This window comes from Cydia pomonella, chromosome 21, assembly GCF_033807575.1.
Source record: "Cydia pomonella isolate Wapato2018A chromosome 21, ilCydPomo1, whole genome shotgun sequence".
Taxonomy (NCBI): domain Eukaryota; kingdom Metazoa; phylum Arthropoda; class Insecta; order Lepidoptera; family Tortricidae; genus Cydia; species Cydia pomonella.
The window spans coordinates 3,712,033-3,784,121 of record NC_084723.1 but is presented as its reverse complement, the minus strand read 5'-3'; the positions used below and the strand labels follow the sequence as shown (position 1 = coordinate 3,784,121).

At 36.6% G+C, this 72,089-nt stretch overlaps 4 protein-coding genes and 1 non-coding gene across 5 annotated transcripts in view; all 5 read left to right on the top strand.

Annotated features, from left to right (window-relative positions):
* The window catches only part of LOC133529793 (uncharacterized), an 8,099-nt gene extending 3,865 nt beyond the window's left edge, over positions 1-4,234 (top strand). Inside the window, exon 2 of the mRNA XM_061867603.1 lies at positions 3,683-4,234. Coding sequence (XP_061723587.1) covers positions 3,683-3,939 — 257 coding nt within the window. The 3' untranslated portion in view covers positions 3,940-4,234. The remainder of the gene's footprint in view (positions 1-3,682) is intronic.
* Positions 4,235-13,430: 9,196 nt separating this feature from the next.
* Positions 13,431-16,759, top strand: LOC133529792 (uncharacterized). Its single transcript, XM_061867602.1, has 2 exons — positions 13,431-14,473; positions 15,593-16,759. Exons 1-2 carry the CDS (start codon positions 13,921-13,923, stop codon positions 15,883-15,885), a joined length of 846 nt encoding a protein of 281 aa, XP_061723586.1. The 5' UTR covers positions 13,431-13,920; the 3' UTR covers positions 15,886-16,759.
* Positions 16,760-27,967: 11,208 nt separating this feature from the next.
* Positions 27,968-28,039, top strand: Trnae-cuc (transfer RNA glutamic acid (anticodon CUC)). The gene has a single exon. It is a non-coding gene; the product is annotated as a tRNA-Glu (tRNA).
* A 4,787-nt stretch (positions 28,040-32,826) lies between these two features.
* LOC133529723 (uncharacterized) lies at positions 32,827-48,360 on the top strand. The gene is made up of 3 exons (XM_061867524.1): positions 32,827-32,883; positions 45,056-45,179; positions 48,124-48,360. The coding sequence occupies exons 1-3, from the start codon at positions 32,858-32,860 to the stop codon at positions 48,358-48,360; spliced, it is 387 nt and encodes a 128-aa protein (XP_061723508.1). The 5' UTR covers positions 32,827-32,857.
* Positions 48,361-49,544: 1,184 nt separating this feature from the next.
* Positions 49,545-69,014, top strand: LOC133529882 (uncharacterized). The gene is made up of 7 exons (XM_061867683.1): positions 49,545-50,096; positions 52,842-52,949; positions 56,940-57,094; positions 61,026-61,057; positions 63,064-63,592; positions 64,981-65,770; positions 67,935-69,014. Exons 1-7 carry the CDS (start codon positions 49,917-49,919, stop codon positions 68,340-68,342), a joined length of 2,202 nt encoding a protein of 733 aa, XP_061723667.1. The 5' UTR covers positions 49,545-49,916; the 3' UTR covers positions 68,343-69,014.
* Positions 69,015-72,089: the final 3,075 nt, after the last annotated feature.

The following is a 72,089-nucleotide window of genomic DNA, read 5'->3' as shown; positions in this document are numbered from 1 at the left end:
GGGTCCCGTACCCAAAGGGTAAAACGGGACCCTATTACTAAGACTCCGCTGTCCGTCCGTCTGTCACCAGGCTGTATCTCATGAACCATGATAGCTAGACAGTTGAAATTTTCACAGATGATGTATTTCTGTTGCCCCTATAACAACAAATACTAAAAAACACGGAACCCTCGGTAGACGAGTCCGACTCGCACTTGTCTGGTTTTTTTTAAAGTATTATAGGAGTTAAAAGCATTTAAAATGTTGTTTGAAATCAGTTTTTCGCTCCTAATTATTCTTATAACACAAAAATCAAAAGAAGTAAAACTTATGTGCATAGCTATGGTTAATATACATTAAATTATGTAAAAATATTTTCCAAAATGTAAATATCCAGAGAGGAAAATGAGGACTACCTCTGTATGGAGAATCCGCCGTGATCTTTCCTCTTAAGAAGTAAAAAGGTTCAAACAGATTAGCGCAAGGGCTTTGATTTTCTTGTCCACTCAATAGAGTAGAGATCGTGATAAAGTGGTTGAGTCCACACTCATTCATACTTTATGACGAATGTAACAATCTCCTCTCTATCAAATTAGGAAAACCCCATCCAGGCGACATTCATGTCATAATAATCCTGTATTATTCTATTGAAATTTAAATTATAATAGGTAATTTTGGGGTCGTGATCCTTAATATAAAAAACGCTGTGAGAAAAATTCATTGGACGTATATCTGAGTCATTTTTCGGTCATGTTTGTTCCTGAGTCATGGATGTTTCAATGTATTTAAGTATTTATACATTATATATTATATATATTGTTGTCTAAGTACCAACAACACAAGCTTTATTAAGCTTACTGTGGGACTTAGTCAATATGTGTAATAAAGTGCTATAATATTTATTGAGCTTACTGTGGGACTCAGTCAATTTCTGTAATAATGTCCTATAATATTTATTTGTTTAAACGTTTCGTCTACTTCGCGCCCCCAATGAAGTCCCATGGGGAAATTTGTTTAGTATGACCACATTTTTGACATTCAGGATCACATTTAAATCACCCCTGTATTAAAAGTTATCCTAGAGCAGACTTCAAATAATTTCATATAAATGTAACATATATGTATATAAAAATCGGGAGATATAGAGAACCAGGGGAGAGGCCTTTGCTCAGTAGTGGGACACCTAAATAGACTAAGAAAAAAATGTTATATGTGCAAAATGTGCAACAAGAGAGAAAAGTTAGTTATTCTTGCGAGTGTTGATTTTACACGAAAAACACGAGATGTAAAATAACTTTGCTCTCGTGTGACACATACAATTTTTCACCTCAGTAGTGAGAACATATTAAAGTTTAAATCAATTCAACATCAATTAAAGTTTTTATTCCTGTATTCATGCCCTTCACTAAATTAAAAAGCTACTTTGTCTCACTCCATGGAGTAAGGAAAGTTTCACTTTCCACATTCCCTGGAGTGACGAAAGTAGGCTTGTTCGAGCTGCTGAGGTCAAAAATATATTATATTCCGCTTAGTCAAAATACCATCGTAACTAGTTTTAAACTTCAGTCTTTACTTTCACCATTTCTAAAACCTAACAAGCGCAACAACTGGAGCATTGAAAAAGTAGTAAATAAAAATGTCACTCACTTGATTATATGTTACATTTGTAGTGTAATTTGACGACCGCGCCACAGATTGATGGCTTACATTGACAATGACAGTGAAGTGACGCATATTGTAATAAAATACCGACTTAAAGAAAGCGTAAACGAGCTCCTATAATAGTTTTTACATTGAAATATTCGAAATTGGTGCTTTTTAGGGTTTTGTAGTCACCTAGAAACCCTTATAGTGTCGTCATTTCCGTCTCTCCGTCCGTCCGAGGCTTTGCTCAGTAATCGCTAGTACGAGACAGTTGCAATTTGGCATGGATACATAAATCATGCATGGTGACAGAACGGTAAAAATAAAAACTACAAAAAAAAAACATTATGATACCTCCCATGCAAAATGCAAAAAAAATATATATCGTTTTTTTTTGCTTTGACCCAATAGTGTGGCATATCGGTAGATAGGTCATTTAAAACGTTAAATGACCTATCTACCGATACCCCACACTATTGAGTCAAAGCAAAAAAAAACGTTTATATTTATTTATTCGTTAATAAGGGTCTCTAAAAAACCTTTTTTTGATAAAAATAATATTTTAGGGCATAATCGCTTCGAAAGAAAAAAAGATATGTCCCCCCCCCCCCCCCCCCCCCCCCCCCCTCTAACTTTTGAACCAACAAAACGGTGAAATTTTCAATGAAAACCATAGGGAACATGATCGGTTTTTGAGTTATTGCAAAAATCTTCTCCTCTTAGTAAAAAGACGTACAAAGCGCTGCGAAGGTACACCCTTATTCCTTTGTACTTGTAATGTACATGATACTTCATAATAGCCCCGGTTTGTCCTGTTATGTCCTAACAGAATGTTAACTACGAAACCCTACATTGAGCATGGCCCGAAATGATCTTGGCCAATTTTTTCTTCATTGACAACTTTTTGAGTTCCAATTTCTAACAAGATACGTTTTTGGAGTAAGTGGGTACACAGAGAGAGGCCTATGCTCAGCATTGGGCGACTGGAGGCTGATGGTGGGTGATGAATTTTGAACAATTATTACAACTTCTGGGTGTCTCCACTGTCTTCTGTAACACGAGCTAATTATTAAAACATAGATTGTATTCCTCAAGCGATAACACATTTGTTCAAAAACATCCAAAAATTATGTAGTCTTTAGATTTCCTCTTTTTCATATAAATTAACTATTATTTTCAATGTATGCCATCATCAGTGTAATTGACCTTGATTGTCATGCTTTAAACATAACACAAGTTAATTTTAAAAGTCGGTGAATATATGTTGGTCAGTACAGCCTACAGTTCTGGCACGGGACTGCCTCTGTCAAGTCAAGAAAAAAAAACAAAGGCAAAGCTTTCCTTTCCTTAAAGTTATTTTTCTCAAACTTATTTTTTTTTAATTAGGTCCGGAAATACTACGTATCCGGAGCGATGAGGGAAGGTGATATGTAAAGGGATTTCATACAGCCTTACACACCTAGGCCTGTAAAGCAACCTTCTTTTGTTTTGAACGTCAAATTGTGACATACTGTCTTGGCATTCAATCATCAAATAGTAGTAGATTAGTAATTTGTTTATAGCTGTGTAAATCTACGAAGAAAACAAACTACATTTTTTGTACTTCATTGTAAGTTTGAGAAAAGCACAATACATATCTCGGCGAGAAATGGAGTTGCCGGCTGCGTATCTCTATCCAGCCTAGCTACGCTCGGCCGTGTATATCTAGTATATCTACTTAGCCTGCAACTCTTCGTTTGTCGGCCTCTATAGTAATGTACTATACCACAATTCGTAGCCTCAATATGATTGTTTACCTTGATTCAATCTTGATAAACATCATCGACTTTTTTTAAAGTTCAAATACTTACATAACTTAATTATGTTTAATTTTCAAGTTAATATTATTAAAAGTATCAACATAATTTCATTTATACCATATTTATGTACTTATAAAAACGTATAATCATTGTAATAAAATGATTTTCGTTTTCAGTTAGAATTACCTTAGACCTTACGTAAACTACTATCCAATAGATCCTTGTTAGATTTTCCGTTGATATGCAACACATTGTTCCAGGTACGCTCATGTCCGTCGGTCTCGGCGGACTCGCGATGCTCGCGGGCAAAGCTCTGATGACGGCCATGATGTCTCTCCTTCTCTCCGCCATCATCGGCATCAAATCTCTGTCCTCAGGAGGAAAATCCACCACCTACGAGATTGTCTCCAAGCCAGTCTACAGTCATTCCCATAGTCACTCGACGGCGCATGAGGATGTTGGCGGTGGATATGGCCATTCGGGCTATGGAAGGAATTTGAATGTTAGGAGACGTTAATTTAATACGAACGAATAATTTATTAACTATTTATTGATTAGGCTAAGACATGGTTTATGTTTGCTTATTTATAATGCTTGATGTGGAAAGTACAAAGATTGAAAAGTAGATTTTTTTGTGTGTGGTCAGAGCACTGTTTTTGTATATTTTATTTTTATTTGTTAATTTGTTGTTTTATTTTTTAATAACATATTTCTTATGTACTTTATATATTTTTGTGCAAAAATGTTATTTTTCACACTATATAAATATTTTATATTTATTTATTTCATTTTGTTATTAATATATATCTAATATAATAAACTAAGAATGTATTGTTTCCATTTCTGTCTTGGTTTTAAAAAAATATATAATATACTTATTTGTTTTATATAATATGTAGGTATATTTATGTAACAACCAAGAATTCCAACATACATATATTTATTACTATTTTTTGTAATACGTATCTATTAATTTAAACGCATATTAATGTTATATTTACAATTCATTCATATATTATTATATTATTACTTTCAAATATTTTTATTTTTATTTTTTTACTATGTTTGTTGATGCATTATTTTATGACAATATTGATGTATAATTGTTTTTTTTGGAATGTATATTATTATACACATGTTATTTACTATTGATTTCATATTTATTTTTTATTACATTTTATACAAATTGTTTTCATCTTTAATGTATATCATATTATATTAATTATTTGTCACAAGTCATTATATTATATTTTAAAAGACTGCTATATTATAAATATTGCAATTGTTAAGGGTTACTCGTACCTGCATAATATAATTATGTATTATAAGTTTTTTATGTTTGTTAAAATATCATCGCTTAAGTATGTATATTGTATCTGTGTTATTATTTTTTTATTTGCTGTACCAAATGCACTATATAAAAAAGTGAACCAATTTAATCAATTGATGGCGTGTGTATTATTTTTTTATGAATTAAATCAATTTGTTGTTGAAACATTGTTGTTTTTCTTTATTTGTACAGGAAAGCCAAAAAATTCGTTGATGAAATATTTTTAGGCATATCTTTCTTACTAACTTGTAAAACTTGTATTAAAAATTAAAACTACAATCATTTACCTAAAACAAAACGTACGTATAATCTTAAAACTATTTTTTTAGCTTTGATAAATAATCAAACAATACAAGATGTAACAAAATAGTGCGGTTCTGTTTAAATGTATATTCATTATTCAAGATTGTGTTCTGATAAGGGAAGAGTAGAATACACAGTTTTTGACGCGAAAATGTGTGGGCTTAGTATGAAGGATCGGCTGACTTGGACGACCTGCCCCAAAAAAAATCACGTCAAAAAAAGGTAGGTAATAAGAGTAACTTGTCTTTTTTTATAATAAAAAGCATTAAATAATCGTTGTAATGTTGGTTGAATAAAATAGATATTTCTAATTTTATAAAATATATTTGCCAGTAAATATAGTAATAGTTGCAGAGATTCCCTTTGGTCGTGTTTCAATTTATCGCCTCTCGTTGCGAATTTCCTATTTTTTGCACTTGTGTCGTAATATACTAATACTATTAATAATAAAAAAATTCGGGGTTGGTCCTATAGTAAAAGTTGCTCAGTATAATCCCAAAACCTCCCTGGCAACGGGGATGTACATATTTTTTGGCCACATTGTAGATTTCAACCTATTTAACCCTATTATTATTATTTTAACAATAGGTACGATGAATTAAATTCATGATACTAATTATTAAAACTATAATTCAAATAAAAACGATTCACAATGACTTTGCTGGCTTATATAAAATAATTGTATTGTTCACAAAAGTTAAGAATTTATACGCATGTACGTATACATTAAAAGAACATGAAAAATAATATCAGACTAGTACTTTGATTTGCACACGAAACAAGCAAAAATATGAGTAAGGTAGAAGTGCTAGTGCTCGACGCTGCACTAGTACTCGACATGGGCACTTTATGTCAAAGTGACAAGGATTAAGTTCGAATACAGAAAAATCTTCGTTGTTCAAATTTAACCTGTATTTCTATGACATAAAGTGCCCATGTCGGTGACTAGCGTCGAGCACTAGTACTTTACCTTACTACGCACTAAACTTACAAAAAAATATTTGAATTGAAATGATTTAAACCAATGAAAAGGCGCGAATGAATAGTAGATTGTTGACTGAAGGATGAAAGGCACCCTTTTTCTGTCGAGTTAGTTTGGCGCTCGAACGCAGCGCAGTGAGAGCTCCAATAGTCCGAGACTCATATAGTTTTTTTTTATACTGCGTCGGTGGCAAACAAGCATACGGCCCGCCTGATGGTAAGCAGTCTCCGTAGCCTATGTACGCCTGCAACTCCAGAGGAGTTACATGCGCGTTGCCGACCCTAAACCCGCCCCCCCTCGATGAGCTCTGGCAACCTTACTCACCGGCAGGAACACAACACTATGAGCAGGGTCTAGTGTTATTTGGCTGCTGTTTTCTGTAAGGTGGAGGTACTTCACCAGTTGGGCTCTGCTCTATATCTGGAATGACATCCACTGGCTGTGCCCTACCACACAAAGCCAGATGACATTCACAATGCCCATACCTCTCTTTTGGACGTAGTTTAAGGACGTACCCGGGTCCACGTAGTTTAAAGATGAATACGAATACGAATAGTGCCTTTCACCCGAGTTAAATACTCTACTTTTCATTTCGAATACGAGGAAAATAAAATACATGTGCGTTATAAAAAAACATGGCTAAGTATAAACTTCTGTAGTATTTCTTGAAAGTACTTTCAATTAAAAATTTAGTTGAAAATATTGTTATTTATGGAATAGGGAGTTTATTATCAGAATGAAAGTTGTACAACAAATTTATTTTTTTTAAATTGCTTATCGTAAAAAAATGTACGTGTAGAAAGCACAGTGCACACTTTTTAGACCAACAACGACTCACTCTCAGAAAATGATAAATTAAAAATAATATGACATGATTTTGTACCGTACCTCTGCATCAGTTTACTTATGTATCTTCGATTGCTTCACATCGGCATAACTATTAGCCAACAGTATTTTCTAAGAAGCTATTTTAGTTCTACTTTTTGTAAGAGAGAGTTGTAGATGTCTTTTTTCTCATTTAAAACACTTTCGAGATCAGTTGCTGACATTTCTGTTACTACGATTCTCACGATGGGTTTTGTAGATGTTACATATTCAATATCAGAGACTAGTAAATACTCAAGACAAACAACCTGCAGAACTTTTATACTTTTTTTTTTCATTTTAGCTTTATACATTATAAAATCTGGCATCTATGGTTTTAAGACTTTTAAACGTAGCATTCCTGAACGATGTTATACAGCGCGTATTTTTGATACGACCACATAATCAAAGGGCAGTTTAGGCTGTAATTAACATACTTTCATAGGTTTTATAAAAAATGGACGACTTTTATTTTTTCATATAAAATAATTCAGCAGGCAATGTATCACTACTTTGTTTTAACTCAAAACGTCTCATTAATGACGCGACGTCACAACTGTCACAAGTGATCATGATGTATTTCATTGCCGCTCGAAAAAAATGCAAAAATTTATTATGCTATGGGCTATAACCGCGAAAATCGAAATTCGTCAATTGCGGGCATTTTTCTCTGTCACTCAAATAACGCCTTTATGAGAGTAAAAGAGAAAGATCCCCGCAATTTGCGAATTTCGGTTTTCACGGTAGGCCCCCTGGTAGTAAAATCTTTCAGGATCGTTTTATAGTACTAAAACCTATGTCTAGTTTAAGTTTGAGGTTATTTAAAAAATACACACTGTATGTACAGACAGAATCACAATTAAAGCATTACTACACTTTATAAAATAAAGTCCCCCGTCGTCGCATCTGTTTGTATGTATGGCCGCGACTCAAAAACTACTGAACGGATTTTCGGGCGGTTTTTACCTGTGAATAGAGTGATTTTTTAGGAAGGTTTAAGTGTTTAATTTGTTAAACCGTGCGAAGCCGGGTCGCTAGAAGTAAAATAATAATAGGCGTATCCTTATTTGATGATACCGTCTAGCTTCAAGATTTTAAACCTGTTCTAGGGCCCAAAATGTTATATTTGCAAGTACAATTTTTCGTTTTGAAATTATTTAATTTAGGTTCAATCAATAGAATCAATTTTTGGTTTTTAATTTAGGTTTTCCCGAGGGTATGAGGTTCTTCAAAAAAGGAGTGTACAGATTTTTAAAGGGCCGGCAACGCGCATGTAATACTTCTGAATTTGCAGGCGTCCATAGGCTACGGTGACTGCTTACCATCAGGCGGTCCGTATGCTTGTTTGCCACCGTCGTGGTAAAAAAAAAAAGACGTTGGGTGGCAGTTGTTATACTCAAATAACTAACGTGTAATAATAATATTTCGCGGCGTTATATGGGGGTCGCTTGTTAGTCTTCTTTATTTACTAGATTCTGCTATATTGACTATGCAATGTCATTCAGAAAGACATGTAAAAAATCCTGCAAGTGAATTCACTCTTTTTCTCGCCCTTTGAGTATTGTTAGGCAGGTATAGTATTCTCATAGTAAATGCCAGGCCTATACAATGTCAATGACAACTTAAAGCTGAGTGAACATATAAATTATATAATTAATTATGTATAAATATTTTTTAATAAACTACATTTAAATAAAAACTAACTTAAAACTAAAAAAGTCCCCCAAATGTGTACCATGCGGAAGGGTGCCCATAATGCTGGCTACATTTCCTCGCTGAATGGGAATGCCGATTCTTTGCCCAATGAATGAACCCTAAGGTCTCTCGTGGTGTCGAGGAGCATCTTTTTTATAACTGTAAATAGACTAAGAGTATCCTGACACCAAGGTCCTAAAATTTCAACCGCAAACTGTGGTTGCTTAATAGACCCGCATATTTGCATAAATTAGCCACTTTTAAATATATGAAAAATATATATTTTTTTCAATTCTTTTATGACAGGCAAGACCAATAGCCTATTGATAGGCAGATACAACTGCAACACCACAGAGGTTGCAAGTACGGTGCCTTTATATGGGAATACGCTTTTTCTTGAATGTTTGCAGTTCGTATCGGTCCGGAAACATCATGAGCGACAGTTCATTCCACAGTTTAGCTGTGTGAGGCAGAAAGTTTATAAGGATTGCCTACCAAAGTGGTCGGGTTTATAACCTTGTTCTTATCAGAACGTGTTATGTGTTATTAATTAGGCATCGGAGTTTTTATCGCACGTAAAGTTCGTGGTCCTTGATTATAAAATTAAACTCACTAATTCAATGCATGCGGTAAGAGGTTAAATAGATAAAAATATAAGTAACATATAGACTACCTAGCTTGCATATTATAGGAGCTTCGTCTGCCAACAAACCACTCTGTGGTTTGGCAGAAGTATATTGTAAATATTTATAAGGCATGAAATGTGAATAAACGTTTATTTTTTTTATTATTTTTTTTTTTATTTTTTAATAAAATAATGGGTATGAGCAAAAAGATTGGAAATATATTTTCGAACGATGGTTCCACACCTTTGGCCTGTGCCCGGTAAAATGACGTCAGTTTTTGATATTTAACAAATTTAACACATATCAGTGAAAGAATAAGAAAGTCAAATGGCGTTCTAAAAGTTTAAATCATGTGTCGAAAGATGGCAGTAAATTTACTGAGGCTACAAAGTTTACTTTGACAATCCACCTTTATTCAAATTCTCTTTGGTATGAGTAAGTATACGAGTCGAATTTTATTTATTAGACTCCACAGCTCGCTAACGTCTTATAGTGCCACAAAAACTCCGATGTCTAGTTATGAGTTATGAATGAACACTAGCGGAAGTGACTGCCCGAATAAAATAAAAAGATACAATACAACATACATGCATTAATGAAGATGAAAGTAATATAAACCACTTTTTTTTGTTTTTATCGAGATCAAATAGAAATGTGAAATGCATCGACATTATATCATCAATTGATCTCATTTTTTATATATCTGATTGCAGACAAGCAGACGTGATCTTGTTAACTATATACAGTGTGTCCCTAGCCATTGGACAAAGCTGAAATGTACATATGCATTAGGGTATTTAGAACCAGTGTACAAAGTATCATAACAACCGGTGTAGCGGTTTCGAAGAAATTAACAAATTACCATTTTTTACTTTGGAACAGCCTGTCTGTGTTAGTAGCTCCTAAGGTAAATATCCTCAAAGAATAGTATGGAACCTTCTTCGACCTTTTTGATTATCTTCTTTATTTATGACACTAATAAACTTTTGACTTTTGAAAAATGTCATCATTATCAAATATTTCGAACAAATTGTCAAAAACACTGCCAAAGATTAACACAGTGTGTTTCGTTTTGTTGTCCATTATTGCAAATAACTTTTGTTCGATTTTTTTTTCTTTTGTTCTAATTAAAAAAATATTAACGTCAGAGCATTCCTGAGAAGTAACCCTACGTGGGATTTCAGGATTTGTCCAATGGCTAAGGTCACCCTGTATATTAATAATAAGAGTCAACCAACACCTAGAGAGACTCTCGCTGGGTGACTGGATCAAGATTCAAGGGTCAGGTGCAGAAGGCGGTTATCTTGGATAGTACGTCGGTTCCTCTCTCTGCGGCCCTGACCACCGGCAGCTTGGGTTGGGCCCCACCCCGCTACTGGCGGCACCCTATTAAGTTAGGTATTTTATAATATGTTTATATGTTTTTGTACGTGTTTTTATATTTTACTCTTATATTCATATTATAAATGACCTAACTTAAGAAGATCAATAAATAAAGAGATTAATAATAATAACATTGTTATGGCAGGTGCCCGGATGTCTTTGCAATAACCTAGTCTCATTGTCCACCTAAACTTCAATCCATAGACCATTACATTTTTCTACAATATTTCCAATGCCGGCTGCGACCTGTTCATGGGTGTCTATTGTTGTACCTGTGAATGGGTTCCAGCAGGTGTTCTACATGATATTAAAGCTCTCCAAGGGGCCTCTACGTGTTGGATCTTTATCCCCACGCAAGCCTACCAAAAAACCGAGATTTATAGACCCGTGAAATCCAAGGAGATATAAATAAATAATAAATTCATTTATTTCAGAATATAGTTATTGATATATTTGCCTAAATTTTAAAAAAAAATAAGATTTTTTCAACGCCATTAAATTCTGCAGTGTTCAAAATACGTCATAATTTATTCAATTTTTTTTACTACGTTTGAAAAAATATTCGATGTGACGTACTTGCTTTTATTTAACGCCGCGCGCCCATTTTTTTTATTACGAAAAAGTAAGCATTTGCCCACAATCTCACCTGATGGAAAGTGCCGATGCAGTCTAGGATAGAACATGCTTACCTAAAAGATGTCTATTCACTCTCGATTTAAAAACGTCCAAGTTATAGTGGACTGGGAATAGATTTTCCGGAAGTGAATTCCACTCCTTAGCCGTACCAAAATCAAGCGCGAAGACCATTTTCAGCGCTAATTTTGATTTCTTAAATATTAATACTTTTTGAGATAACGGGGAAATAAAAAATATATCCAATTTTCCTCCCCTTTTTTTTATAACTTTTTTGTACGAGAATAAATGCTTGGAATATATTTTTCTAGACATCATTATGAATCCAATGAAATAGTACTTAGGCATATCTCTATTTTTCACCATTTTTAACTAGTTCTAGTTAACTAGTTAAAAATGGTCTACAGGTACAGACTAAACATTTATATGAAACAGTCAAGCCATAAATTTAAACTAAGGTGTAGAATTTGTGGATTTAGGGCTTGTAGAGTTAGAAGCTTGGCTCTACAAGAGATCTGATAATTTTTTGACAGTGCGAGCCTTATGGTTTCGTCTTGGCAACATTTTACATGACAATTTTTTTGGTGGGATTACAGTTATTTTTGTAAGTTGCTTATGTCAATCTTCCATCCCTTTATTTAAAGGGTTGGGGATAATTTACAAAAAAATCCTGTAATACGTATCTTTTATACAATATGCTTTGTACTATATATATTCCCCATATAATCTTCAACACCCTGTCCCCCTAACGCCCTTTTCCACCCCCTTTTCACACTAATAAGATGATTTTGGGGTTGAGAACTATTCCACGTAACAAAAACTATCTACACACCAAATATCAACTAAATCGGTTGAGCGATTAAGTGCATTATTGACATCAAATCTCGAGAATTTAGTTTATCTAGTATAATCCAAACCCAAGTCAAATCCTACTCATAGTGTTGTGTTCCTGCCGGTGAGTAAGGTTGCCAGAGCTCAACGAGGGGGGGGGGTTTAGGGTCGGCAACTCGCATGTAACAGGCGTACATAGGCTACGGAGACTGCTTACCATCAGGCGGGCCGTATGCTTGTATGCCATTTATTACTTGTAGTTGACTCTGTTCACCCAGCTCAGATCACCCGGGTCAATTAAGGAAACTAAAAATTCACTTAGTTCACCTATGATTTTCTTGGGGGTATTAAGTAAATATAAGAGCCTCGGTAGAGAGTACCATTTTGTACCATTTGGCGTTGGAACTCTAGGTCCATGGGGTCCCAGCGCGCACAAGTTTTTTGGAGAAATCGCGAAACGTCTGGTTGACGTAACTGGTGACCGAAGAGCTGGCGGCTTCCTCGCACAACGTTTCAGTATAGCGATACAACGAGGAAATGCCGCCAGCATCCTTGGTACAATGCCTCAAGGGCCTATTTTAGATATAAGCTAGTTATAGTAATCATCTGTATATATGCATTATGTAAATTGTTGTTGTAAATAAATATAGCGTTAGTAAATTTTAAGTAAGTATCACCTGAGGTGCACAAAGCTAACGGACTGTAATATCCCCTGTATATAACTAGTCATTCAAATAATAGTTGCGTTTCGATCAAGATATTAAAACTAGTTATGAGTTGTAAGATTTTGGTTTATATGTAGTTTAACGGTAATTTTTGGACATAAAATAAGTCCTGTGGCGGAATTCATGACAGTGGTTGCGTTACTTTTGACGAATGCCATGAACATGAAGCATACAGCCTGCCTGTTGATAAGTGGCAAACGTAGCCCATAGGCTTGCTTTAACCTATTTATTGTCTATGTATAACAAGGATCCTGACATCTTTTTTTTAATGAACGATATATTTGAGTACAGTCAGGTTTCAATAAAAAGTTTCTTTATTGCACATATAAAAAGAAAAGTTACACAGAGATAACAGTAAGTATTAATAGTAATGCGCATAGCAGTGTGTTTACAGACATTGCAGAGGTCCCCGCACTAGGCCAGGCCTGTATAGCGGGAGACCAGTTTACCGTAATTGTGCTATGCCTTAATCTATATAATATTTAAAGGAGAGTGATATGGGTATTTTTGCAAGCTTAGAAAAGTGATTAAAATACTTCTTAAATATGACACATACGAAAGTCTAAACGCATGTAACCCCAACAGTGATTTAACCTCTTGGAGTTCAATGTCCTAATACTAGTACGAATTCGCTCCAATGAAATATAAATCTTAATTAAATGAATCATAGTTCCTTTTGGTCTGTTTCGTTTGGTTTTAAAACAAAACAAATTCAACTCTATTTTCTAATACCATTGATTCAAATTCGATTGCCAATTTTCCTTGTATGGTAGGCCGCTAGGTATTGACAATGGTCACACCTGTCAGTGAGGACAAACAAAGTCCTTAATTTTATTAAGAAAGCATAAAATTGTTGAACTATCTAAAACCGCACCATTTCCAATGTCGATACCTTTTACTATTTATTTACGAGTCAGTCGAAAGACTCGAAAGTAATCACGCGGCCGAACAATGATCTCGATCAATTTTTGCTCTTTTACCTTTTTTGACGGTTTTTCTTACTTTTTGTAGCCAGTAGCCAGTATAAAATAAATTGGACAGTGCAGTCTAAGCATCAGTTGAATGGCGCCATTCAACGATATGACTACACACCTTTAGAGCAATATAGAAGTGGTTCAGTGACAAAATGTTCGTGAAAAGTGTTCTTGTGCCTGTTATCGTGTGTGTGCATTTATCGAAAGCTGTTATAGATGGATCCGAATCGAATACTATATCCGAACCGCCGAAGAATGTCTCGGAAAGAGCGGGAAGATTTCTGCATAAAGACTGCAATAGCAGCCTAAGTGCTAAATGCTTGAAGATTCATGTGTTATCCTTTATAGAAGATCTTAGCTCTCGCGATGAGCTTTCTCTTCTACCAGGGTTAAGCATTGTGAAGGAAAATAAAACAGTAAACTCATCAAGTCCTGAGGAACTAGCGGCAGAACTGTCGAGGCAGTTCCCTGGGAAGCCTGAAGAGAAACTGAACAGGTTCTTGCTGCATCGTCTCCAAGACTATTTGGATGGACATTCATTGAAGTATAGGTTGTTGGATCCGAAGACTTCTGAAGAAGCTATGAGTATGGCTAAAGGGGATTCGGCTTCAGTTGGGAGGAAAAGCGGTGGTGGCGGGGGCGGGCTCGGCGGCGGCGGCAAAGGTGGCGGCGGCGGGTTGCTGGCAGCCGCTATGATGATGAAAGGTATGGATATAATCAAATAATGCAATTTGATTTTGGGACATCCTAATCCCAATATATCCATAGAATAATAGGTCAAAATATGTAAGGATAATATATATTACATACATATACATACATATACATACATACATATACATTTACATATTTTTTTTCTTTATCATTTTCAGCAACAATATAATCAGTTTATGTGAATATATTAATGAAAGTTGGTCAGAGATATAAATAAATCTGCTTAATATAAATAAACCAACTCTTTTTTGTAAAATATCATGCACAAGAAAGTACTGTCTTAAATAAAATAAAATAAATATTTATACACCAAGAACAAATATAATGAGTATTAATGAGTTAACCTTTTTCTTAATGAATATTTTATTTTATTTAAATGACAGTGCGTTCTTTTTGCATGATATTTCAAAAATTACGGTTGGCTTTATATTTGAAAAATATCATGTAACACAAGAAAGTACTGTCTTTTATATAAAATTAAATATTTTAACACCAAGAAAAATTATCATGAGATATTAGAAGACTTTTTCATAATGTAATAATATTATATTTGATTTAAAAGACAGTGCTTTCTTGTTGCATGATATTTTACAAATTACGATTGGCTTTATATGCTAGCAGATTTATATTGTATTTTATATAAGAAAAATATAAAAATACCAGTAATACTTGTGTTCATAAAATTCCTGTACGGCTGCCACGAGTTTGACACTGATATACCCTAGCGCGTAACTTACTTTCTGATGCATCTCACTCGTACTCACATATCAGTGCGAGCGTATAGAAAGTAAGTTACGCAGGCATTATTGAATATGTCAGTTATATGGGATCATTTTACATTTATTTACTTTTAGTGTCTCTAAATACTTATCCGCAGATGTATGCAGGTTTCCTCACGATGTTTTCCTTACTGACTATAGCCCTAGCCCTTTCGGGCATGAGAGGAGGCCTCTGCCCAGCAGTGGGACCTATATACTCATTTACACCTACAGACAGATACATAGATATCTACGGAGTAGGCAAAATAGGTGTAATTTTACGATCTTATAATAAGCTGCACAAGGCTTGGCATAGACATCCCTCCTATCTCTATATTTTTCTTTATTACAGGAGCTTTAGCGGCAGCAGCCCTCGGCGCCCTAGCCCTACTAGCAGGCAAAGCTCTCATGGCTGCCCTAATGTCCCTCCTCCTATCAGCCCTAGTAGGCCTCAAGGGTCACGGCGGAGGAGGCAAGACTACCTACGAGATCCACGCGAAACCAGAGGTCTCCCATCATCACTCGCACAGTCACGAGGAACATCACGAACATGAACATGGACATCATGGCGGGTACAGGAGGGCTTATGAACCTGATGCGTATAGCAGCTATATGCCCTATGGGACTTCGAGCGCTAGCTCATAGATCTAGTACACTCGTAACTTTTGTAATTGGTTAAAGTCAAATACAGATCTAGGTTTTTGGACTTTCAACATAATTATACGAGTATGTTGAAAAATCAATATTTATATTCAGTGTCGGGGCAACACCAAAATTTGGTGTGGGCAAGGTACTTTTACCGAGGCCCTCTGGTGGCGCAAGAAATAACGAATTCCTCCGAGTCCTCGCCTCCGAGTTTACGTATTTGAGGCGCGAGGCCTCTCGGACCGCGAGGCCGTAGGCCACGTCGCCCACGCCTAGCGCCGCCTCTGTTTATATTGATTTCGAAATACGATTTCGTCGAAAGGCGTATTGGAAATTGGTACTTGACTGTGTTTGGTTTTAATGCAAGCCAAATAATTCTTAGTGTTTAGTAATTTATTAATTAGTTAAGTATTTATTTTGTTTGTTGTGAATTGTTTATTTATTGCAGTTACCGTTGGGTGTGTTAAAGTTTTATTTATTTAATTGTTCTTACTTTTTTCCTATTTTTTCCCACCGTAGAAATACACTATGTTTTACTTGTAGTAAAACTTTATTCAATTTATGTTTTTATTATTGTATATTTACTTCAAATCTTGACTGTCATTTATATATATATCATTTATGTACATTTATGCGTTTCTCATATTGATGACATATTTATATTATTTTGTACTCTTGTATTTATATAGGTATTTATGTAGGTATATACACAGTATTCCATAATGTGTACTGTATTACTTATTTCATATTATAAGCGGTATATATAACTGTGATATTATCCTTAGACTATTTATTTTACCATGATTATATGCATTTATTACTATACCAAAAACTTTTTTCGTCATTATTGTTATATAAATATTTATTTTTGTGACTTTATTTTGTAATTAATAAAGGATTTTTATTGAACTATTATTGTTTTATTTCGTCATTTAATTTTAGATATGTATTTACTATTACCGCTGCTATAGCACTTGAAATAATAACAATGGTATCATCAAGCTGATGATGGTGACCACAGGTGGTAATTGTGTCTCTATAATAAATCAATACATTATCGTATCGTATCGTACAATAAAACTTGTATACCTGCTTGCCAAAGAACAGAGACACAACTTATATTATTATACAGTACCGGCCAATAATAAATTAATTTATTAATTGAATCTTTATTGCACAAAAGAAAATTTTATTGTAAAAAAGGCGGACTTAATCTCGAAAGCATTATCTACCAGTCAACCTTAAGGCAAAGCAGAGAGATTAGTAGTAGGAAGTATCAGTATGATACTACTCCTAACAAAACATATAACGCAAAGCTAAATCAAACTTAACATAAAATATATACAATAGATACGATATACTTAAAAAAAAATACCTATATAAATATATACAAAATATAAATTATAAAACTAGCATTCATTCATCCTTCATTCTACCAGCGAAGAAAGTACGTACAGATTTCTTAAAAGCGAACTTATTTGGGTAATTTTTAGGGTTCCGTAGCCAAATGGCGAAAAACAGAACCCTTATAGATTCGTCATGTCCGTCTGTCTGTCCGTTTATGTCACAGCTACTTTTTTCCGAAACTATAAGAGCTATACTTGGTAAGTAGATGTATTGTATGAACCGCATTAAGATTTTTACACAAAAATAGAGTACTGTTCCTGTACTTTAGGTTCCCCATACTTAGAACTGAAACTCAAAAAATCTTTTTTCATCAAATCCATACGTGTGGAGTATCTATGGATAGGTCTTCAAAAATGATATTGAGGTTTCTAATATCATTTTTTTCTAAACTGAATAGTTTGCGCTAGAGACACTTCCAAAGTGGTAAAATGTGTGTCCCCCCCCCCCCTTGTAACGTCTAAAATAACAGAATGATAAAACTAATAAAAAATATATGATATACATTACCATGCAAACTTCCACTGAAAATTGGTTTAAATGAGATCTAGTAAGTAGTTTTTTTTTAATACGTCATAAATGGTACGGAACCCTTCATGGGCGAGTCCGACTCGCACTTGGCCAGTTTTTAATATTAAGGGGGATTCGGTTCCAAAGACGCGCTACCTGCACGTAGAATGAGTTCGATATAAAGCCAGTGCGATGTGGAGGGATGGAAAAAGAGCTCTTATATTACCTAAATACATATGAGCTACAACATTCCTTACAATGTGTCTACTTTGCTTCCAATTTCAAGTTCAAGTTCAAGTTTCTTTATTTGGCCAAGTAACAACAGAACGTTACATCTAGCATGTCAAAATACAGGTCATCGCTAAAACTAATCATGCAATGTCTTATTAGGTATATAGGTAGACAAAATTATATAAATCAAAATATATTAAATGGTAAATGATCAAATACATCAATATAATACAGTATAAAAGCACCTACGCTTAGAATTATTTTACATAATAAAATCATAATTTTTCATTTTATCTGTAAATTCATTGATTGAGTAAAATGGATTTAATTGGAAGAAACGTTTATTTTTAAATTGTATGCATGTTAAATTAGTTATGTGTGGAGGCAATAGATTGTAAAGGGTAACTTTTAGGGAGATAAAATTACAATATAAGTCTTTTCAAAAAGTACGTTTTAACCACAGCCTTATTATCATTCAGTTTTCTTATCGTTTACGATAATTGCAGATTTCATTCACGAGTTGCGGTTTATAAAAAGAGTTATAAACACATAGAATTTACATTACAAAAAAATCTAATACAAAATATAACTGAACTTAAGAGGAAAGGCCCTCAGCCCCTTCCCATATTTGAAAATTTTAAGTGAATATCGCGCTGACGACGCGGTTTCTAAAATTGGTGCGACCGTCAAGAAATCCGACGTAAAAATCTCATAAATCAAAGTTTCGTTCTCGAAAATATTCTCCTCCAAAACTTAACCAATCGTTACAAAATGTTGGGAACGGAATATGTATAAAATTATATGTCTGACTGTTTTGATTTTTGCGTTTACTCGTATTGTTGCCGATTTTTTTTGCTAGGCGTCTATTTACGGCGCATCATTTTGCCCGTTTTTAGCGCTGTTGAAAGAAACCTAGTTTTTTTGAAAACACGAATATCAAAAACGGCAAAACGTGTAGACACAGATACTGGTAATATTGAACTCTGGAAATCCGGAGAGGAAAATTTCGAGAACGTTTGTATGGAAAAATGATCACTAAATTCGTCGTAAATTATAAAGAAACAACAGGCGGATTTATCGCTGTAAAGTGATCTTTCTAGACAACCTTCAGATAGCGAATCTGTGGCAAGAAATATGTTATTGGGCAGTGCAAAAAAAGTATGCTTATAATACATTAATTTTAAATTATAATGTAGACAAAATGAAACACACTACATAAACTACATAATTCAATATTAAGTATCCAAGCGAGAGAAATAACCACCAGGTACCAAAAATATAAAGGACAATTTACTTATTCGAATGAAATGACAAAAATTAAGAAATAGATAAATAGTGCTCTTTTAGATGGTACTTAGAAATAATATGAAATTGCATGACAATTTCTAGCAACGAAAACTCATGTTCATGTGATTTTTAAAGCATTTCGTTTTGCAGCGTGTCTATTTTTTTATTTTCACATTATAACAGGGCCTTCTTCTCTTCTTCTCAGCATATTCGCGTCCACTGCTGAACATATGCCTCCTTCATGGATTTCCATGTTGTTCTGTATGCGGCGGTTCTATGCCAGGTCGGCCCTGACGTCTTTCTAATATCGTCCGACCATCTGGCTCGTGGTTTTCCGTCTCCTCGGCTTCCTAGTAGAGGTCTCCAGAACAGTAGTCGCTGGCCCCATCGGTCGTCATCCCTGCGACAGATATACACCAGTACCTACAAAGAAGGGTTTATTGAAAACTAAGTGAAAATCTCTAAGATTTTTAGTGTGTTATTGACACAATGTTTTTAGACACTTAGAACATATTATGCTGAAGCAATCGACATCGAAATTAAAGTGATTTGTTAAAATTTAGTTAGTGGAAACCGTTTTCTCCCGAAATGGAATTTCATAGAAAAAGTACCGTTATTTCGTTAGGATCGCAAAACTATTCTTCCCTCTTGAGGTAAATAGTATCACGGTGGGTATTTCTCAGAATCATAGCTCTATAACATCATCCATTTAACATTCAGTTGACACATAGTTAACACAATAAGTATACAATAAAGACTTCACCACCTTCATAACAAGACTTTTATCACAAAATCCAATATCGCACAAAGCTTCGTGGTTCATGCTAACTCCTTAGGCGACCGCAAAATTACATATTACTTGAAGACAAAATGACATGTTTTCACCCACATACCTTGACATTTGACCTGAAATCCCATTAAAGGAATGTAAATAAATAACGCTAACCCAGTGTTTTGTTTTTCATTTGTTTTCTTATGGCCGTACGGGATGGCTTTTGATAGAATAGTGATTTTAACTGCAACTATTGCTATAGTTAATGCAAATCAAATAAATAATGATGTAGTAAATAATAGTGACATTATTAGTGTTGAAGTTGATAATTCGGCTGATGCTTTTAAAGGTGTATATACGGAATGTTTTCTATATTTATCGTATTCTTGTTTACAGAAGAAAACGCTTTTGTATCTGAAAGCGTTGAACAATTTGACCGAAGTTTCGGTAATAGGAGATTATGTTAAATTTGGTAAGTGCCAAAATTTTATAAGACATTACATTTTTTTATCTTTTTTAACGCCCGATTTAATACATTTGCTACTTGTGTTTAGGCGCGAATGTAGTTTCGAACTCGCACTGAACAAATGATTAATGAACAATTAATTAATGTAAAAATCGGGGAAACCAGGTATCTGTGAAGTGCCGTTATGTCAAACAAATAAACAAAATAAAAATGCTCAATGTGTAGCATTACATTTTAAAATAATAAAAAAATAAAAATTAACTTACACAGATCGACTTGGCCCCAAACTAAGCAAAGCTTGTATTAAGGGTACTATGCGACGATATACATACGTATATAGATAAATCAATAGTCAATTTGTGTAAGAATGTCCCTATAATATTTATTTAGGTATTTATTTATTTAAATACATACTTATATACATAGAAAACACCCATGATTCAGTAGCAAATATACTTCATCACACCAATAACTGCCCTTACCGGGATTCGAAACCGGGACAATCGGCTTCATATGCAGGGTCACTAGCCACTAGGCCATACCAGTCGTCAATTTTATAATCAGTTACCTATATATATTTTTTTTTTATATATATTATAGGACATTATTACACAAATTGACTAAGTCCCACAGTAAGCTCAATAAGGCTTGTGTTGAGGGTACTTAGACAACGATATATATAATATATAAATATTTATAAATACATACAAAACACCCATGACTCAGGAACAAATATCCATGCTCATCACACGAATAAATGCCCTTACCAGGATTTGAACCTGGGACCATCAGCTTCATGACAGGGTCACTACCCACTAGGCCAAACCGGTCGTCACAATATATATATGTATACTTCAATTTTAACTATTAAAACTATTTCGATTATTCGTTACTCGACTCGTATACCGATTTAATTTTGGTATTACACAATAAATTGCAGTTAAAATAAACAACACAGCCGAAATTGACCAGAACACCATCGAGAATCCAGACATAAGAAGTAACTCGGAAGGATTATCATGGGATATCGATAATGCTGTCAATAGCTTTTTCGATAACCACATACTGCGTTTCAAAGCGTTGGGAAAAGACATAGCTATGTCACAGAGTGGTAAGTCTTTTTTTACTTGTTACATTGTCGCATAAGATCATCTAGAATAGATTACCTTATTTTGCGATTTTTAAATATGAAGATACTACCCAAAAACACCCTGAAGGGCCTAAAAATTTGCAAGACCGAAGTGATCCCATAAGGCTCCGTTAACATATTTTTGTACGGAGCTCTAAAAATCACATAAAATAATTTTAATTTATTTTTATGTCTAAGTAGTAGTTGTGTTTATCTATCTGCTTAAGATAACCAGTACCCCTAGTGTAAATATTTTCGACAGCGAAACGTGACGTACGCGTTTGCGTTAAGTGTCATTTTGTATGAGATTTTTGACTTCCCAAAACGTCCCGCTTGGCGCGCTGTTCAAAAACCCATACAAAATGAGACTTTTGAAATCGAATTTATTTACACTAGGGGTACAGAAGGAACGTAAAGACTAGGCAACGTAGATAAAGGTTTCTTCTTATGTTTCAGTTGACGAATTCGTGGGTAGAAAGAAACGTAAAGGAGGGGGTGGGGGTGGAGGAGGTCACGATGACGGAAAAAAGAAAATGATGATGATGGCCATGATGTGTATGAAAATGAAGATGATGATGGTAAGATAAATCCCGATTCAGTTAATTGCGATATTTTGCTAACATTTTCCCCATTAGTATAAAAATCAATATCAAAAAAATTGGCTACTTGACAGTTTTTTGAGGATCTATATAGGACTTATGGCATTGAAGCAACACAAAGGTGAGAAATGAGAGTTAAAGTCTGACGCTCGCACTCGACAATTGAAACGCCTCTAACAAAATGATTTTGTAATGTGACATCACATTATATTAGTCTGTCCTTAATGTACGGGCGATCAAGAAAATTGCTGTTGTGACCCTAAAATACTGCGTTTATAAATTTAAAAATGTAACTTTAATAAAGAAAAAAGAAAATGGTACCATTCGATTCTTTACATTTTATTGAAAAATAAATTCTATGACAACTATACTGGGTGTGGCCTGTAACACGAGCAATAAATTTAACTGTAGGCTCCTCAAAGTGACCAACATTTGGTTCACCATTACGCAAAAAACGGCAAAAATCACGTTTGTTGTATGGGAGCCCTACTTCAATATTTTTTTCTGTATTTAGTATTCGTTGTTAAAGCGGCAACAGAAATACGGAAGGTGAAATTTGGCCGAGTTTGCCGGGGACTCTTAAACACCATTGTTTTTGAAGATGTTTTCTTCCAGATGATCCCAGCAATGATGGGGATGATGGGGATGATGTCGTTCAAGGGCATGATGTTCAGCATGATGACCTTTATGATGTCAAAGGCGAGTATCGTTTTAATTGTAAACAAATGAATAAATCAATAATTGGGGATCTTATATAAACCGACCTAAATAGCTCAGTCTCTTCAAAGACCTGTCGAAGAGACTGAGAGACGCCACAGGAGATCGAAGAGCTGGCAGCTTCCTCGCTCAAAGCATTAGTCTAACGATCCAGAGAGGAAATGATGCCAGCATCCTTGGTACAATGCCTCAAGGGCCTATTTTAGATTTAAGCTAGTTATAGTAATCCTCTCTATAAATCCATTATGTACGAGTATATTGACCATATTATCAGTGTTTATCTGTACTGCCCTCCTAATGTTAAGTGCAATAACTTATTGTGCAAATAATAGCAAGTTTAATGCCCTATTAGAATACGTAATAACGATAAAATTAATGTTTTTTTTTTTTCAGATGATGTTATTAATGAAAATTCTGGAAAAGAAAGGGGGTGGCGGTGGTGGGGGAGGAGGAGGCGGCGGTGGTGACGTAAGACAAAATATATTAAAGTTTTTTATAACATTAAATAATATCAAAAAAATTTAAAATAGAGGTGTATTGTCAAAGAAAACTTTGTAGCCACAGCAAATTTACTGCCATATTTCGACACATGATTAAAACTTTTAGAACGCCATATTACTTTGATCCTTATTCTTTCACGGATATGTGTTAAATTTGTTAAATATCAAAAAGTGGCGCGATCTTACCGGGCATAACCTAAAGGTTATGGCGCCATCGCTCAAAACGATATCGCCATACCATTGGCCTGTGATCAATTAGATGGCGCCACTTTTTGATATTTAACTAATTTGACACATATCATTAAAGAATAAGAATCAAAGTCAAATGGCGTTCTTAAAGTTTTAATCATGTGTCGAAAGATGGCAGTAAATTTGGTTTGGCTACAAAGTTTTCTTTTTACAATCCATCATATTTCAAATTCTCTTTAATGATATGTAATTCTAAGTACTTTTACAGTCACCTGCAATAATAGGAAGGCAGCAAAAATATCTGACGCCATCTTATTTGTAGAACCATAGGAGAGTGTCACACATTTTTGCAGCCTTCGAAGAGTAACTTATTATTGTACGTGACTGTACCTACTACAAATGTCCATAATATAAACAGCAAAATTAAATTTAAAAAAATGCTATTTTAAACATATTTCCATATTCTTATGTTTAAATTAGGATAACATTTTTAAAAACACCCATAAAGCGGACATAAAGCCCGTTACAGACCAGTATTCGCAGGTAATTAGGTTATCTAAGCTTACATAGTAACTTATATGCCAATAGAGATACTTTGTTGATCAACAGATAGTCAAATATACAATACAACAACCTGTATTTTATTATGATACAGGAGGCAAACGAGCAGAAGGATCGCCTGATGGTAAGCGATTACCGCTTATCTTTATTATTATTACAGTTCGTTTTTTAGCATTAGAATAAAGGTAAAACATTATTACGTATCTTTTTATTCAAAAACGCTTTTTAAAAATCAGTGACTATTACTTACGAAAGCAAAATTATGTAATTGATCGTATATGATGTATAATTGTTAGATATTCGCCGTGACTTATTTTTCAAAAGTGTTTATAAATAAAAAGACACGTCATAATCGCTTACCTTCTTTCTAATGAACTATACCATATATGTTTGACGACCAGTTTGGCCTAGTGGGTAGTGACCCCGCCTACGAAGCCGATGGTCCCGGGTTCAAATCCTGGTAAGGGCATTTATTTGTGTGATGAGCATGGATATTTGTTACTGAGCCATGGGTGTTTTCTATGTATTTAAGTATTTATAAATATTTATATATTATATATATCGTTGTCTAAGTACCCTCAACACAAGCCTTATTGAGCTTACTGTGGGACTTAGTCAATTTGTGTAATAATGTCCTATAATATTTATTTATTATTTATTATGTATATGCACAGGGTTACTTGGAACGCCTGCAAATATTCACGAGCAATGTTCCTAAACAGAAATGAAGTCAAGACTTATCTTTTTTTTAAGAAGGAGATAGTTCGAAATCTGAGCGCTTGATCCTGTAATAATTTTGTTATTTATTGAATAATATTATGACTACAAAAATGTCATTTTCTAGTAGGTCACCTTTGCAGGAGGTGCTATGGTTTTAGATCAGATACGGCCATGGAATATTATTTCTTTGCCATTTCGTACCTTGTCACAGTGATAAATGTCAAATCTTGTGGCTTTTACAATCATTTTCACTTTGACTCAATTTTCTGGTGTTCTGCCTTTACGCCGAAGTTTTATTGTCCGAATTTTACTTGCTAATCAACTTTTCGCAGATGATTTAATTTGGCAACCCAATTTCGGAAAATTTATATTATCGTAACGTTTAAATTGGTAGAATTATTGTTAAGTAGATACAACATTTGGAATACATTCGCCAAATCATTCAATTGGGTAAATATTTATTAATATAATAACGTCTATTCATTTGAAAGATTCAAGATTAGGGCAAGGTTAGGTTAACTGCGACGAAATAGGCCAGACCAGCAGCGGGAGCATGGTTCTATTTTTATCACTTGTCACTATACCGTTCACTTTCGCGCTTACCTACTTGTTAGATCGTGACATGCATGGAAAAATGAGAGCCGCCAATCTTAGTCCTACAGAACTGTACCGTATTTTCATTGTACGATGTTAACTTACATAAATAAAGTAATTGTGTTTTGTATTAGACTTACAAAATCATTTTGCTACCTAAAACATACAGTTGCTAACTGTTAGGTTGGAAAATCATACGAATTATTGTGTCGAGTTGCCAGTGGATCATTCGGCAAAATGAAATTATACAAAAAAAAATTGGTTGAAATACAAATACAAAATACAAAATTCTTTATTTCTTAATAATATACATTTTTTTTTTAATAATGATATTCTGCGAAATAATTTTCGGCAATGACTTAAAAAAGCAAATTTTCTTAACAATACATTGGTTAGATTTTTATCAAAGAACAAACTAAAAATTTGTTTGTAGGTATATAAAGATGCATCTGCTAATATATTTATCAAATGTCCCCACATTTCCCAGGGTTGGGCAGCAGGAGGCGGCGGCGGCGGAGCTTGGATGCCAGCAGGTATTATACCAGTCTAACACAATACACACAAGTCTCTAATAGCTATAGAATAAAAGTTCCAATTTGACCAGGTGGACAAGACTACGGTGGCGGGGGCGGCGGCGGTTACGATGCAAACGGACAATGGCAAAGCAGATCCATCATCGAAAATGAAAAAAATGAACCCATTATATCTTACGTTACACCTTTAGTCAGATATAATAACAATGCAAATGGAAAGAAACCATATTTGACAATTAAAAATCTAAACGATGAAGTTATTAAAGCAAATGTTCAATCAAGAGAAAGAAGAGACATTGTCAATGTCTTAGAAAGCAAAGAACAAGAGAATAATGAACCAATAATATCATACATTTTGTCTGAAAATCATCAGAACCAGTTTATAAATGAAAATGCGAGATCAATTAAAAGAGGAGCACCTAACAATATTTTGCAACGCCAAGAGTTTATAGAAAATGCAGAACTTGAACCTAACGAACCCATTTTAGATAATAACAATAATAAAACAGAGAGAGAGAAATATTCAACACTCCATAATATAAACGATGAAATTTTAAATGCGAATAGTGCACTAACGAAACAAAGAAAGCGGTATAACTTGGAAAGTCAGTCTACTACGAAAAACGTTGAAAAAGAAACGAAAGATCCAATCATATCATATATTTCACCCTTAGTAAGATATAACTCTAACGGAAAACCGTATTCCACAATAACGAACCTAAACAACGAAGTTATCAAAAGAAATTTCAAATCAAGGGAGAAGAGAGGAATAATAGATGTCTTACAAAATACTTACCAGTACTGGATAAATCAAGTTCTTGGGTCACGATATAAAAACAAACTCAACTATCCAAAATACAAAATTGTAAATGGAGTTAAGTATGTTTACTATCCTTTAAGATATATCCAGAAAGCTAAGAAGCCTAAAGTTTTAACTGATAGTAAGCCAGAAGAAGTTAAAACGATAATAACGGCTGAGGATTTCAATAAAGGAGAAATAGTAGAAGGGCCAGTTGAAAGTAGGATGCATAAGAAGAAACTTACAAAAATGAAAGACAATGTAAGCGAGACGGTAGATGATAATCCGTGGGAATGACTATATTATTTGATGAAGTTTTATGTATTGGAAAACATCGTTGAACCGGACTTCAGAGCATTTATATTTTTGTAAACAAATATATTTTGAGATAGATACTTGTGAACAAGACAAGAGCGCGTAGATACTATTGTATGTTTGTGTAGACTAGATACATAGTTATAATGTTAATATGTATCTATTATTTCGTTTATTAGCATAATACGAGTCAATTAAATTGGTAAGCGTCAATATTGTTTTATTTATAACTTTGATTACAGCGCCATCTTTCGTATATATGAGAAACTATTTGGCCAGTAGTTATCTCACAATCCCTACGATGATACGTGGTGGAACCAAAGATAATTGATTTTAATAGAGAGTTAGAGGCTGAAAAAAAAACTAAGTTTGACATCCAAAACAGATCGCGCTGTAGTGCACCATGTGTTTTGCGATCACTGTCAAACGTCAACTACTGATAATCATCATCATCATCAATGGCCACTGCATATCTAACGGATGGTTGTCGCAACGCTGTGACAAGACCGGTTGAGACGGCCAATGCATTTTCGCGTACCGGAAAATGTATGTAGCTGTACAACGCCACCTCGTATAACTGTCTAATTCGAAGCACGAATTAGTCTTAGATTTTACACATCTTACCTTATCAATATATCTTTGGTAGAACCATGTGGAACGAAATAGCATGTTCATTCAACTTTCACCTCCTTCTAGTGGTTGCAAGATTTTCAATAGCTTTAATTTTAGTACAATAATTTCGACCAGCTTGTCATATCCGATATGGTCTAGTGGCTAGGATACCTGGCTCTCACCCAGGAGGCTCGGGTTCGATTCCCGGTATCGGAATAGCTTTTTACTTTTTATTATATTATTTTTTTTTCTTTTCCGAGTCTTAGACAAAATGTGGATCATACAAAAGGAGAATTTACGTCTAAAATGTATTTTTTTTTCCAGCTTTTATTTAGTTTCACCTTACCCGTTGTCTGTCTGTCGGTCTGTAATCAAATCTTGCAAGTTAAATTTGATCTACTTCCTGGCTTCCGATTGAGCTGAAATTTTGCATAAGTCGGGTGACAATACAATATTATGGTACCATCGAGCTGATCTGATGATGGAGACAGGAGGTGGCCATAGGAACTCTGTGATAAAACAACGCAACGCAACAGTGTTTGGGGTTTTTAGAATTAGCTCTATGAGTATTAGTCGCCTGTCTAAAAAAAGTACAGTCACCAATAAAAGCTTGTAATAAAAATAAAATTTTTGCCAAATACTTATTCCGATTTAATTTTTTTGTTACATTTTTTTGGTACAAAAAATGTATGTAAATTCCCATCGAGGATACGAAAATTTTTAGTAACTCTCTGGAAGATTTTGTAGGAAATACCTTGAAATTGCATTTATGTTATACAAAATAGGTTATAGGGAATCTCTATCTATCCACCTTATCAGAACCTGTAAAAATAAGGTTTCCCAGCTGACTACGTAACCCTAAAAACGACAACAAAATAACAAAATAGCCCTTAAAGTAAATGACACGTTCAGTACAGTACTTCCCTTTCAATAATTATCTATTAAGAGAGTGGGGTACAGTGGATCAAGGTAACAGTTAATATTTTGCAAAAACTTTGCTATCGGGCCATTTTGTTTGAAGCTGTCCACAGCGTTTTCGGGTATAACTTTTGATATTTTGACGACCAGTTTGGCCTAGTGGGTAGTGACCCTGCCTACGAAGCCGATGGTCCCGGGTTCAAATCCTGGTAAGGGCATTTATTCGTGTGATGAGCATGGATATTTGTTGCTGAGTCATGGGTGTTTTCTATGTATTTAAGTATTTATAAATATTTATATATTATATATATCGTTTTCTAAGTAACCTCAACACAAGCCTTATTGAGCTTACTGTGGGACTTAGTCAATTTGTGTAATAATGTCCTATAATATTTATTTTATTATTATTTATTAATGATTTGCACATTTATAGGAATTATAGGGCTCAATGAAGATTTTTTTAAATCGAATCCGCATTTAGTGTTCATGTAAACTTAGAATTTTAAAAGCGGAAAAACTACTGTCTTGGGTGAGACTTGAACTCACGGCCTCTGGATAGGAGTTCAAGTCTCACCCAAGACAGTAGTTTTTCCACTTTAAAATTTATTCTAAGCTTAATAGCATCGTTCGCAGACATTTCTGCTTGTTAAAAATTAATTAAGTGTTCATGTATTCATTTAGTTATATATCTTATACCTTTAAACGAGCAATTCTTGTGTATATATATATATATTTTTTTTTTTTGGGGGTTTTATTGGGTTTTTGGGGGTATACAATCGATCTAGATTAGTCTTATGTTTGGGAAAACGCGTGTTTTCGAGTTTTCATGCGTTTTTCTTTCGTCGCAGAATATGGTCGCTAATTTCGTGTTACCGGCTACTGTTCGTCTGGTCCAGCGGGTTAAGACGCAGACTGCTAAGCGAGTGTTACGGGTTCGAATCTCGCCCGGTGACATTAACTTTTTTTTTATATGTTCAAGTTTATATATAATTTTTTAATTTTTATTGTTTTAGACAAGTTTAATTTAGTAAAAAAATGTAGTTAAGATTATTACCTATACACCACTATATTACAATAAATAGTTATAACCGAGCAAAGCTCGGTCGCCCTGGTACTAAATACTACATTAAGTAAATAAGAAATGTTTTTTGCCGTCCCAACTCGATTGTTGAACTTCTAACGTATTTATTTATTTAAACTTTATTGCACAATAAAAATAAGTATAAATGGCGGACTTAATGCCTTAAGGCATTCTCTACCAGACAACTATAGGGCAAAACAGAAATTCTCGAATTTGGGTCCAGTGAGAAAAATAATTCAGAAAAGATGACAACTACTGTTTACAATTTTGGACATTAACAACATTATTTACAATGTTCCACAAATGATATTACTACATATATATAGACATATTATTATAGAAATATATATATACATAAATATTTGCCCCACACGTAGATAAAATGCAACATTCTCATCAGTTTTTGAAAAATCAAGAGAGCCTTTAAACCAGCTGGTGTGGTGAAAAGATCTTTAAACCGAACGTTACACACAAAGAGGAACGTTACATCTATAATAACAATATACCAAGGATGCTGGCGGCATTTCCTCGTTGTATCGCAAATCGCAATACTGATACGTTACCTATACGAGGAAGCCGCCAGCTCTTCGGTCACCAGTTACGTCAACGTTACATATTACTTGGAACGATCTTGGATCTTGAAAACACAAACAACATGATTTGTAAACGACACCTGCGATTCAGAAATACCAACAGAAAAATCTTGGATCTGAATAATAAGTGTTGCCAGTTGCAGTTAAAATTATCCCGTAATTTAGAAAATTTTACAGAGATCGACATAGTTCCAGCGTAAGCTCGATAAGGCTCGGAAACCAGTTAAATTTACAAACCGTTATCATGTACTTGGCACAAAAACTTTTAATTTTGGTTTTACTCGAAAAACCTTTTTTTTTAAACCAGTTTTTATGAGAACAGTTCCTGTCAAATTAACCGGTATAGAGCAATAAAAACCGGTTTCTTCCTATATCAGTGTCTATGTTTACGTGGCACACCACCAGGTCGGCCGGGCGTTTAGTTGCTCGTCAAACCGGTTTTTTAGGTTACCATAAAGTTCTTAAAACGTTCGCGTTCTTATAAGAGGTTTTTATACTGGGGTATTAGATTAAGTAAAGTTACGCAGAAGAATAGGCCAGTCTCAAACTGGTGGTAAGGTACTGGGAATATAATAGTAATCATTTATTCAGAAAACACATTAATACAAATAACACACAGCAAATACACAGATAGGTAAATATAGGTAGGTAGTCGAAATAGAGATGTGTAGCCAAAATGGTTTCCATTCGGCAATGCAGCTGAAATGCAGGTTATTGTTAATTTAATAACATGTTATGAATTTGTTATGGATATGTTAGTCAGTATCAATAGTGAGGCTTCAGTACCCCTAGTGTAAATATTTTCGACAGCGAAACGTGACGTACGCGTTTGCGTTAAGTGTCATTTTGTATGAGATTTTTGACTTTCCAAAACGTCCCGCTTGGCGCGCTGTTCAAAAACCCATACAAAATGAGACTTAACGCAAACGCGTACGTCACGTTTCGCTATCGACTAAAATTACACTAGGGGTACTGATTGAAGAAATTTATTACATGATTAGTGATTACAAACAAAATACAGACGTCAGAAAACGCGCGTGCGTGCAGACATAATCTTTTTCCATCGGCTTTTGCAGATTCCGTGTTGATAGTTGCGTATTTATCAATGCGAAATCGGCAAAAGCCGATGGAATACAGATTATGTCTGCTTTATAACCTCGTTAAGCCCAATGTTCATTACAATGTACATTCCGTTTCAATCTAATTCAAACCTTACATAAACCAAATAAAGTTCAAATTGTTGATATGAAAATTTTGTATGATGGGCCTTACGAGGATAAGCCAAGAGCGAATAAGTTTTTTGCAAAAATTCTACAGGCAACTAATACTTCTCGAGACAATTCTTATAAGCCCAAACACACTTAGATTGCATACGGCCACCTCCTGTCTCCATCATCAGATCAGCTTGATGGTACCATAATATTGCATTGTCACCCGAGTCACCCGACTTACATATGTATGCAAATTTTCAGCTTCATCGGAAACCGGGAAGTGGGTGAAACTAAATAAAAGCTTGCAAAAAGTCGTCAGGACGTCGGAAGGCTTCGGCCGATGCGAGCCGAGCCGAACCGAACGGCGCCTTTTTCGCTCCGCTCTTATTGCGCAGACAAACCGCCCGATTCGAAGAATGAAATACGATAACTATAATATAAGTTCTGGATTAGATAAGTTCTCATTTAGTTATCGTTTGTATGTCGTATAATTGACAGAAGCAGCTCAATTCGGGCAACCAATGTCACTTTGACGTTAAAAATATCGTAGATAGATCTTATTGAGATCACAGCGGAATCGAAATGAACGTCAATTTTGACAAGTCGTTTAGTTATCGATCTTTCCAAGACCTTAAACGTGTCTTAATCATTCTGCGAATCGGGCTCAAAGCCTTTTTCTATCTTCTTTTGCCAATTCCGCAGCGATTTATCTGGGCAGACCATAAATCGCTGAAGGCAGAACCCTGAAACAGTTTAACATGCCCATATTCTTAAAATGTTGTACAGATGAACTAAGAAAGGGCTCGTAGGGCGTAAGCAAGTACTCGGGGCTAGCAAGCTACATGTTTCTTTCCCCTTGCCGTGGAGATCTTTTCTTGGGGAACTGGAGCGGCGCTTGCAGGGGAGGGGTCTCGAATTTGCTGTATAAGTAATAACTCAATGAAATATTTTTAAATATTTTAAGCTATTTTCTTTCATACCACGACGGTGGCAAACAAACATACGGCCCGCCTGATGGTAAGCAGTCACTGTAGCCTATGGATGCGCGTCGCCGACCCTAATTGCGAGGTCACAGAGCCACCAGTTTTAAAATATCGTACAGAACAAAAAATAAACAACTTTAACAAAAAAAAAAATTGCAACACTGAAGTGTGCCATATAAATGCGAAGAACGAGAATCGTGAAACAGTTGAGCGAAGATCAGTGTCAGATACATCATTCAATCTTAATCATGTGGCATTTATTAATATTATTATGGTAAGTATTTATTATCATCATGAAATTTATACTCAGTATCTTTAGGTATTTTTTTAATACTACGTCGGTGGCAAACAAGCATACGGCCCGCCTGATGGTAAGCAGTCTCCGTAGCCTATGTACGCCTGCAACTCCAGAGGAGTTACATTCGCGTTGCCGACCCTAACACTCCGCAAAACTCGTTGAGCTCTGGCAACCTTACTCACCGGCAGAAACACGACACTATGAGTTATTTGGCTGCGGTTTTCTGTAAGGTGAAGGTACTTCCCCAGTTGGGCTCTGCTCTAGATCTGGAATCCGCTATGATGTGCCCTACCACAAAAAACGCGATGACAACACAGTGCCCATACCACTGTTTTGGACGTAGTTTAAGGACATACCCGGGTCCAAATCTGATGTAATCAATGTGTATTTTTTCTCGTACAATAAAGTGTTTACTTACTTACTTATTTCACTAATGGCTCTGAGAGACGAGGACCCGCGAACCCCTAGCTCAGTAATTTTGAAAAATATCCAAAATATGAATCGATAAAAAATTATACAGGATATCCGGTAATTAATGGATAACTTTTTGAACGCCGACAGGCTTAGTCAATAGTCTGTGTCATTCACAAAGACGCATGCCTTGACTCGTATTGACATATTATTAAAGGTTAGATATGACAAATCTGCGCGTCATCGTGGATGACATGAACTATATTTAGTAAAAGTTTCGTAGTTGTTCCGTGCCTCAAAAGGAAAAACAGAACCCTTATGGGATCACTTTGTTGTTCGTCCGTCCGTCCGTCTGTCTGTCAGCCCTTGTCTGTATTTCGGGAATGCGTGAAGGTATCGAGTTGAAGTTAAAATCCATATAAGTATTCAGGTCTCTTGAAGCAGTAAAAGATCGTAAAACTACGTTACTCTGAACCATTTTTTATATTAAATATGACACTTTTTGAGCAGAAATAAATATATAACAATCTGCAAGATATATGAGCAAAGATATCGTTTTTAGGGTTCCGTAGTTTCTGTAAATCTATTTTAATTTAAATAAGTGATGAAAAAAAATCTTGAAATCACCCCTATTTCCTTCAGTTGTATCCTTATTACTTCTACAACTTTTATCGAAAATATATGAAACTTTACAATCTTTCTCAAAAAACACTTTAAATTGATTTGGTTTTTTTGCTTTGTGCAAATTCATAAAACTATGCCTCAATTACAAAAAAAAATAAGCCTAAATCCCGCCTAGGTTCCCACCAATACCCTGCTCTCGTCCGTATAGTCAGTGCGGGGCAAGTCGTGTTGCTAGACGGACCTGTGCTGCGTTTCGCGCGCTAGCAAGCGAACTTCTATTTCAAACGCATAGCTCTGCGCACTCGATCTTTTGCGGCGGGTGGTTCGGTGAGGGGTATTAGCGCCGCCAACACGCACGAGGTCGTTGACGTCGGGTGCAGTGCAGCCTTAAGAGGCCGTTATCGATTTTAATCGCAAAAATGTCAAATTGATAGATTTAGTCAATGAAATTATACACCCTTTGTTAATTGTACCCCAGAAACTTCAACATTGCAAAAGTACGGCGCGCGCACTTCGTACTTATCTGTTTTTCACCCCCGACACAAAAAGAAGGATGTTTCAAATTTGACACCAATGTCTGTCTGTCGTATCGTAGCGGATATACCGATTTCGATGCGGTTTTTACGTGAAAACGAGTTCTTGCGGTAGTTTTTAACTATGATTTATAAAAATCGGTCCAGCAGTTTAATGAGCATTAGCTCTTTTAGAAAATTATATAGGGTTCATCATCATATGTATGTACATAATTATACAATACAGTACAAATACTCTTTATTGCACACCTCAATACAGAAACAGTACAAATAATACAATACATTAAGAAGAGGTAAACAACATGTGGCAATTATATGTGTTAGTCTAGCTTTTATACATAAGTTTTTAAAACTATGTATATACATATTTTTAATATTATTTGACTTCACGTTTAATTTTTTCCTTATTACCGTGGATTTGGGGTCTTAGTTCAATTTCAAAATTAATATGTATTTTTGTCCCCCTAATATGAATATAAATTAAAAAGAATAAAAAAATTACAATACAGTTTTTACTCTGTCGGGGGAATACAGACTGGAGTGTGGGGTAAGGCAAGGTGGAATAACGTCTCCCAAATTATTCAACCTGTATGTAAATGAGCTGATAGCGGGCCTCAGCAGTATCCATGCGGGATGTTACATTGATGGCGTGTCTGCCAATAACATCAGTTACGCAGATGATATGGTGCTGCTGGCGCCGGCTGTCGGCGCGCTTGCTAGGTTGCTGTATATTTGCGAGACGTTTGCCAAATCGCATGGACTCGAATACAACACTAAGAAAAGTGAAGTCATGGTTTTTAAGGCAAGAAAAATCAAGCTTTGCCACACACAACCTGTTATACTTAATGGCATGACTCTGGCATATGTGGACAAGTTTAAATATCTTGGTCATATTATCACCAATGATCTCAAGGATGACCAGGATATTGAACGAGAACGCAGGGCATTGGCGGTTCGGGGAAATATGTTGGCCCGCAGGTTTGCTCGATGCTCCAGTAATGTCAAGGTAACGCTCTTTAGAGCATATTGCCAATCCTTTTACTCGAGCGGCCTGTGGGTTAACTATACGAAGCGAGCCTTTAATGCACTAAAAGTGCAGTACAACAATGCATTCAGAATGCTGTTGGGCTTACCTAGTAGATGTAGTGCATCTGGCATGTTTTGCGAAGCTAGAACAGACTGTTTTCCGGCAATCATGCGCAAGAAGATAGTATCTCTGCTAGGTCGAGTTAGAAGCAGTCCCAACAGTATTCTGAATGCTATTGCTAACAAATATGATAGCCCAATCCTCGCTCATTGGATTGGGCAAATTAAAGGGGTAGCAACTAGCCCACATTGATTGAGTGAGAATTATTAAGCAATGTTAAATGTGCCGATAACACTAACCTTTATTTTAAGTTTGTTTGTTTAGTTTTAACTATGAAGCCTGATCTTCGAAATAAAGATATTTTATTTTATTTATTTATTTGCTTATCTATCGATTTCACTAATAATGTATTTTTAATTTTTAATGGATTTCTTGAAATAAAAAAAAAGTAGTGATCAACTTTAAACTGAACTTGGGGTTACTTTGATGCCCCCGTTTTTCGACGTTACTCGATAGTAGCCCCTATAGAGAGTATAACTTCATAAAATTAAAAAAAAATCCGTTCACAGGTTTAGGATTTATGAGGATTTCTGTGCATTACTTTGACATAAAAAAACAAGGCTGATTTAAGAAAAATCAAGTTTTCTTTCAAAACTGTCTCATATTTTATTTATTCATGTTTAGAAGCATAAATGAACAATAAAAAGCTATCAAACTTTACCAAAAATATGTAATCCCATCAAAAACATTTTCATGTAAAATGTAGCCAATACATGAGACCGTAAGGCTCGCACTGTCAAAGAGTTATCAGTACCCCTAGTGTACATTAATTCGATAGCGTGACGTGACGTACGCGTTTGCATTAAATATCATTTTGTATGGGATTTTGAGTTTCCAAAACGTCCCGCTTGGCGCGCTGTTTCTAAATCCCATACAAAATAACACTTAACGCAAACGTCATGTCACGCTATCGAATAAATTCACTCGGGGTTCAGATCTCTTGTAGAGCCAAGCTTTAAACTCTGTAGACTATAGATGGTGAAAAGGGTGCAGGGAAGAAGAGTAGCAGGAGAAAAACAAGTAGGTATACGAAAATGAAATAGCTATAGCGGCCGCGAGGGACAGCGTCTGTGTGTGACAGTGGTCAGTTAGCAACTGATTTGGCTTCGATACAGGTACGTATGCATCTATGTATGTATATATAACGTTGCATGTCGCTCGTGCTCACTATTCAATGCGTAAGTATAGATTTATTTATATAAGCAGTACATCATCATACAAAATAGGTAAGTAAAAAAGGTATATATAGATATAAGTATAGGTAAGTATTAGTTTTAAGTTTCTTTTTCAGATTCTGTCATCTACAATCTCCCGCCCAGTACTGCTTCGGCAGTACTCACACTGGTAGGAGTACAATGCGAGCTGCTGGTCTCACTAACACTCGGGATTTTGTTTTTACATGGACTGTCTTCACTCGCCAGTCGTCCGTCCTTTATATTAGTTGTAGCTAAGCGCGCCGCTATCAATGCGCTTTCTAATTCCGAACGCGGTATAGATAATCTTTTCATTGATGAAATTTTATTTTTGCATGCGATAAAGGACACGCACACATCTCTGTTTGCATTCACAAGCCTCCAGTATGCAACAGCTGCGAAGGCGGTCGGCGCTGCATCACAAAACAAATGAAGTTCCAGAATGCTAGTTGTCTCTTTCGCACTCGTTATAAAATTCGCAGACGTAGTAAAATACCATCTTGGTATGTTGAGGTGCACAACATCCTTTAGGTCAGTGATCCAGTGTTTAAATTCAATAAATAGTTCCTCAGATATTTTATCGTCCCACGATAGGGCGGTCTTCCATATTATAGACTTTAGTAATATTTTTCCTTTTATTGTTACAGGTGCCAATATACCAAATATATCATAAATTGACATAGTGATGCGTAAAATTTCTCGCTTAGTCGGCGTTTTCTTGAATTTCAGGATGGCTTCGGGTATATTTTTAAAAGACACATCGACTGCCAAAGTATCATGTGCTGGATCCCATAATAATCCCAAGGTTCGCTGAGTTTTATTTTCGCCATCCACCAACAAACTTTCTCCGTTAGTACTTAATTGATCTTTAGGTAAGTGTGACAAAACATTTTTGTTGTTACTTGTCCATCCACGTATCTCAAATCCTCCGAATTTATGCACCGTAGAAACATCGTCAATAATATTTATCGCTTCGCTTTCTGTGGGCAGCGAGTCTATGAAATCGTCTACGTAATGACTATGCATAATAGCTCGGACGGCGTTAGGCTTTGTTTCGGAGAATTGTTGAGCATTCTTATCTCTTATAAATTGTGCAATAAATGGGCTGCAATTTCCTCCAAATAAAAGTGACGTCATAATATATTGTTTTATTGGTTGATCTTGACTGTCGCGCCATAAAAATCTTAAGGCGTGTTGATCTTCTTCATTTTCCCTCTTTTTTGAAGTTACGCCGACACTTTCTAAGTTAAAATAATTTCTTACTGTTTCGTGCAATAACACATCTGCGTTGTAATTATCAGCGGGCTCGCTCGCATCAATAAATAAAACTGACGATTCATCACAACAGGTCTGCTCGGCCGGCGACAACACGGCTGACGCACATGTACTTACAGGGGCGGCGCGCGCGCCGGGCAGGCCGCGGTTATCGTAGGTAAGGCGGCCAGCTTCATCAACAATAGGTGATGCGCCTGATTTGCCAAGAGGGAGCGAGCGATAATGATGCGCACGCGAGGGAGAGTGAGACACGAATAGGATGTCGCTTGCAGTGCGCTTCTTTGACGAGTCTTGATTTATAGGGCCGTGCACACACCATCCTAAAACAGTTAACGTAGCACAAGGTTCGTTCCAATTACGCGAAATTATTTTTAGAGGCATAATTAGGTGATAATAATCTTGTCCAATCAATAGTTCCGGTTTCACATCCGTATTTTGATAATAGTAGTTATTTAATTCACTTAAGTGTTCGTAGTTTTTAATGTTTATTTTAGATAATTTTTGCACTGGTATATTCAGCTCCGACATTTTTCGAGCACGTAATTCAAAACATTCATTGTCCACGTTTGATATTTTTAAGTCCACTAGTTCCGATTTGCACAAGATTTCTCCAGAGTTCCAGGCACCACGTAAACGCAAATTTTGAGTTTTTCCAGTCAACCCCACTCCATTTACCACGTTTTCCGAAATCAATGAAATTGCCGCACCGTCGTCTAAAAAGGCGTGCGTTGTGATCACACCCTTAGGACCGTGAACATTGACACGAACAACTTTTAAAAGTACTTTGTTGTTATTATCACTAACGTTCGCCACAATACTGTTCTCAGACGCGGGCTCACTTTCGGGCTGTGAGGATTGGGAATCGTCTTCAGGCTCCACCTGGTCCAAATCCTTGTCTTCAGCGATAACATCAACGGCATGAACTTGCTTCGGGGTTTGTTTGTTGATAGGGTAATGAAGTAGTGCATGGTGTGGCTGTGCGCAACCGTCCTTGTCGCACATCGGCGCTCGGCAGGTTTCCTTATCATGATCAGCTGATAAGCATTTAAAACAAATCCCATTATTTCTCACAAAGTTCCATCGCTCTTTGCGTAATGATTTTTTAAATAGCCTGCAATTAATTAGGCTGTGAAAAGATAACTTGCAAAACTTGCATTTTTCTGTTTGTCGACTTGTCGTACAAACTGCATGTTGTTTAAATCCACTTTTATCAATACTGTAATTTATTTGCTGCATGTTTAGTAAACTGATACCAGATTCAGTAATTTTTGTAGCTTCTTCTGAGAGGAACTGTGATAATAATTCCAACTTGGTTAGCTTGATGTCAATTTTTATTTCTTTTTGTTTATAATAATAATCAGACCACTTAGTGAGTAAGGCCGTCGGTAACTTTGATAAGACGATTGTACAAATACTGACGCCTTTTAGGTACTCATCTCGGTTGAGCGTTTTTACTGCTGCCATGAAGTTTTTAATTTTTATTGAAAATTTCACAATGTCTCCAATATAATCTTGAGGCAAAGCAGGTAACTTCTTGATATCATTCATGATTTTATTTATGATTAATTCTGGGTTTCCAAATTGCAGTTGGAGGGTTGCCATGATGGTGTCGGGCGACGAACCGCTGGTAAGTAACGCCACTACTGCTTCTCGTGCCGCGCCGACGAGGCACTTCCTCAAACGCCACATATTTTCTTTAGCACTGTAATTACAGAGTTCTGTAGATTCATCAAAGGATTGTTTGAAGTTTAGCCACTCCATAGCATCACCAGAGAAGGTAGGTAGTTCTCGCGGTGTACTCAAACGACTGATTAAATTATTATTTTGTTTGCAGGTGGAAGCTGTGAGATCCTTGAGGGCCTGCGCCAGCATAGACACGGTGGCTTCTGAATCGTTGGCGGCAAGCGCCGGCGGGCGGCCAGTGACGTCACCCTCCTCGCGAGCCTGTTGAAGCACTTGTTGACCTTGGTCGATCCACTTCTCAATTCCACTTCCATTATCCTTCTTTTCAGACTTCGACGACATGTGACTGTATTTTTCTTCCAAGGCTGCTAGATCTGCCGCTAATTTCTTTTGAACTAATTCCGACTGTATGCGAGCTAACTGTTCAGCAGCTTTTATTTTTAAATTTTTGCGTTCATCTAATAATAAACTCTTAAACGACGGAGATTTCTTCGACTTCGAGCGATTGCTACAGCGTGAACCGGATGGGTGTTGGGGCTCTTTATCAGCCGGGCTCAAAAACATTGTTGAAGTACCCTCTCCTGGCTCGGGTGCTACGTAAGTCTTGTCGAATTCCTTAACGTTTTTCTTCGAGTTTTCATCGGTAGACTCCTTAGTGAGTTGCTTCACATCACTTTCCTCCTTGTCCGCCTGTTTCATATCGCGTTCCTGCTTTTCACGTTCTTTTTTAACGTTTCTGCGGGTGTTCACCATCTTGCGCGGCGGTCATAAAATTTCCAGATCCGGTTCGAAGGACCACTTTGTAGACTATAGATGGTGAAAAGGGTGCAGGGAAGAAGAGTAGCAGGAGAAAAACAAGTAGGTATACGAAAATGAAATAGCTATAGCGGCCGCGAGGGACAGCGTCTGTGTGTGACAGTGGTCAGTTAGCAACTGATTTGGCTTCGATACAGGTACGTATGCATCTATGTATGTATATATAACGTTGCATGTCGCTCGTGCTCACTATTCAATGCGTAAGTATAGATTTATTTATATAAGCAGTACATCATCATACAAAATAGGTAAGTAAAAAAGGTATATATAGATATAAGTATAGGTAAGTATTAGTTTTAAGTTTCTTTTTCAGATTCTGTCATCTACAAACTCTATAAGCCCTAACTTCAGAAACCCTACCCCTTAGTCAACGTATCTAATGTGGCTTGGCCGTTTCGCTACCGTCACATGGGCGTGACGAAAAGTGTAAGGTGAAAAATGTATTCACTATTTATTTTTATTTGTGAAAAATAATATGATACTTTATAGTTCTTCTTATAGCTCTTTGGCTTTCTTCGTTACATTAGTTTTAAAAACTCTTTTAAACATAATAAATAAATAAATAAAATAAAAAAGCCTTATATTTCTTACAAAAAAAAACATATATCTCCTCCTCCTCTATTGTTTGTATTATGAGTTTTTCTTTAGTAGTGCACAATAAAGAATTTTATTATTATTATTATATATCTAACTAAACGTGTTTCTACAAAATACTCCTAAATTCTAACACTGATTTAAATTTCATAATATCTTTTAATGTAAGAACCCCTAGCTACTCGAAGGTGAAGGCCTTCTCTAGTGTTTTCCAATCGTCTCTATTATCCGCTTTGTTCATCCATTTATCATCACCAACCAGTCTTACTATGTCGTCTGTCCATCGCGCTTTAGGTATGCCTTGTTTCTGTTGTACCTGTTGGCCCCTTCTAGGAGGTCAGTCTGTGAGTCCACCGGTTGTCTGTCATCCTAGCGACCTGTTCCGCCCAACGCCACTTTAATTTCTTGCAGTGACACAGGGTGCCCTTTTAAACATATGTATGGCTCGGAGGTCGTGGGTTCAAATCCTGGCTCGTACCAATGAGTTTTTCGGAACTTATGTATGAAATGTCATTTGATATTTACCACTAGCTTTTCGGTGAAGAAAAACATCGTGAAGAAACCTGCACACATCTACAAAGAAATTCAAAGGTGTATGTGAAGTCCCCAATCCGCATTGGGCTAGCGTGGGGACTATAGCCCGAGGCCTCTTGCACATGAGAGGAGGCCTGTGCCCAGCAGTGGGACGTATATAGGCTGAATTATTATTATGGCTCGGGAACCTAATCTGTTATGTGACTAGGTATTTTGTTGTAAAAATGGATCGATTGTCCTACAAACGACTTCCTAACTTTTGTCAATCGTAACCGCTGCACTGCAAATTTTCTTTTATTTCTCGTATTATAGTTACGTATGTTACTAATTTTTGGAAGATCTTCATAATGCTTCCTGGCGTACATAATAACTTCATTAATATAAAGAGCGACGGCAATGTTAAAATGTTAACGTCTCTAAAAAGATATCTTATCGACGTGCTTGGTTTTAGATTATAAATTACTCGCACTGGTCTTTTTTGAAGAACAAATATACTCTCCACATCTGCAGCCCTTCCCCACAATAGGATTCCGTACGACATCAGATTATGAAAATAGCTTTAATAAACCAATCTTGCTGTATCTACATCTGATTTTTGTCTTATATTTCTAACGGCGTAGGCAGCAGAACTTAATTTCCTACTTAAGCTAGTTAGGTGTGGTCCCCATTGAAGTCCCCTTTGAATCGATAGTTAAACCGAAAAATACTCTGCTATTAGAAAACTCTAAGACATCCTATCCGACAATCACGTTGGGTTTGCGACCCATTTGCTGACTACCGTCGTATCATAGTGGAGACACGAACACATTTAGTCTTTTTCGGGTTCAGAAGCAAGTTGTTTTTGCTAAACCAAGTCAATGTCTTCTGCAGGACGGGGCTTATGATAGTCTGAGCTGTGACACTATTTCTGGGCACTTTAAATAAGAGAGACGTGTTATCAGAAAAAAATAACTGTATCTGTTAAACCTTCGAGCATACAATATATGGTAAGTCATTAATGTAGGTCAAAAATAGAAAAGGCCCTAATATAGACCCTTGCGGAACCTCCATTTCTATTCATTATTTTATATTATACAATACTTCTTATAGTAACGAAGCGGCCAAGACACATATTTTGAATAAGGAGTAGAGTTTGTAAAATTAGGGCTTTTATAGTTAAAAGCTTGGATCCACAAGAGATATGATTACTTTTTGAGAGTGCAAGCCTTATGGTCTCGTCTTGGCTACATTTTATATGAAAATCTAATAGATCTAGAGCAGAGCCCAACGTGGGAAGTACCTCCACCTTACAGAAAACAGCAGCCAAATAACACTAGACCCTACTCATAGTGTTGTGTTACTACCGGTGAGTAAGGTTGCCAGAGCTTAACGAGGGGGAGGGGGGGTTTAGGGTCGGCGCATATAACTCCTCTGGAGTTGCCGGAGTACATAGGCTACGGAATCTGCTTACCATCAGGCGGGCTATAAGCTTGTTTGCCACCGACGTAGTATACAAAAAAATTCTTTGATGGGATTTCACTTCTTTTTGCAAGTCGCTTATGACAATCTTCCATCCCCTAATTTAAAGTGTTGGGTTTTTTTTTACTATTAAAAATCCTGAAATATTCCCCATATAAACTTAAACTGCCTTTTCCCCCCTAACGCTTTTTTTCACCCCCTTTTCACCCTTACGGGGTGATTGTGGGATTGAAAAATATTTTATATTCTTCCCCCTAATAAAAACTATCCTCATGCCAAATTTCAACTAAATTGGCTCAGCGGTTCCATAACCTGAAGCTGAAATTTGAAATTTGGTATGTAGTATATATTAGTACAGAAACAACAAAAAAAAAATCTTAAACCTGATATTTTTGCCCCTAAGGCATAATCCATATTCCCCATACAAAATTCCACCCCCTTTTCACCCCCTTAGGGGCAAAAATATCAGGTTTTAGATTTTTTTTTTGTTGTTTCTTTACTAATATATACTACATACCAAATTTCAGCTTCCTAGGACATCAGGAAGGAGTGACGAAATCAGGGATTTTTAGATATGAATAAAATCTAACGTATGAGAGCTATGCGATAAAAAAAAATTATGCTTAATAAGTACACTATTGACATTATATCCTGAGAATTTTGTTTGTTTGGTATAATCCAAACCCAAGTTATGAGGATTCAAAAAAACGACAAAGCGCTTCGAGAAAAAGCAGGTTCGCTTTGCTCGTCTTGGCAGGAGCACTGCCGTGCCCCCAAATCAACAGTGCCATGATGTTCGAATGCTTTGCTTATCGACAGCCTGCCTTCGATCACCTCTGTCACATCCCAGTTTAAAAAAAATTCAGAGTAGTTCCGATGTGCTCGGGAACCTAATCGTTTTTTATATATTCTAAAACAATAAAACAAAAAGCGGCCAAGTGCAAGTCGGACTCGCCCATGAAGGGTTCCGTACCATTTATGACGTATTAAAAAAAAACTAGTTACTAGATCTCGTTCAAAAAAATTTGATGAAAACATTTTTTTAAGTTTCAGTTCTAAGTATGGGGAACCCCAAACTTATTGTTTTCTTTTTCTATTTTTGTGCGAAAATCTTAATGCGGTTCATAGAATACATCTACTTACCAAGTTTGAACAGTATAGTTCTTATAGTTTCGGAAAAAAGTGGCTGTGACATAAACGGACAGACAGACGGACATGACGAATCTATAAAGGTTCCGTTTTATGCCATTTGTCTACGGAACCCTAAAAATCAGTTAAGAAATTATTCATTATATAAATAATCTAAAAAAAAACTATATTTCGCTGGGAGTCATTGATCAGTACATGCCACAAAAACCGAAAAAATACAAATGGCCGCCAATCTAATAGTTTGCAACAAGAATCAATGAATTACATTTACATCAAACTTATGTATTTATTATGTAGAGCATTGTACATTAGAAGTTATACAGGCTATTAAAAGTACACCAAACTTTTAGTCACATATTTTAATTTTTTTTCCATCGATCGACGTGGTTTATCCCTCGGACACAAATCACACACTGGCAGTGACGTTCAATATTGCCAACCGTAAAAAACCGAAGGATGCGTTCAGAAAGCGTAATATTCGAGTTTGAACCTGACGTAGTTTTTATCAAAGTAAACCCATGAATTAAAGTAACCCCAATCCACGGTATCTGTAATTAATTTTATTTCTCCTCAACCAAATGTCTCTGTTTGACCCCTTCGAGAATCCCTTTTTGCATTAAGTTCGCTATTTTGTACATTTTTCTTTATTTGTGCAATAAAGTTTAAATAAGGCACCTTTTAGCTGTGTGAAGGTTTTCTAAATTTTAAATTTAATAGTAATATGTATTTAGGTTCTCCTTTGTGCTGTCAGTGGATGCCCAAGTGGGTTCTGGATACTTAGACTGGAAACAATTTGAAAAGGAGCACGCGCCCCACTACTTCGATCGGATCGAGTATACCACTTATTACCATCAGGTAAAGAATCGATGCACACCAGCCACACACACCGTCCCCCAAATGACGGCCATTTGACCTCCCCACCGGTCGGTGGGGAGCGACCCGCGACAACCGCCGCAGCCGAAAGGCGGTAGCGGCCCCTCATACCTCCCTGACGGGGGGTATCGACAGACATCCAGTCCAGAATCGATGCTTTCATTCGATCAAACCTTAGTTCTAACCTTCTGAGTCCAAGAAACTTTATATTACCTCTCGCGTCGAATAATAGAGTACCTATGACAATTCATTGTTACAAGTTTTATTTACTTGCAATGTACTCGTCAGTCAGCATCAAAAGTAGCAGATAAAACAACGCTTCAAAAGTATCTACCATTCTGTAACAGCTTAACAAAAAGTAATGGTTCTATATTTAGAACAATTAAGATTGTAAAATATATACTTTTGAACGTAAATTTTAGAGATTTATCCATATTCGGAAAAGTTATTCGGAATATCAGATACTTTTGGCGCGTTGTTTCATCCGCTAATATTGATGCTGACTGTACTATGCAGGTATGTAATGTTACTATTTTTTGAAGAGTTAAATCTTGCAAGTTAAATTTGACTCACTCCCGGTATCCGATAAGCTGAAAAGAGTGTAGCAGGATTTTTTATAAAATTTCCCCCAGAGCTTTTAGTTCGAAACTATAACCAACGATACCTAGTAAAGAGGATGATACCCTCCACAACATTGCAACCTCGTCTAACACCCTGGAGGACAATACCCGATAAACCCCAAAACAATATTTTTTCTGCTCATCTATGTAACGAAGAAATTCTCAATTTGCTCAAATATTAGTCATTTAGTCATTTATTTATTGCAACCATAGTTTAGTACAGATCTTAATAACTAAGTACATTCAGAGTCATATGGGCCCTGGCAGGGCATTGCAATGTCATACATATTTTAATTTACAATTATCTCAATCGTTATTCGTGAATCTACTTATTTGATACTTATTATGCATGCATATATTTTTATAATCCCATATCTAGTCTTAATTTTGTATATTATGTCACACTTATTATTTATATTTTTACAACTATTTGTTTGCACTTACATCTAGATCCTATTTCATGTCAAGTTAGGTATATATTTAAATTTTAACCATAATTCCAGAATTAATACAAAAGCAAAATAAGTCAAAACAATAAATAAAAATAAAAATAAGATTATTGGAACTAAAGGCCATTGTTAAAAAAAGAGCCCCCTGTTTCATTCCTTTATATATAAAAAAAACAACGGGTTGCACTCCGGGAGTGCCGGCAAAAGTGAAAACTTGAATATTAACGTTGTGCATTTTCAGTTTCACAATTTCCAAGTCCTGAATAATCTACTTGCTACTTATTTGACGAGTAGAGTCATCGTTGAATGATTTTTATAATTTTATGGAGCCGAGTGAAGGGCACTGCATAAGGCATATATAAGTTTATAGTATTGATATTATGAATGTCACAATTACATATATATATATTTATATATATAATATTACTTATTACTTAAAAAATAATTTTCAAAGTCGGTTCAGAAATGACGGAGCTATGAAGTAACAAACATAAAAAAACATACAAACTCAAGCAGTGCTTGAAAGCAAAAAACCACTACTGAAGCAAAAAAATCCTTCGCCGATATGGTCAAGAATGGGAACAGCTATGGCAAGGCAATATATGGCTGGGCGCTCGAGTCAGTCGAGAGGAGGGCCAAGAGAATTATTTATGACGACGATCTGACGAATGCTCGACTTCAAAGTCTGGAGCATCGTCGCAAGGTTAAGATCGTTAGGCTGGCAAACGATCTTGTATAGGATACATTTCGGAGAGTGTACTGAGGATTTGCACAATCTTATTCCTCCGTCCCCATTTCACCATCGGACTACCAGACAATCGGCACTCCGGAATCGCTTCATGGTAGGTATTCCACAAATACGCACGAAGCGTTTCGCTTCAACATTCCTTATGCGAACTGCCAAGGAGTGGAATGCCCTGCCCGAGTCTGTGTTTCCGTATGAGTACAATCTGAATCTCTTCAAGGCTAGAGTAAATAGGTATCTCATAGGTAAGCGTGCTCCACCGTAGACCGCATCATCACTTACCATCAGGTGGGATCGTGGTCAAACGCCTGCCTATCCTCCATAAAAAAAAAGTTCGACTGTGGTGCCTACAAGTACTAAGTAACATCGTAATTTACCCTGCGGGTAAAGAAAAATCCAGTGAGGATAGGATAGATTTATTTGTAAATTAATTATGTCACCACTTAACATTTTTTAAAGTAGAACATAGTCACTTAGTTTATTGTTATTATAAATAATATTTTTGTTCGGTAAGCATTTACCCAATTACTCATTAACCTACAAAAATAGCATACTCGTACCTAATAAATAAGATACAAGTATATGTTTACTTTAGTTCAAAGATAATTTGAAATAGAGGTGGACTCTCAAAGTAAACTTTGTAGCCACAGTAAATTTATTTAATCCTTTCGACAAATAATTAAAACTTTTAGAATGCCATTTGACTTTGATCCTTATTCTTTCGATAGCGCCATAATTTTTGTCCTATGCTCTATTAGATGGCGCAACTTTTTGATATTTAATAAATTTAATACAATGCTAAAAATAAAATAAGCATAATACATTTTATTGAATAAATATTATCTTATCTTATCTTTATTTACTGTAGTATGTTACTTTCTATTTATTGTTTTCCATTACATATTTTTTTCTAATTACTTCCTATACTTATATTCTGATTAAGTATTTCATTTTTTTTTGTTACTGACTTTTGCTAATTTTTTTTAATGTCTTCATTTCCATGTTGTTAATTTTTGCATGCGTGCTTGTTAGCAAAATGCATTGTGCTTGAATAGTTTTAACACCTTTTTTTACTCAAATGAATATATGAGATTGATTGCTTTTACTTCCAGCTCGTAAAACCACGTATGAAACCAAAAAGACCGGCAGACCTCACGCCGGATTGGAAGATTGACGAAATGCCCCCAGAGCCATATTCGCAGAGTTTCTACCAAGAATTTGAGAGACCATATAAGTTGCAGCCGTTCACTATGAGCGCTGCATTTTGGGACGCGTCCGTTGACAACTTTGTAAGTATGTTCCTGGACCAGAGATATAATAGATACAGCAAATATCACGATTTGTATTGAAACCAACGCTCATGTAACTCCTCTGGAGTTGCAGGTGTACATAGGCTACGGAGACTGCTTACCATCAGGCAGGCCGTATGCTTGTTTGCCACCGACGTAGTATAAAAAATAAAAATAAAAAATAAAAATAAAAACCAAGCGTACTGATTTTTTACCACCTACTGTGACATCACAACAAATGTAATAATAGGAAATCCAAACCGATTCACCGACCATAAAATCGATTAACATGAATGACATCGATTTTGACAAAAATTAACTGTTTTGTTCGATAGGCTCATATGGAACTGTTTAAAGCATACAACGTTAATGCAATTTCAATTGTTTTATAGTATTTTATGCAACAGTTGTATAAGAAGGGTCAAAAAAGGCGAGTGGCGTGAGTTACACGCCACGCCACGAGCATTTTTTGACCTACTTATACAACGCATACAATATTTTTCCTACGAGTCAACAAAAATAAATCTTAATTTAGGTAAACAAAGCAAAAGTATATAGCCAAGACGCGCGAGCATACCTTGTTACGCGCCCGGCCCGCCCCGGGCCGCGGCCGGCCGGTCAGCGACATCTTCTCGTAACTCATGAGGCCCTGGTACCTACTTGCTACTTGCTAAATAAAATTTTTGGACAGTTTTTTCTCGATTTTGGCCACCGTAGCCTACGGAGACTAACAAGCAACGCTAAGCGGTCTTCGTAGTCTATGGGTGTTGCTATATTACGGGTGTCACATGCGTGTTTCTGACTTATGAAGTAATTGTTTTACTATGCAACCAAATGAATATTTTGTAAGTTGGCAGCAATGCACTTAGTTTAAAACAGTATTCGTTTTGATTTTGTTAGTTTGGTAGCCATTAATCGCAGTAACGTTATAGCGATTAAAAGCACAAGTGCTGTTATGAGGAACAGACAATATAGACTTTTCTTGAAACCTTTTATGTACCTATGTTCTTATATTCGTGTTAATTAATGCATAAATGACAGATAACAGTAGAGGAGTAGGAAAAATTGTTTTTTTCTCAGTGTATTATGATAAGACTATAGGTTAAATTAGTATGTGTTAATAACCAGTGATGTGTCATTATCGGGAATATATGAAATCATTTCCGAGGTGAAACTGAAAATACTCCCAGGTATGGTTCCCGGTAATATTCCCAAGAATCAGTAATGTATGGAAATATTCAAATTTAGTACATGTGATGTGTGTATGTGTGTGTTATGTTTGTTTATATTAAACCAGTACGTGTGGACTAATCACACAAAGTGAAAAAAAAAAACAACGTAGTTATGGCATTTTAGTTTAGTTTTAGTGGTATTTTCCCAATTTAAAAATAGCAATAGGTTCAACAAGGTATCTAGTCTCAAAGGGATACGGGATAAGGGGTAGGATTGAGACTATACACGTAGGTTCACGTTCACTCGTTCGGGTCCGAAATTACGACTAACTCAATATTTCCTAGTCCACCCGTATCTGTATGTTTAAGCGGCGCAAATTTGGGCCAATCACAAGCGATATTCAATGGTTCTGATGTTGGTAATGCTGCTCGAACGGAATTGTAATGAATTGTTATAACTGGCTAAAAAGTGTAATGTTACAGGACCATCCCCAACTCCTGGGTTGTTACTGCTGTACTGTGTACAAAAAAAAAGTCCCACTCTCCGGCTGCGCGGTCCTTACGACTCGGCACATTCTGACTACGGCCACGTCCACAGAACTTGTGCTTAAAGAACTTGACGAGGTAATATAATTTTTGCGATGAGTTTTTTTCGGGGGTTTTTTATCTTTTATGCAGAGCCGTCTTCAGCGTATGCCAAAGCAACAATGTGTATTAAGATTCAAAATAGAACAGCTTATTCTGAGATAACGAGTTTAGGTAATCTAGTCATGATTATATGTCGCCTGTGGGTGGTCTGTCAGGTAAAATTATAAGCTATTACATGAATTTCAACCATATAATTAAGACGGTAAAATTGGTTTTTAATCGGGTTTATTTCCGTTCAGTCAGTAGCAGTAGCGTTAGTAACCTCTGCATAAAATAAACAATATCTTTTGTTTAATGGCTCAGTTTCATTGGTCGACAACTCGGTCAATATAAAGCGTGCAGGGACTCCCCGCAGGTGGTATCGGTATAACGACTAGTGAAACCCGTAAGTCGATAGTTCGGCGATGCTGTATGCATTCGGGTGAAGCTTACCGCCTGCGGGGGGCGGTAAAGTCGTATAACGACTAGTGCAACTCATAATGACTCACAACTAACGCGTTTTGGAAACGTCCCCATCGAAACATGAAAACAGTTCCCCGAATGCGGGCCCTATGGCATGCTTTATGGAAATCTCCCGCACCCCGCATGCGGGCCCTATCGACCAATGAAACTGAGCCATAACAGATTGAAAGGCCCAAAAAATCACCTCATAAAATTCGTACCATATTTATTATTCATTTATTTCTTAAAAACAAAAATGCAATAGTACATTAATAAATTTTTTAATGAAGAGAGAGTATTTTTTAAAGCTTAAATAATATTTTTCACTAAACAAACTGGTAAAGGCCCTCTTGATTGTTAATAAATTAATGAGAAAATTGCATTTTATCTATATGTGGAGCAAAGTAATCAGATGCAAATATTGAGTTGTTTCCTTATATTAGCTGGTAGAATTGCCTTCATTGATGATTTTGAATAATAACTTTTTATTATGTTCATTTGGATTTGATTAAGTTTGATTTTTTTAATATTTCATAGGTAGTTAGTATTTTCCTCGCGTTGGTGTGGTGAAAAATTTCGTGTTTCACTCTGAGGCAAAGTTTGTTTAACCCTCGTGCCCTAAAATCCTCGCAACGCTCAAGATTTCACTTCTCGAACCACTCGCAACTCTCGTGGTGCATTAGCACGAGCGGTTTAACAACAACTTTGCCCCCTTGTAAACTAAATAACTATTGAAACATATGTAATAATTTAATAACAATACTTCCGTGAGACACAGACATATTAAATATTTTAAAACGGGTCACTCACGTATTTTCAGTAGAAAACGCTCGACATGTTTCACTCCGTTCCCCGGTCTCCGTTCAACGCAAGCTCCTGACAACACTCCTCGGAACGGAGTGACATGTCGAGACGTCAGTGACCCGTCTTAACATATGTAATGATGTCCTCGTAGCTGATGAGATACGAGTAAGCAATATTTGTTATATGGTTGCAAAATTATTTCCAGCTTGGGCGTTAATACTTGAATCCCACTACACCTTTCACCTTTGCTTCGTTCAGGATTCAATGTACGCCCATTTTGCTCCCTTGTGATACAATCTACTTCATAATACTACACTCAGTTGGAGCGTAACTTTTTGAGTTGTGAGTCGTGTAATTTCGGTTGCTCAATTTTCTGCTCCATTTGGTTTCATACAAAACGCCTGTTTGACGCAAAATGAGTTACTACCGACATACATTAGAATTTGCAGCTAATATTACGCAGCTCACAACTCACAAAATTATGCTCGTCTAGCTTCACACAGACTGTCTATAGTAAAAAAAAACAACGGGTCGGGTTGCACTCCGGGAGTGCCGGCAGAAGTGAAAATTTGAATATTAACGTTGTGCATTTTTGATATTTTGGAATGGTTAGGGAATAATTTTGCACGAATAGCTTTTATTATCAGTATAAAAGTACTATAATGTAGGTATGTGGTAAAATACAATATTCAAGTTTTTACTTCTGCCAGAACCAAAGAAATCATAAAATCATAGAAGTCTATTGGCTTAAATGACATTGTAACAGTTTTTCGATCAGGTCACGTGTCCGTCTGACGAATCTGTCGGTCACGTGACCTGTCGCGAGTTTAACATTTTTTCCCCATCACAAAAAGTACACAGCGCCGCTAAAGAAGTTTCCACTGACTGACCGACAGATTCGTCAGATTGAAAATTTGTAAGACGGACACGTGACCTGATCGAAAAACTCCATGATTGTTCTAGTAATGATGATGGTGTAAGAGTCGTTGAAATTATGGATGGAAGTCGAATTTTCTGAGAGATAAACATTTGATGTTAAATAATTGTAATAGGTCTGATGTGTTAAATTTTTAATGTAATATAAATTGTCATGTTTATGTACGATAGTGCAATAAATGAATATTGTATTTTACCACGTAAATGATAGTACTTTTATACTGATAATTAAAGCAATTCGTGCAAAATTATTCCCTAACCATTCCAAAATATCAAAAATGCACAATGTTAATATTTCAGTGCCCCTAGTGTAAATTTAGTCGATAGCGAAACGTGACGTACGCGTTTGCGTTAAGTCTCATTTTGTATGGGTTTTTTGAACAGCGCGCCAAGCATGAAATTTAACGCAAACGCGTACGTAACGTTTCGCTGTCGAAAATATTTACACTAGGGGTACAGTTTTCACTTCTGCCGGACCCGGCGTGCAACCCGTTGTTTTTTTTATTGAATCAGAATTTGTAATATTTTTATTTTATACAGGATGTAGAAACTTTGGAAGGTATTCTTGGTGCCTGGTACGATATTTCGCAATATTCATCAAACAACAGCGTGTATATGACCCCTGCAAGAATTCATTATCATCCTAAAGTAAGTTTGTATAAAAAAGGACGCATACCTCGAAAAATTTCGTACATTTCTTTTTTTTTATGATAGATAAGCGATTACCGCCGCCCATGGACACCTGCAACACTAGAGGGGTTGTACGTGCGTTGCCGGCATTTAAGATGGGAGTACGCTCTTTTCTTGAAGGTTTGAAGGTCGTATCTGTCCGGAAATACCGCAGGCGACAGTTTATTCCACAGTTTAGCTGTGCGAGGCAGAATGTTCCAACCTGAAAGACTGCCAACCATCTAAATGGTGAGGATGGAAATGTACATTTGTACATTTGTACGTTTCGTATCTTAAAAGAGCGTATCTTATATCACACGCGCCGCACGTTAAGAGGCTGTCAATACCTAAAGCGCGCACACTGTCTATTTGTATCGGAGTAAATGAGATAGCACTGTCGCATGTTACTAGGCCTGGGCAAGGGAATAATAAGAAAAATATTTAAATAAAAAAAAGTGGATTATTAGTGTAATATTTCACTCAACCACGGTTTAGATATAAATGTTTTGAAATTGTGATTTTAATTGCAGACCCATAAGTCAAAACAATAAAGACATAAAACCGTTTAATTGTGATTTTAAGACCAATCTTTGCAATTATTTTCTATCGAGCCGATTTCGTTAAATCGTGTATCGAGTACAACCACGGTCTTTGAAATATAATTAATATATAGGTGCTAATCACTATAGTTTATAAAGAAAACCACTAAGTCCAAACAAGCGATGTAATGACAGAAGAAATTTACAATAGAGAGAAGATGAAACAGTTTGAAGAAGAGCGATAGAAAATAGGAAAGTTTAAAGCCGAAAGCAAAACGTTATCGTATACGTAAGCGCGCGGGCAAAGCGACGTGCGTCGTGCTCGGAGTAGGGATCGGCACTGTCGGGCGCGAGCGCCGCTCGACTGGGAGCCGGTTCGTAGGCGCGCCGTCCCCTGCGTCTTGCCGCCCCCGCGGTGGTCATCGCGTAGATGAGTGGGAGTGCATAGGTGTGCACCTCACCACCCCCCTGGGAGAATCAGCGTCCTGCCGAGAAATAATCAGGAAATTTTACATGTCTGCCAGACCGAGTGGTCCTGATCGGCGGAGGAGAAAGTAAATTAGGATTAGCAGGAGAGGTATTACTCAAAGTGAAAGCAGGTTTCACACGATCGATAGATACAGTCACCGGTCCTCTGGGAAGTTCTACGGTGACTGTCTTCTCTGTCCTTTTAAGAACACGATATGGGCCAGTATATGGCGGTTCTAATGCTCCTCTCAGAGAGTCTGTACGTAAGTAAATATGAGTACAAGACTCTTGAACTCCTGACTCCTGAAGACTCCTGAACATATATTTTTCTTACTTGACTAAAACAAATAGTCTTTCTTAAAAAACTGTTCAAGTAACATCAATTTCAAGGACATTGGGTGTTGACAGCCTCTTAATTTGCTGTCCCACCCAAGATGTCCATGATACGCCGCGCCGCGGTCAGTGATGCTGTGCGAGCGGTACTTACTTACTTACTTACTCCGTTGGCTCAGCGACCCAAAATGAGACTTGGCCTCCGACACAAGACAGCGCCACTTTTCTCGGTCCTGTGCGACCTCTCGCCAATTGTCGACTCGAAGCTCGCGCAGATCCGCCTCCACCATGTCGCTCCAGCGATACCTAGGGCGTCCGATAGGACGTCCTCCTGTTAGGCGACCCAGGTACGCTCTTTTTACGTTCCGATCTTCGTCCATTCTCTCAAGGTGGCCGAACCAACGGAGTCTGTGAGCTGTGGGTTTGTGGGCTGTGCGAGCGGTGCAGCAATATAATTTTGTGCCTGCATAGGAGATGAAAACGGGCGAATCAATGTAAAAAAATCCTCGTGTTAACCATAAACATCCTTACTTTAGTAGTTGAATGTTACAAAAAAAGCGGCCTTGTGCGAGTCGGACTCGCCCGTGAAGGGTTCCGTACCATTTATGACGTATTAAAAAAAAAACTACTTACTAGATCTCGTTCCAACCAATTTCCGGTGGAAGTTTGCATGGTAATGTACATCATACTCATACATTTTTTTTTAGTTTTGTCATTCTCTTATTTTAGAAGTTACACGGGAGGGACACACATTTTACCACTTTGGAAGTGTCTCTCGCGCAAATTATTCACTTTAGAAAAAAAAAAATACTACAAACCTCAATATCATTTTGAAGACCTATCTATAGATAACCCACATGTATGGGTTTGATGAAAAAAAAATTTGAGTTTCAGTTCTAAGTATGAGGAACCCCCAAAATTCATTGTTTGATGTGAAAATCTTAATGCGGTTCACAGAATACATCTACTTACCAAGTTTCAACAGTAAAAAGTGGCTGTGACATACGAACGGACAGACATACATGACGAATCAGTAAGGGTCTCCCCAAACCAGTCGACGCGGAGTCGGCTTTCGCCGAGTGTTTTACACCACACTATTCGCATTTAGCCGATCGACCGTCTCCGCGGTTGGACACCTGCGTTTAGCAGTCTCATCCTCCTTGCGGCCGTAGAGACGCCCGATCGCCTGCGACTTGCTATGGCAACAGTTGTAAAGCGACGGTCGGCTCTCCCGTGCTCCGTCCTGCCGTCGAGACGTCAGACAGCACACGTATAGCCGTTGAGTCCGACGAACAGATGTAGGACAGCGGGTGATCGGCAATCGTAAATCTCATTTTTGGAGACTGGTTGTATAAACACTTATATTTACCGACTAATATTATTAAAAGGTCGATCTGTCATTATTACTTCCGTGTTGTCAGATCTATTGCAGATTTTAATGTGGGTAATAATTCAAATCAACAAATACAAACGCATCAGTAGCTACTTCGGCCGTCATCGGCTCTGTTCGGCCGTCGTCAGCTATGTTCGGCCGTCGAAGACGCTGAACGGCTTCCGCCACCTATGACCGGTCCTTATCGTAGGTACTCGGCCGTGATCGGAGCCGTTCAACTCTTTCCGGCACCGTACGGCGGTATAAGGAGATTTATGAATGCGAACGTGTGCGGTAGGCTGCAAACAGCGTCGTACGAATGCGAACAGCTTTACGGCAAAACGCCGTTTTCCCGTCGAAAGACGTCGTTTCGCGTGGGCCGAGCCGATTTACGACTTATTCGCTCTTATTGCGTTGACATAAAGCTTTTTCCGTACGCGATTTGCCGAAACGGCGTCGACTAGTTTGGGGAGACCCTAAGGGTTCCGTTTTTTGCCATTTGGCTACCGAACCCTAAAAATGGATTTCCCAAATATTAACGTACTCAAACTTCTATACAAGGTTTGTTGCGTAGCGTATAAAATATATATATATATATATATATATATATTTATATTCATTCTCTCGCACCACGCGCGCGATTGGTCGCAACTAGTTCCGTTGGACTGGCTCGAATTCGTGAGTGACACCACTGAACTAGTACCATTCTTAGTGCCCGTAAGGCCCGTCCTTAGAAATATGTCAATGATTTTAGTGTAGTGTAGTTTAAATCTTACCACTTCTTAACATTAGCTAAGTCTCCAAATAATTAATATTTTGATATTTACTATCGAACTTGCCTAATGAGGTAGGAATTAGGTGAAAGAACAATGTAGGTTGCAGGTTGGACTTTGGATTTGATAGACTGTGACCATGAATAGTATATGATTGAAAAAAAAAATAGTCGGCGATAAGAGCTTGTATCAAATATCAAAAAAATAGTTACGAACTTATTGACCGGGGTAACCTTCGGTGAAGGTCTTCGTTGCAGGTTGGGCAAAAATGCTTTCGTTTGTCCGGATTTTATCATCTATAGGACCAATGTTCGAGAAATTTCGTGAGCAGGTTCAATAATTAAATAATATTTTTTGCCGATACAGTTTTTGGATTTACTTAAAAATGGCGGAATAATACATTTATTTATTCAGTTTTAAGCTATACTCGCCAGGTTTAAAGCCCACAGAGCCAGTAGTTTTAATTTAATTCATATTGTTTCAGTATATAATGCCAGAAAATGTAAATGCCTCACATCCGATCCCGGGAGTCTTTGATTTGGCAGTATGGGCATCAACAGTTCCATTTTATCGACATTACTGGGACTATAAGTTGGGTTATATAAACACCTACGTATGCAACAGAGCTGGATCATATTGGTAATTATATTCGCTAAAAATACTCTTTCATATTCTGAATTTTTCTAAGTTAAATCTAGTTCAAACCGTACAAAAGTACCGCTAAATGGATTAAAATATAGTTCAAACGGATGCCGCTAGCATTAATGTGCGATGGACTTCAAGAAACTCCGGCAAAATGTATTTCGCTTCCATGACCTACAGCTCTCGACTAAAATTGGTGTATCCATGGCAGCAGTGCTGCCCAATCTACTCTACTCATCTAGGATGTTTTAAAAAGATGTGTCCCGCCGAGTTTCTTGCCGTTCCATATTGGGATACCCTCCTCCAATTGAGGGGGGATTTAAATCTTCTCGGGTCAGAGGTGCAGGGTTAGAGCCGGTGTAGCTTTATTTGATGTTCATAAGTGCATTGTAACATGCCAACTTGAATAATAAACTATCTTTATCTTTACCGTAAGCATATCCGTACATTCGACAGATTTCACCTCAAATGCCTTCGAGACATCATGAATATCAAATGGTCCGACCGGGTCAGAAATACAAACGGCCTTATGCGCACCAATGTTGGAGGCATTGAGGTGTATCTGATGAGACGGTAGCCGAGCTGCGGTTGTGTGTCTCGGATATCAGAAGACACAGTGGCGAAGCTTCTTCTTTTCAGAACTCTTGAATTGTAAACATGAAAGCGGTGGCCAATTATTACGATATAATGAAGTTCTGAAAAGATGTGTGACTATGCAAACTAGAGCCCTCTGACTGGAAGCGACAGGCAGCGATGCGGCCCGAATGGCGGCGCCTCATTCTTGATCGAGTCAACGATTTTCAGTTTTCTCATTGTTTCTGCAACCAGCTGCGATTCAATATTTTCTTGATTTGGACATATTTTATCGCAACACCAATATTGGTGAAGGCCGCGCGGCCCGGAGTGACATACGCCTGCCTGAACGTCGTCGCAGTGTTCTTGACAGAATACGAAATGAGCTTAAGGCTCAGCTGCTAACTTCAATTTCCTACAAATATCAAACATTTATTCAGCAAATAGGCCACAGGAGCACTTTTACATGTCCATTTTTACAAACAATAAAAATTACAAAAAACAATTAAAAATATGGAATCGATGAAATAATAAATACTTTATTAGAGATGTATACTGTCTCTAAATGTCAAATTACACAAAAAAAACAATGATAAAAAAATAAAAACCAACAAATACTAAAATTCTTTAGAGATGTATATGTCTCTTAGTGTTAGAGATAAAATATAAAAAAAAGATCAAATATCAAATATCAAACATTTATTCAGCAAATAGGCCACAAGGGGCACTTTTACATGTCCATTTTTACAAACAATAAATTAAAAAAAAAAACAATTACAAATATCGAATCTATGAAATAATAAATACTTTATTAGAGATGTATACTGTCTCTAAATGTCAAATTACATAAAAAAAAACTATGATAAAAAAATAAAACCATAAAATACTAAAATTCTTTAGAGATGTATAAGTCTCTAAGTGTCAGAGATAAAATATAAAAATATATATTAAATTATCCTTAGAGATGTAGAGGGTCGCCAAGGCTTGAATTCTTATATAAATAATTAAAAGACAAAAAAATTAAAACAGACAAAATATTAAATTATCCTTAGAGATGTAGAGGGTCTACAAGGCTTGAATTCTTATTTAAATAATTAAAAGACAAAAAATTAAATCAGACAAGAACCTAATGAAGTGTCTCACGTTAATGCCACTCAAAAGTAAAGTTACATACTTATAACATAACATGTAGCCCGTGTAAGCTTAAACAGACCGGTCTCCACAAACAGCACCCGTTCACGAGTATGACGTGCATCTCAGCCATCGCCTCCCTCAACCTTCATTCGGGAAAGTGGCGACCCGATCGACGACGCCACCGTAAGTAAAGACTTTTAAGCGAGCATGACATGGTCAAGCTGCCGGGTTGTATTAATATAAATATAATAAAAAAATTGTGAGATACAACATTTGTGCTTGTAACTAACATTAAAGACCGCATAGCGCCACATAAACGCGACTACATATTATTCGTAAGGAGTATGCCTACCTATAAAACTAAATTATATAAGTTGACTTAGAGATGTACAGGTCTCTAAGTGTCCGAATCATTAAAATAGGTACCTATTAAAATAAAATGAAATTAAAATAAAATTTAAAATAAAATAAAATCTTAGAGGTGTATAAGGTCTCTAAGTGTCCAAAACTAAAATAATACAATCAAACGAGAACATGATGGTCTCTTGTGTCGGTTCTACTATGTAGGTGCTATGCTGAGGTACCCAAAATGTACTCGAATATTTAGCAGGGAGATAGGGTACGTGAGCTACCTGAGGGCACACCCAAGAGTGGAACTAAAAATGCTTCTCCAGAGCACACTGTCGCTGTGCCCAAAATCGGTCATGAGTATCATCAATGTGCGACATTCCATGAGATAAGGTACATATGTTTGTGACAATCAGCACCACTTTCGCTCTACCGACTTCGCACTTTGCCAATACCTGGGGACCATTTCTCGAACGCTATTAGACTAATATCGTAACACACTAATAATATAAGACTAATACTGTTCGTTAAATGGAACCCTGCCCGTGCCTAGTACAAGTAGTAGTAACTTAACTACTTTAATGTTCTAAATAAGGTACAAAAACATGCCAGAAACAATAAATAAAATAACTTAAAATTAAAAATTAATCTAAATACAGACTATACAAAAATAAAACTACACTAAACTAAATCTAAAAAAGCGGGCAAGTGCGAGTCGGACTCGCCCATGAAGGGTTCCGTACCATTTATGACGTATTAAAATAAAACTACTTACTAGATCTCGTTCAATAAGCGCTGGTGGCCTAGCGGTAAGAGCGTGCGACTTGCAATCCGGAGGTCGCGGGTTCAAACCCCGGCTCGTACCAATGAGTTTTTCGGAACTTATGTACGAAATATCATTTGATATTTACCAGTCGCTTTTCGGTGAAGGAAAACATCGTGAGGAAACCGGACTAATCCCAACAAGGCCTAGTTTATCCTCTGGGTTGGAAGGTCTGATGGCAGTCGCTTTCGTAAAAACTAGTGCCTACGCCAAATCTTGGGATTAGTTGTCAAGCGGACCCCAGGCTCCCATGAGCCGTGGCAAATGCCGGGACAACGCGAGGAAGAAGACTAGATCTCGTTCAAACCAATTTTCGGTGGAAGTTTGCATGGTAATGTATATCATATATATTTTTTTAGTTTTATCATTCTGTTATTTTAGAAGTTACAGGGGGGAGGACACACATTTTACCACTTTGGAAGTGTCTCTCGCGCAAACTATTCAGTACTGGACCCGGGTACGTCCTTGGACCCGGGTACATCCTTAAACTACGTCCACAAGAGAGGTATGGGCATTGTGAATTTCATCTCGCTTTGTGTGGTAGGGCACAGCACAGCGGATGTCATTCCAGATCTAGAGCAGAACCTTACAGAAAACCGCAGCCAAATATATTTATTTATTTATTTATTTATTCATGAACAATATAATAATTGTATTTGAATATAACTACTTACTAAAATTCCTTAAATCTAAGTTCTAAATCTAATAATTATATAATCTAACATGCAGAACAATATCAGAACAATTAATTACCAATTAACTATAATTACGTAGGCAAATAACTAAAATAGGTCACAAACTCCTCTATAGAATAAAAGCACTCTTTCAACATCAATGTTTTCAATTTGATTTTAAAGATATCGAGGCTAGTGATGTTCCTCCACTCACTGGGAAACTTGTTGTAGAGCTGTACACTCTGAAATTCTGCACAATGAGTGACTATTTTAAGTTTAGGCTGCAGTTTACAGTGTAGGTATTTCCTTCGTGTACTTACGCGTGTCTCCCTCTCCTCATTGGTCTCGTACTCATTGAGGCTTTTGACCAGGTCAGTGAGAAGCAGGAGGATGTAAAGACACGGGACAGTCAGTATTTTTAAGTTTATGAAGAAATCCTTGAAGGACTCTGTGGAATGCGCACGATAGTCCTCAAGGCACGCTTTTGAATAACAAAGGCTTTATTCATATTATACTCATAGCTATTCCCCCAGCACTTGACGCTATAACGAAGTTTTGATTCCACTAGTGCATGATATATCATCTTGAGGTATCTTTGCTCCACAATATTTCGTAAACTTCGCAAGATATAACAAGCCGAGCTGATAGAGTTTGCTATGCTTACGAGTTCATTTTTCCATGTCAGTAAACCGTCTATGTGAGTACCGAGAAACTTTACACTGCTTATTAATAATACTAGACCCTACTCATAGTGTTGTGTTCCTGCCGGTGAGTAAGGTTGCCAGAGCTCAACGAGGGGAGGGAGAGTTGTTAGGGCTGGCAACGCGCATGTGATTCCTCTGGAGTTGCAAGCGTACATAGGCTACCGAGACTGCTTACCATCAGGCGGGCCGTATGCTTGTTTGCCGCCGACGTATTATAAAAAAAAGTTTAGAAAAAAATATATATTAGATAGAAACCTTAATATCATTTTTGAAGACCTATCCATAGATACCCCACACGTATGGGTTTGATGAAAAAAAAAGTTTCAGTTCTAAGTATGGGGACCCCCCAAAATGTATTGTTTTTTTTTTGTGTAATAGTAGTTCTATAGTTTCTGAAAAAAAAAACGGCTGTGACATAAACGGACAGACTATAAGGGTTCCGTTTTTTGCCATTTGGCTACGGACTGACTACTTTTCAGCCGCCTCCGCAGCAGCTGCCGCCGTTACCGAAGTTCCGTGGTACGAGGTTACTTAAGTACTTAAATGGTATTTAAGTACTTGTATTTAATAAATACACAAAACAAGTAGGTACCTACATAACACAGACAGGTCAGAGAGGATACAGTAAATGTCTACAAAGTTATCCCCTTAACAATAACGATCGAATGTCAAATACAGCTGCATTACTGTTGCGGCATCTGACGTCATGACGTTGATTACCTGATTGTGTTTAGTTTTTAATACCATATTTCGGAAGGCATCCTCAAAATTATTTCGTTTGTCACATTTCTCATCCTTTACTTTCACACAATTTTTATCATATATCATATCATATCATATATCATATCATATCATATATATATATATATATATATATATATATATATATATATATATATATATCCTATCCTAGTTCGGTGCATGCGCTTTTGTGACAAGACAGGAACAAGAATTTAAAATTGGAAATGCAGAAAAAATAAAATGTCAGAAATTGATAGTGCGGTTGATTTTTTAACGCGTGGTAGAATTATTTAATACAAATTAACTATTAACAAGAAACCAATATTTTCGGTGGATTTTGTATTTTGAAGACTTTAGACTTTTGGACTCAAAATACCAAAAAGCATATTATTACACAGAACTATTCATAAAAGAAGACCTGCACAGCACATTGTCGGGTGTAGGCCTTTACTTATCTATTTTAGTTTACATCTTTTTCCATCAAAAAGCTTAGAAAATTACTACATAAATTTGCTACATTCGTCAAAAGTTTATCTTACTTTCCCATCATGATCGTTAAACATTATATTATAAATTAAAAATAACAAAAATTAAAATAATAATAAAATAAAATTAAAATTAATTGTGTCTACCAATAAGGATCGTCATGTGCAAAAAAAAATATTATGATATAATTATTTATTCTAATTTTTAAAATTCATTTTAATTTTTAAATGATATTATGTTTGTAATTATCTCAGTATAGTTGTGTAGTGTGTAGTTTAAATTTATATTAGCAAATACATGCAATACTTAATTATAAGCTAAGTGTGTGAGCTAAATTGACATATTATTATGTAATGATGACCATGACTGTAACCACACTTAATGCAAATAAATATATTTAATTTAATTGTCTTTTGTTCACTTCTAATTTCTTGGCTACATCATTATCATCATTATATCAACCTTTTATCGCCCACTGCTGAGCAATAGCCTTCGAGTGTGCCACTTGTCTCGGTCTTGAAATAATCTCATCCAGAAGTCATTCGCAATCTTCCAAAAGACGTCAACCCAACGAGCTAACAGACGCCAGGCGCTTCTTCCATCCGGAAGCGGCCACCATTCTGTTAACGTTTTGGTCCACCTGCCATGACTCTAGCAACAAGTCCCATTTCCAGTTTTGTAATGACGTTACCTACGTCTGGCATCTTGGTGCGCCGTTGGATCTTATCATTCCTAGCTTGATCTTGAAGCTCTCTAAGTTCTCAGAGGTTAGTATTAACCTCATACTTTTCTTGTGCAGGCTACAATTCGGCTCCCCGACGCTTGGCTCCGTAAAACAGCCCGTCGCCATAATAGTGGGATTCCAGTTTATACTGTGGTACAAAAGAAAACCCTCCCCTTTTTACAAATATGCGGTGAAAACACAGAAGTACACGGGTAAATGTCCAAAGGTAAGCTTGATTCGATTATATCACTTTCTTGTCCATAACCTATACTCTGTGTCTTTAGGTATTTAAATAAAAGTATACAAAATCTATCCTCAAACGGTTCCTTAAGCCAGTTGAGGGTAGATGAAAACATGTAATAATGTACCTTGGATTGGGGTTACTTTGATAAAAACTTTACCTCTGGTTCAAACTCGAATATTACGCTTTCTGAAGCCATCCTTTGGATTACTGTAGGCAAGATTGAACGTCACTGCCATTTTGTGATTTGTGTCCGAGGGATAAACCATGTCGATCGATGGAAAAAAAATTAAAGTATGTAACTAAAAGTTTATTTCAAAATACTCCGCAAAAACATATTCTCAAGACGACACAAAAAACTAGACAGAGCCACACTAACAGCTAACTACGATCAGTATAATTTGGAACTGCAAAACAAATTTAGCACATTGAATATAGACGTCGACGATATAGAGACTCAATATGACAACATTTTGAAAGCAATTCAATCCGCGAATAGTAAAATCAAGACCAACCAAAAGAAACGCACTGTATTATCAACTGCCACCAGAAATGTAATAAAACAGCGCACTAGTTTTGAAATAGGCTCTGCAGAGTACCGCGCAATAGACAGGAAAACTAAGCGTGGCATCCGGACCGATCTCCGCAACCACAACACTAATCTAGTCACAAGAGCACTAATTAATAACAGATCACTTAGAACTGCAAAAAATGGAATAACGAAAGGGAAATCTTGGATCACCAGCTTAAAGGATGAAAGCGGCCAAAAGCATAGTGACAGGAACAAAATTATGGACATCTGCACAAAATTCTACTCTTCTCTATATTCAGATCCATCCGACTCACATAGTACATCAGAGTATAACTGTGCTGAAACCATCCCTCCCATCACAACCGAAGAAGTGGGTAAAGCCATGTCCACGATGAAGTTCGACAAAAGCCCTGGAGCTGACGGGATTAGCACAGAAGAACTTGTTTTCGGAAAAACCAACCTTTTACTTCCCCTTACCAAATTATTCAATACTATTTTAAAGACAGGACAATTACCACAAAAGCTGCTTCATTCTAATATGATACTTTTGTACAAGAAAGGCGATAAGTTTGACATAGGCAACTATCGACCAATCAGTCTGGTGTCGCATATTTACAAAACATTTATTAAAATTATCGAGTGTCGCATTGCTGGGCAACTCGACCGACATCAACCCCCCGAACAGGCTGGCTTTCGTCCCGGATTTTCCACCACCGACCACCTCCACACACTCAACCAGATCATTGAAAAGTGTAATGAATTTAAGATCCCCCTATATTTAGCATTTGTTGATTACAGAAAAGCATTTGATAGCATAACCCATTCTGCCATAGTAAACACACTCATAAACCAAAACATTAATTCTACTTATATAAACTTAATTAAAAATATATACAATAACAGCACCGCTGATATCAAACTTCAGTACTCCGGTCCGTCGTTCCCTATACAACGAGGTGTTAAACAGGGTGATCCGCTGTCTCCTAAACTATTCACAAGCACCCTCGAAGAAGTTTTCAAGGGCCTGGCGGTTTCCTGGGTGGCTAAGGGAATAGACGTCGGTGGTAGGAAGCTATCAAATCTTCGTTTCGCCGACGAAATCGTTCTCTTTGCCCCTTCTGCAGCAGAACTAAAGCAAATGCTCCAAGATCTGAGCAACGCAAGCCTTCAGGTTGGACTTGAAATGAACCGCGCGAAGACTCAAGTTATGACCAACAGTAGGAATCGTCGCAGTATCGACGTGGACGGGCAGAGCATACAGTATGTTGACGAGTACATCTACTTGGGCCAGCTAGTCTCTTTCAGTAACAGGCAAGACAAGGAAATAGAGCGCCGTGTTCAAAATGCCTGGAAGAGCTACTGGTCCATGAAAGAGCTAATGAAGGGTAACCTTCCATTGTCACTGAAGCGCAAACTCGTTGACATGTGTATTCTGCCTGTTCTAACCTACGGGGCCCAAGCTTGGTCACTCACAGAGATTCAGAAGTCCAAACTGAAGGTTTGCCAACGCGCTATGGAGCGCAGCATTCTAGGTATTAAACTAACGGATCGGATAAGAAACACCACGCTGCGTTCAAAAACCCGCATTGCTGACGTTGGCGAGAAAACCGCTAGGCTAAAATGGGACTGGGCCGGTCACGTCTACCGCATGCACCCAGAGAGGTGGGCTAGCATAGCCACCAAGTGGATGCTGGTAGAGGGACGTGGACGGGGCAGGCCCAGGCGGAGATGGCGGGATGACCTGGACAGCTTCCTGAACAACTGGCCGGAGGAAACACCAAATCGGGAATCGTGGAAATCAAGGGGAGAGGCCTTTGCCCAGCAGTGGGACACTCAAACAGGCTATTAAAAAAAAAACAAAAAGTTTTGTGTACTTTTAATAGCCTGTATAACTTAAATCAATACATTAATTTGATGTAGATATGTAGTTCATTAAATCAGGCATGTATCGGCCTATTATATCGATTCTTGATGCAAATCATGAACGCCACGCCCATTTGTATTTTTTCGGTTTTTCTGGCATGGGGCTCATTGTTCGCCTATAAGGGTTTACTTTGATCACTGATCAATAACACCACGCGAAATATACATAGTTTTTGTTAATATTATTGAGATAATTAATGCGTAACTGATTTTTGTTTTATTGTTTTAAAATAATGCCTCGAACATATACCTAAACAACGATCTTTTTTTTTTTACTTGTACTGAACCAATTTATTGACAATAACAATATACATAATGGATATATACAGATGATTACTATAACTAGCTTATATCTAAAATAGGCCCTTGAGGCATTGTACCAAAGATGCTGGCGGCATTTCCTCGTTGTATCGCAATACTGATACGTTGTGCGAGGAAGCCGCCAGCTCTTCGGTCACCAGTTACGTCAACCAGACGTTTCGCGATTTCTCCAAAAAACTTGTGCGCGCTGGGACCCCATGGACCTAGAGTTTCAACGCCAAAAGGTACGAAATGGTACTCTCTACCGAGGCTCTTATATTTATTACGTTTCAAAATTTCGGCGCTTTCCGCCGCTGCGCCCGTTTTTACATTAGTCCGTTGGAGGTGGGACGGTGCCAGTGTGTCTACGTAGGTAGCATCCCACACTAACATCCGTCCCAAGCTCCAAGCAACCAAGGACACCCCATCAGGCCCCTTGCCATCATCCCTGATAATGCCAGTTGGCTCAAGAAGAGCAGGCACATTGATGGTGGCAAGAGATCGACGAATTATGTCATTAAGCGACGCATGTCTTGAAAAACGACCTGCACTTTTTTGACAAGATAATCCGTGGTGTCCCAGTCGGTCCACGTCCGTGCCACAAGAGCATATATGTGGCGTACATACCGAAACCCCGAGTCGCAAACCAGTCGCCAGTCTTAGGGAGGTCGGATCCAACATATATAAAACATTCCCGCACTCAAAATACGGGGTATGCTCGTCATTCATATTTCTTCTCAAAAGCCCAGCTTTAACTTGAGGTTTTCTAGTTAAATCAGATTCTTTCTAAGTTTTCGTGACACTATATGACTGCATAACATAATATAGTATGTAATATGTATTTTTTTCGTGGACCTTCGCAGATCGGTTGCAATGCTTTTAAAAAAATGGCCGCTAAAATGAATTTTTGAACTTCTATAATTGAAATCCCAAGTTACGATATTTATGTACTCGTATCTGTGTGTGTTGTGTGACTTGTGTGTGTGTTGCTAAATAGCTATTGGATTGCTTTTACAAGGCTTTTAGAGCAACAGAGAAAAGAGTTGGGTAACAGTTGTATTAAAGCGCCTTATTCAGGAAACTAGCTATTCTATAGCTGTTATATGATTACTATACAACAATAGTGCTGAATATATGTGATTTAGTCACAGTTACTCAGCATTTGACAAAATGTAGAATAAAAGTGCTAAAAGACGTTTATACGACATGATTATAACACAAATTAGCGAAAATCACTAAATAGTCGTGATATTATACGATATAGTGGTGTTTCAACAACCGTAACTCGACTGTTAAACGATTACATGTTGAGTAATACAATTCTTATAGGATTGTTTTGCATATATATATGTTTATGTATGCATATATTTATTTAGAATATGTATCTTATATATAGGATACGTGTATATAGATTTATGTATATGTTATAGTATGCCTTCGGGTTTTCTACTTTTTATTTTATTTTATTATTATTGATTGCTGTCGTCCTTCTTTTATGTGTATCCAAAATTCTCATATTGCTACTGTTAATATTAGGAGATCCCTTTTAGGGATAAGTTCGCCTTTGTATATATCTTTTTTTTTTTGTTCTGTCTGTTTTATGTTAACCTGTTTATGTGCAATAAAGTGACAAACATATATACATACATTATTTTCAGACCGAATGGGGGTGGTTCTTCTGCGTTTGGGGCAGATGGGCTGCATTAGGGCTAGACAGTGGTGCCGCCCTTCACAGGGCAACGCAAGGGCAATCTTGGCTTTACGACGGCCTCCTCGGTATGCACGCTTTCTCTATGGACCTGAGGGCCAAAGAGCTCACCCATTACTTCACTCCATTGGAAAACCACGCCGTCTTGTCCTGGCTTTATGACGCATATATGGGCAGGGAGGATTATCGCTGGCTGGATGATCGTTTTGATAACACGGAATGGGCCGCACCGTTGCCAAAAAAAGGAGTCAAAATCACATGGCTATACAATCGTCACACAACATTTTGGTGGTATGACGTTGGGTTCGAGCCTCCGATATTTTATAAAAAATAACTTAGTCGAGTCTAGACTCTGGCTGGTCTGGACATACACACACAAGTATAAAAAGGTAGTCTAAAACAGCCTCTAGACTCTTGCTTCAACATTCATGTGAACAGGTACGTCTAGGGGCTGTTTCAGACTAGCTTTTTATACTTGTGTGTGTATGTAATTGTAAGTGTATCACCCTCGGCAAGCCATTTATCATTATAGTAAATGATTTAGGGGGAGAGTGCTGCCCTGACTTGTACCGGACCGAGTAAAATAACCACTCTACTCAATGTACTGATTTCTGTCTCGAAAGTAACTAGATAGCGCTTTATATGAACTCTTAAAGGCGTCTTAAGATGTCGTGCCCGTAGCGCCTAGAACACTTTTAAGTGCGTACGTTGTATAAGTATAGTCGCGTGCTTTATTATAAGTATAAAAAATAATTACTAGGTATACTGGAAACTTTGAAGAATACTTTGACAACGTACGCGATAGCACTTAAAAGTGTTCTAGCCGCTACAGGCACGACATCTTACGACGGCCCTTAATGATGCACCTTACTTAATTTGTCAATTGTGTAGCAGCCTTAAGTAGACTATACATTATCTATAACACTTGTTGTAATGGATCTCAATAAAAGATGTTGATAAGAAGCTTTTTATTTAACAATATAAATTTACAATATTCGCACCCAAACCACATTTTTTTTCAACCACATGATTTCAAGAAACATGTCGAAAATTATACACCCAAGCTCGATCCTATTTGCAAGCCCTGTACTCCTTGTGAAAAAGAAGGACTGGTCAGATCGTATGTGTGTCGATTATCGTGAACTAAATGATAACACTGTCCTTGACAGATTCCCATTACCATTAATATCCGATCAAATAAATAGGCACTCCTTACTTAACAGGCCTTGATATAGCCAGTGGGTTTCATCAGATACCAGTCCATGCAGACTTTATCGAAAAAACTGCATTCGTAACACCAGATGGGCAATACAAACACCTGATAATGCCCTTTGGTCATAAAGCCTTAGGAGATCTCGCTAACAAGTGCGTTGTAGTCTACATAGATGACATACAACTACAACTGTACAACTACTTTGTGAATTTGCAATAAAATATTGAGTATTGAGTATAATAATTGTGTATTCCGATATTAAGCAAGGCTTACAGAGGCTTCGCATAGTTTTAATAATTTATAATCATTTATTTGTACATAAAAAGTGTTTACATAAAAGGTGTTACAAAAGTTACATGTCGTAGCCTTTTTAGCCGTTTTTTGTCAGCATGCAAATGGGTCCTTATAATACATAAAATTTGTACTGCATAAGATTACCTTTTGTGCCAGCAATTGATAATAAAATAATTAAGTATGTAATGTCATGGTATAAAGTATTTATAATATAAATTTGACTAATATGAATTTTATACATTACTATACGCAATAAATTCATTAATAGAGTAGAATATTTTTGCCAGTAGCCATTTGCGCTGTTTTAAATGTCGTATATGGCAGATCTTTTATATACTCTGGTAGCTTATTGTACATACATATATGGTGACACCCATTGAGTAACAGGTTTTACTTAAAAGTAGCAGTTCTTTGCTGTTTAGGTACAACAAGCCTGTTTGTATTCCTAGTGTTTCTAGGAAACACCTCCTTTGCTGTCTTAAACAAGTTCATATTCAGTTTTACAAATTTAGAGACTTCAAACACATAGAGACACGGTAGAGGGAGAATATTTAATTCCGAGTAAAGGGGTTTACAAGAATTCATTGGGAACACTCCACGTATGGCACGAATACATTTTTTTTGGCAGACGAAAGCCCTTTGAACATCAGTCCCGTTTTCCCACACGATCAGTCCATACCGAAGCACTGATTCAACGAAGCCGTGATAGGCTATCAATGCTGTTTTTTGATCTGCCGTTGCGCGTAGTCTGTTCATAACAAAAACAAATCGATTAATTTTGATACAAACATGTTCAATATGTTGACATCACTATGTTTCATTTGACATTTCGATTTTGTCAATATTCAGGTGTGATCTGCTGAAACATTTTCAGGAGATTTAGGCTTGAAATTGGTTTTTAATGATAGCTGTTAGTCAGTAGTATATAAAACAGCGGAGTTCTAGGCAATTGATACACTTTAAAAGTGAAATAAAAATATTAAGTTTGAAATTTCGATTTCGTTAATATTCAGGTGTGATCTGCTGAAACATATTCAGGAGATTTTGGGTTAAACTTGGTCTTAAATGATAGCTGTTAGTCAGTAGTGTATAAAACAGCGGAGTTTTAGGCAATTGATACACTTTAAAAGTGAAATAAAAAAATTTGATTGAAATTTCGATTAAGTCCATATTCAGGTGTGATCTGCTGAAACATTTTCAGGAGATTTAGACTTGAATTTGATTTTGAATGATAGCTGTTAGTCAGTAGTATATGAAACAGTGGAGTTCTAGGCAATTGATAAACTTTAAAAGTGAAATAAAAAAATTAGTTTGAAATTTCGATTTAGTCAATATTCAGGTGTGATCTTCTGAAACATTTTCAGGAGATTTAGGCTTGAATTTGGTCTTGAATGATAGCTTTTAGTCATTAATATATAAAACAGTGGAGTTCTAAGCAATTTATATACTTTAAAAATTAAATAAAATATTTAGTTTGAAACTTCGATTTTGTCAATATTCAGATGTGATCTGCTGAAACATTTTCAGGAGATTTAGGCTTGAAATTGGTCTTAAATGATAGCTGTTAGTTACTAGTATATAAAACAGCGGAGTTCTAGGCAATTGATAAACTTTAAATATGAAATAAAAAATTTAGTTTGAAATTTCAATTTCGTCAATATTCAGATTGTGATCTGCTGAAACATTTTAAGGAGATTTAGGCTTGAATTTGGTCTTAAGTCCGACTTACCCTTAACTGACAGATTTCTAATTGGTTTTCCTGTGATCTTTAAATAAAGAACTATTTTGTGTATTTTTTTCAAATTTTAGACCCAGTAGTTTCGGAAATAACGGGGGGGGGAGGGGAAGGTCATTTTTGCCTATTTTCTCGAATGACTTCGAAGCTAGTTATATTGAAAATTTTTTGAAATTCTCATAATAAGTCCTTCCATTTGACATATAACAGGATATACTTTGCAAAACTTTTATTTTTAATTTTCTCGTTTACCAGGGGGTAAAGTGGTCCCTATGTTTGAGATTCATTTCAGTCTTTGGATCACAGATTTACATATGTGTACCAAATAGCAACAAAATCGGTCCATAGTTTCGGAGCAAATAGGCTGTGACAGACGGACAGACGGACAAGCAGGCGCACGAGTGATCCTATAAGGGTTCCGTTTTATCCTTTTGAGGTACGGAACCCTAAAAATGTACGTAACATATTGGCTCGAGAATATGTCAAAATTCATTAGAAAGTTCGTGTAACTTGCAAATTCGCAGTCACACTCGGGTAGAGTTCTAGCGGAATTGCATTCTATTCTAAAAGTTGTTGATATATTGATGCTACTGGAAAGCTTAGCGGCAATAATGATAAGAAAGAATATGTTGTCGTTGTTATCGACGCTTATACTAAATTTGTTTTGCTTCAGCATGGCCTGCACATTGACATTAGTAGTATCCGAGCACTTAAATATTGTGTTGCCTTGTTTGGTGCACCAACTCGGATCATAGCTGACCAAAGTCGCTGTTTTACCAGCATTGATTTTCGTGAGTTTTGCACATCTCATAACATAAGTTTACGCTTATTTGCCACTA

Excerpts from the sequence above, each read along its gene's own strand:
- LOC133529792 (XM_061867602.1), top strand. The coding sequence starts at position 13,921 with ATGTTCGTGAAAAGTGTTCTTGTGCCTGTTATCGTGTGTGTGCATTTA. Across the intron at positions 14,474-15,592 it reads AGCCGCTATGATGATGAAAG|GAGCTTTAGCGGCAGCAGCC; the intron begins GTATGGATATAA and ends TCTTTATTACAG.
- LOC133529723 (XM_061867524.1), top strand. The coding sequence starts at position 32,858 with ATGTGGCATTTATTAATATTATTATG. Across the intron at positions 32,884-45,055 it reads CATTTATTAATATTATTATG|GTTCTCCTTTGTGCTGTCAG; the intron begins GTAAGTATTTAT and ends ATATGTATTTAG. Across the intron at positions 45,180-48,123 it reads ATACCACTTATTACCATCAG|CTCGTAAAACCACGTATGAA; the intron begins GTAAAGAATCGA and ends TTTTACTTCCAG.
- LOC133529882 (XM_061867683.1), top strand. The coding sequence starts at position 49,917 with ATGAATTGTTATAACTGGCTAAAAAGTGTAATGTTACAGGACCATCCC. Across the intron at positions 50,097-52,841 it reads TGCTTAAAGAACTTGACGAG|GATGTAGAAACTTTGGAAGG; the intron begins GTAATATAATTT and ends TATTTTATACAG. Across the intron at positions 61,058-63,063 it reads GGATGTAAAGACACGGGACA|CAATAGCCTTCGAGTGTGCC; the intron begins GTCAGTATTTTT and ends CCCACTGCTGAG.